Source organism: Chelonia mydas, chromosome 4, assembly GCF_015237465.2.
Source record: "Chelonia mydas isolate rCheMyd1 chromosome 4, rCheMyd1.pri.v2, whole genome shotgun sequence".
In the NCBI taxonomy this organism is placed as follows: domain Eukaryota; kingdom Metazoa; phylum Chordata; order Testudines; family Cheloniidae; genus Chelonia; species Chelonia mydas.
The window spans coordinates 42971418-43043506 of NC_057852.1; positions in this window are offsets into that span (position 1 = coordinate 42971418).

The following is a 72089-nucleotide window of genomic DNA, read 5'->3' on the forward strand; positions in this document are numbered from 1 at the left end:
AAAGACAAGAACTGTAGACATCTGCTACATGAATGGGATGCACAAGTTGGTCACAGCGGCACCTCTAGATCTCATTTAAGGTGGAAGACTATAACTCTTCATAGTATCTCAGACATTCATAACTAAAGAGCCCTTCTGAAAACACCCCCATGGTTCCTGTGCTGTAAGTGCTGGATCTATAACAACATGCAGGTGCCTGCTCCTGCTGCTCGGTAGCTTCCTCCCGAAGTATGCACCACACAGTTTGAGGTCTAGAAGATGGAAGTGGTAAATTGTTAAATTAAGAGAGAAAAATGGTCACACACAATTGGGATGAAGATACTAATTATTTTACTTTAGTTTTATTTTCTCCTTTGATTCCAGGGCACCAGCAGGGATGAATCAAACAGTGTTAGGCATTGCCCTTACTTCTCCAGCATTATTTGACACCACACTTACACCTTTTTTGGACTTTGTGGAATCTTCCAGCACGTTAAGAAATACCATAAAATAGGTAATGCTTTGCACTTGGGCTTTTCAAGCACGATTTGTAATATATCGCTACACTGTCATAAAGAGACTGGTGATTAATTGTTCCCCAAGTTGACCGAGGACTCGAGAAAAAGTAATCAGCTTGGTTTGCAGGAAGGGAGAGTAGGGTTGGCTATTAGGAAAATCGTAAGGATAGGTAAGCCCTGGAACAGGTTACCTAGGGAGAGCATGGAATCCCCATCACTGGAGGGGTTTTAAGAACAGGTTAGATAAATAACGGTCAGGGTTAGTGTAAGTATACTTAACCTGCCTCAGTACAGAGGCATGGACAAGATGACCTCTTGTGGTCCCTTCCAGCCCTACATTTCTAGGATTCTCTTTACTTCATGATATGCAAATCACTAACGCATACAGCTCAATGTCTTTCTAACATGTTTTTCCATAAATGATACCATGTACCATTACAAGGTTTACTGTTCAACTTTGTAAAGTATTTTGGAATTTGGTTTGTACATAAGATGCTAGACAAAATAAATCGGTATATAATTTTACTTACATGGAGTCACCAATGAAACACCACAATGGGTTAAAATAGTGGCATATTTGTGGAAGACCATGTGTTGACAAACAAGTTCTGTATCTAACACTCAATTTACACCCTTTACATATTAGGTCATATATCTTGTTGTACTTTAAAGTATAAATAACAGTAGGGTAAAGCTACTGATTTTATGGTAACCGCTAATCCTTCTTATTGCTGGGATTTAAGAACTCTTTTCATTCATTCTGCAACAGGAGACAGTGCAGGTAACTAACAAACTCTTATTCTGTTCCAGTGGTAAAATTCAATGACAGATCATCAACAGCCCTGAATCAGTGGATTTGATTCAAGCCTATTTTGCCTAGCTCTTTACTCTCTAAGCATGAAAATCAGTGCAAATGACTGCTAATTAACAATGATTTAAAGTTTTTAGTAGAAAATTGACCTCTGTTCAACAAAGATATCAGTTCAAACAAAAGTAGATGAACTCAAGAGACCATGAAAATTTGGGTAGAAGCAGATGCAAACTTAAGATTGGTAAGAATTCAAAAGCATTAGGAAATCTGAGAAGTAAACAAATGTATTTGTGAAGTGTTTATTCCCTTGCTGGCATATAAAACACTAAACCAACCTATAGAGAGAGCATTTTAGACATTAAAGCCTAATGTGCTAGGAAGAGTAGTTGGAATTTCCACTCACCCCCCACAGAAAATTTGACTTTTCATCAAACCCCCCAAAATGTTTCCATTTTCAGTCAACATTTCAGTTTTTGAATTTTCAACAAATCAACATTTTTTGAGGAAATCAGCCATTTTTTGAGACAAATCTCATTTAGTTTAAAACCAAATTTTATACAGCGAAAAAGTTAACGGACATTTTTTGACCAGCCCTAATATTGGATACATGGCAAAAAACAACTCCATGTGTATTTCTATGTCCCTTAGGAAATACTAATATTAACTGGCATTTAGAGGAAGATTGCTAAAGTTTGTTGCAACACACAGGTTGGAGCTGAAACACAATTTAGTATGATCTGAAGCCAGTTCTCAGTCTTCAGATAACTGGGGTGGGTGTGTTCTGTGGGTGTTAGCCCCATTGGCCTCATACTTAGAGACTTTTACAAAATAATCCACCATTGGAAACTTGATTAGAAGCTCTCTGAAAAAACAGATATATATCACATCACACACAATTTTTGTATCTTACTCCCTCATTGGCTGTCCCCATGCTTGCTCTCCTGAGAAGACTGCATTTCCCACACTACTTCTGTGTGCCCCACAGGCTATGCCCCTCTCCCTACACAGACTCTGCTTACACAGTTAGAAAGATTGCTCTGCCAGGATGCATGTATCTTTCCCTCTTTTCCCACCAGAGTTACACATCTTCAATACAATTTGGTCATTAGAAATCTCTATTTGCCAGGCAGACTTCAATTTAAAGGAATCCCAGCCTTCATGTCTGAGCATGTTTTGGTTTTATTTGTAATAAAGCAAGGTTAACTAAAGCAATAAGTGGTACAAACTCATGATTTTAACTCAGGCTTCAAAAAATGACAGGGACCTACATTAACTCACCTAACTACTTGTAAAGGTAATGCTGCCCAATGTGTTTAATGCTGGTGATCACTCCCCCCTGCTTCCTCACATCTCAAAGACTTTGATCTATTCCCATTCCTTATTACTTGAGCTTTGTTGACTGGTGGTTTTCTACAGATGATAGATTTACACAATTCCAAGTGTTACTCTCTCCCCTAATTTTCATTGTGACCATGTCTCTCAAGCCACTAGGAGTGGTGGGTATTTGATGACTTTCCTGAATTCACTCTCCTTTCCCCATTTTTCATGTATTGATCCATTTGCTTTCTTGCATACTTTTTTATTTGGTACATTACCTGAACTTTTGCCTCATTCTTCTAAGATGTTAGTTCTGGAAGTATTTAATTGTCTGCAGCAAGATGAAACCTTCACACAGCTCTGTTTATATCCTATATAAGTGCTATATTCACATTTTGCAATAATGCATGCATTAAAAAATAAAGATCATGTACTGTTTTCATGATGGCAGTATTTCTGCTTTTTGTTACAGGGTGGATATTGGAAATATCCAAGCAGGAGTACTTCTATGCCATCTAGTGGAGTTAATCTAGAGACAAAGAAAAATATTCATTGCTTTATTACTGTAAACAAACTGAAATGAACTGCAGCTTGGTATGTCATGAAGTGTTTTCTGACAAAGTATTTAGTACTTTTGCCTTGGCATATCACAGTCAGAAGGACACAACCTTAGAAACATTGGTATTTGTTAGAGCGGAGCCTGAGTGGCAAACATCACATGTAGAAGTGGATTAGAATCCAGACATCCCCATAGCTTAGGTCTGGATGAATTTGGCAGGTGGTTCAGCTCATAATGCACACAGCTGAGTCATAAAGTTCAATTTCCAAGCCAAGAGCCCATAATTTCCAAGGCAGGTGGAGAAGCAATGTTAAATTACCATTTAGATTATTCTGAATCAAAATTCTAGCAGCTCTCTGCATCCCTACAAAGGTCACATAGACTCAGGTTTTTCCCCCTGGAGCTCCTCATTAGTGTGCACAAGGACTTGAGCTTCTGACTCCCCCATTATGCTGCAGAGGGTCCTTGCCTCCCTTGCTAGCCTGGCCTTTCCTCCTTCTGAGCTACTGCTACTCTTGCTGCCTTCAGAGGGCAGGGTGTCGCTGCAGCAGACGGACAGTACATGCTCCTCCACCACTGTCACAGCACCGACAGCAATAGATACTCAGACATGCTCCTCTTGACTCTACATTGTGAGGCTTCTCCTGCTGCACTGTCAGGGAAGGGACTTCAGTGGCGGTGGCTGCAACTTCAGCTGCTGTGGTTCTGGCGATGCTCTCCCTGCTTGCAGCTGACTTAGCTGGGGCTTTCCTCAGGCAGCCATACATTTGAAATTGTGCACCAGAGGCCCTGATCAGCCAGGAGTGCTAACGGGGTGGTGGTGTTCGGGGGGGCAGTGATGGCAGTTCAGTGAGGTTCCGTTACGGCATTTACCAGCCTGCCCCCTACATGGGCTACCCCAGATTGGAGAGAGAAACTCCTTGCACTCTCTCCCTTCATCCCCATGTAACCACTTAAGGGTCTTTAGGCAGTCTTCTGATAGCAATTGGCCAATCTGCCTTCCCATTCATCAGCAGAGCCCAGTAATTCTTCTGCTGGGTCCCCTTATGTTTTCTGGAGCTTGCACCACACATTGCACTGTATGATAGGGAACCCTCCTTGTCTCAAGATCCTTCCCAAAAGGACAGTTACCACAGCCCTGGTAAAGCTCCCTCTTCTGTACACTCACTGGGCTGCTTGTTTCGATCCCACCATGCTTGACCAGTGTGCTCTTAAGCCTCCCTTGGTCTGAGTACACTGCAGCACTGTTTCTTTCCTTAGCCTGTCTGCTACCCATTCATGGAAGAGGAACCTTGCAGTTCACCTGCCCTAGGCCCTCAGGACCAGTATTGACCAGCCCCACCCCACCCACTTAAGTACAAGATCTCCCAGAGCTTCAGCCTTGTGGGCACTCTGGTTTACCTCTCCCAGGACGCATGGTAGCGGAACCACATAGCGCAGACTTTGCAAAGATTCCCAAAACAATCACTCTTTAGACAGCACAAGAGATATACAAATCCAGACAAAACTGACACATCCTTCCTGGCTTCAATTTCTCCAACACTCTGGAGCATTCTTTGGGATTTAAGTCAAAGTCCTTAGAGCGTGTAGGATCCTCCCCCTTCTCATGCACCGCTTTTTCTTCTACTTCCGGCCTATTCTCCCTCTCCCCAAAATGGCTGGCAAGATAGGGGTCTTCAATTTCATAGAAGGAGGACTTTGTCAGATGACTCATGATCAGCCTAACCAGGTGATCCGTTCATTAGTTATCAGCCTACCTGGTAGATTGGTTTTCTTGGTCTGGTCATTTTTTGTCCAAATGGGGCTTCCATTTGAGTAGAAGATTACCAGGGTTTAATGAGCCTTCATTGCTAGCCCTGTGTTACCATTACCTCTTGGAATTTTATCCCCAAACAGATGTAAAAAACAGCAAAAAGACAGACTAGCCACATAATCAAAATGGAGTTCGTAGTTTGATAAAGATATATTCAGAAAGGTCAATCTTCATGTAGAATTCATGACCTGTACTTAGATTCCCCAAGTCACTACAACAGCATTCTAGCAATGGCATTCTGCGCTCTGCTGTCTAGTGCATCAGTAATGTCAACACGGGGATGTTGGTACTTAATGTAGCATGAAAAATGAGCCAAAACCAAATAAGTCCCATATTTAATTTGAGTTTATTTTAAAATAAACTCCACAGACCCCTTCCCATAGTCCTCAAGGAAGCAAAAGTTATTGCTTTCTTTTAAAAAATTTCCTGAATAAAGGACTTCATAGTGGCTTTAAGATTGCCCTTATCAAATAAATACTGCAGTATTCTATAATGATGGTCCAAGACAGTATTATACAATAGTGAAACTGTAGCATTTTGGACCATTTGGACCATTTGTAGAATAATTTTTTTTTCAAAAAGTACAGCTAAGCCCAATGTCTTAAACTCAAGACTGTAGTCAATTTTATATCATTGAACTATAAACCTTCTAATTAATGCTTGAAAAATGCTTTGAACATGTAAAGAAATAAGGCATTCAGTATTATTACATTTAAAATTATATATTGCTTTCTGCTTTTAAATTCTCCTTTAATTAGGGATAACACACCACTAGATGGTGTCTGTCTGCCAAAATATTTCCAAAAAGTCATTCAACTTAGGCAGTCCATAAGTGTCTTTTATCCAGTCCACACATCCACTAGCTGTTTTAGAAGTTAAGCAGTCCAATAGAGTTTTGGGATCTTTACATACTGTGCCTGCTGGTTTAATGCAAATACAATCTTCACATTATTTTGTACTACATTTTGCAAAGTAACTTTATTAAATATCTGTTACATACATAGGGCCAGATTTCTGAAAGAGCTCAAAGTCAGATTTTCAAGATTGCTCAGCTCCTAGCAGATTTCTTTGTGACACTTACGGCCAGATTTGACTCTAGTACTCAGTTTTCAGTTGAATAAAAGATGTTTTGGGCTGCACTTGACTGTTAAGTATTTTATGCATGAGTCAAAGTCAACACTAAGTAAAGTTAACTTGTAGTTATCCTAAGATCATTCTTGTATAACTTTTTCTATTAATGGACCATGTCATAATTATCTGAAAAGTTCACATTGATTAATATGTCTTCTTAAGGTAAGAAATTCAGTGTAGTGTATTGACATTTCTACAATTATTGTGTTTCAAGACGTGGGGAGCAGAAATGAGGGGCTGATTGTGACACCAGGGTGGGAAGATGTGACGCTTGGGATAGAAGCCTTGAGAGACAGATTATTCTGTACAAGAGTCTCTTCTCTGCGTCCCCTCCATCCACCCCCCCCCCCCCCCACACACCTTGCTATTACAGCTCTGAGAGAAACCATGTCACTGTTTCTCATGGTTTCCACCAAAAATTATAGCCTGACCTAGAATCACTCAAAATGCAGCCTTGGTTTGTGCACCTGGCTTCAGTGAAACTCGCTGCAAAATGCTTTCATGTGTGGTTCCATGCTGCTCTAGTTACAAAGTGAATTCAGATCCATGTACCAAAACATTTAGGAAATATTACTTCCATGGGCACTGCAGTGACTGACTTTCAAACCTTAATAACTTAGTAACTTTATTTTTTAGTTAAGTGCCTCCCACACTTTCAAAAAGGAATTTCCTTCCACATGTCATGCAAAGCAGCTAAAAAAAGGCTTTGCTGAGTATAAACAAACATCTGAAACTGCTAAGCTTTCATTTCTTGGACAGTCAGAAGGTTAGGAACTGCCAATTAACTGTAGTCTTGAAAGTTTGCATTAACTAAGTTTCCCTGGAATTTAGAAATTCTTTGTCAAGTTTCAGACAGAAGTTAACATTTTAGTGGTTAAGTTGTAATTCTGGGAGAATAGGATTTATAAATCAGAGTGCCAGAGAGGGACACTTAATTCATCCTCAAGACAAAACATGAGTGAAATGGGGGAAGCTGGATGATGTAGCCCAATCTGCATTGCAAAGATGAATAGGCACAGAGTCTATAGCATTCTCAATTGGTCTCTAAGCCTTTGGGGCCAGATTTGGAAACAGCCTATCATGTCCCTGCCATTTTGCAGGCATAAATAACTGTGGCTGAATTTTTCACCCACAGTTACTTGTAGGATCAACTGATGTCACTTGCATTAGTATCCAGTTTGCAACTGTATTCAGATAATTAGACAGGCTGAAATTTTCAAAAGCACTTAGAATTGACTTCCATGCAACAAGTCTGGCCAGTGTAAAACCCTCCACTGTATTTAGTAGGAACAGAGTTAGGCCAACACTGAACACCTGAATATCCCATTACCACTACTAATTCACATCAATGATACCTACAGATCAAAATGCTCTTGGAATAATTGTGAGCAGAAATGTAGAAGCTGCCTCCCAAAAATGAAGGCTGTTAGATCAATTATTTTAAACTTGGATACCTGAAGTTGGACACTAGAATCTATAGTTAGGCAACTAAATAATTAACTCGATTTTCAGAGATGCTATGCACCTGCAATTCTTGTTGAATGAAAAATATTGGCATAACTGACTACTGGCTGCAGCACTATTCATAGCTATGAGACTTTGGCAGACCATGTAATGTTAGAAATAAGGAGCCTTTAGGGATAGAAGTCCAACAGATGACAACCAAAATCATACAGAGTAAAGTCATGCAGTGGAGTTGGAAAAACAAGTCTATGTTTGAAAAAAGAAAAGAGGCCAAGCCAGAGGTGTGTAGACAAAACTCTGACGATAACAGAGAATATTGATACAAAAGGATGTACACAAAATTAAGAATAAGTAACCTAACCTGAAGTCCTTTCATTGGTATAGCTCGGGGTCAGCAACCTATCGCACGCGTGCCAAAGGCGGCACACAAGCTGATTTTCAGTGGCACTCTGCTGCCGGCTTGGGGTCCCGTCCGCCGGCCCCGCTCAGCCCGCTGCCGGCTTGGGGTCCCAGCCGCCGGCCCCGCTCAGCCCGCTGCCGGCTTGGGGTCCCAGCCGCCGGCCCCGCTCAGCCCGCTGCCGGCTTGGGGTCCCAGACGCTGGCCCCCTGCCAGCCGGGGTCCTGGCCCCCGGCCCCGCTCAGCCCACTGCTGGCTTGGGATTCCGGCCACCAGCCCAGGGCTCTGCTCCTGGCCTCAGCCTGGCGCTCTGCAGCCTCCTGCACCTGTGGCCCACTGGCTGCAGCCTGGGGCAGTGAGAGGTGCAGAGAGGGGGGCGCAGCTCATCTCCCCCACCTTAAAAATTGTTCCAGCACCACTGGGATATTTTTAAGTCCTGATTTGCTGCTTATACCACACCACGTGGAACAGCGCACTGTGTTTGACATTGTGCATGCTGTCTGTCGCAATTTTTTTCCCCCTCTGTGAGTTGGAGGGGTACATTTGACAAAATGTCAGCTCCTAAGAAAGCAAAGTTAGACGTCCGTTCATTTCAGCCTACAGACACATCTGGATTTATTCAAAAGAAGGACTGTGCTGTTTGTGCTTTCTGTTGTGAAAGTGTTGTTTGTTGCACATCAAGTGTTCGATGACATTTTGAAACAAAGCACAAAAAACCACCTTTCTTGATGAAGCAGATAAGACTGAATCGATCAAAAAGGTAGTAGGAGGATATGAGAAGCAACAATGTTTTTAAATCCTTAAGTGTAAGTAAAAATCAAGCTACAGAAGGAAGCTACAAGATTGCACAGTGCATTGCAAAAAACAGAAAGCCGTTTACAGATGAAGAATATATAAAAGAAGTTTTTCTCAGCAGTTCAGAGGTTTTGTTCAGTGATTTGCCAAATAAAGGTACGATCGTATCTAGAATAAAAGAACTGCCTCTCTCTGCCAGAACAGTTGAGAGACACATAAGCGAAATAGCAGAAAACATTAACGAAAAGCAGACGACTACATTAAAAGGCACAGCAGTGTTTAGTATTGCAGTTGATGAGAGCGTGGATATAAACGACATTCCACGTTTGGCAGTTGTTGCAAGATATTGTGCTTCCAATGAAATCCAAGAGGAACTTTGTTGCCTAAAACCCCTGCATGGCACAACAAAGGGGGAAGATATAGTGAAAAGTTTTGTAAACCATTTTGAAGAACAAGGAGTTGCCATCAGAAAAATATTTTGTGTTTGAATAAATGGTGCTCTTGCCATGGTCAGAAAAGAGAAGGGATTTGTAAAGTTACTTGAAGATCAAATTGGCCGCCGACTGTCAAATTTCACTGTATCATCCATCAAGAAAACCTGTGTGCTAAAATTTCTAATTCAGAGCGTAATAATGTGATGAATACAGTGGTGTGAATTGTGAATTTCCTTGTTGCTCGATCTGCTTTGACTCACAGACAGTTTCAAGCACTGCTAGAAGAGATGGACAGTGCTTATAACGACATTCCACTTCACAGCAAAATTTGGTAGCTAAGTCGTGGCAAGGTTTTGGTGCACTTTATAAACTGTTTTGATGCAATCAAGGTCTTTTTGTTGGAAAAAGCACAAAATTACCCCGAACTGGATGATGACAAATGGCTGTATAAGCTCATGTTTCTAACTGACATCACCACTCACCTAAACAAACTCAACCCTGTCTCCAGGGTGCAGGGCAAATGGTTCTGGATCTTTATGAAGCCTGGAAAGCATTTGTTGTAAAACTAGTAGTTTTTTCTCGGGATATTCCAACTTCGACTTTCCCCTACTTCCAACTCATAAAAGAGCTATCGACACGTTGCACTGTCAGTGTCGATGGGATTGGAATTTACATGCAAGAACTGGAATCAGAATTTTCTGACAGATTTCATGATTTCCAGCGATTTGGCCCAAATGCTTCCTTTTCTAATTAAACCTGAAAAGTTCAATGAAAGAGACTTGGATTTGTCTGTATTTCAGTGGATGGGTGTTGAAGATTTCGAAATGCAGCTTATTCAGTTAAAAAGCTCAGAATTGTGGACATCAAAGTTTGGAAGTCTGTGGAGTGCACTTGAAGCCAACAAGAGAGAGATCCTGGGGCCTCTATTCTGACCTGCTGGACATCCCTGCCAGTGAAATTTAACTGTTTGAAGAAAATTGCGTTTGCAGTGCTTTCAGCATTTGGATCCACATACCTGTGTGAACAGGTATTTTCACACATGAAATCTGTCCTCTGTCCCTCTCAGAGCCAGTTAACAACTTATCACTCAAAAGCATGTATGCAGCTTAAAGTATCCAAATACGTGCCAGACATTGGAAAACTCAGCAAGGAAAAGCAAGGGCAAGGATCACACTAAACTGATAAGATCTGCATTTTAATTTAATTTTAAATGAAACTTCTTAAACATTTAAAAAACCTTATTTATTTTACATACAACAATAGTTTTGTTATATATTAAAGAGAGAGACCTTCTAAAAACGTTAAAATGTATTACTGGCATGCGAAACCTTAAATTACAGTGAATAAATGATGACACCACTTCTGAAAGGTTGTCAACCCCTGGTATAGCTTTTACAGAAGTCAGGGAGAATTCTGTATCTGAAAGAACAATATTGTGTTTAAAACATTAAAAATTCCTTTCTTCCTAAAATTTTCATAATAATCTCAGAATACGGAGAAGAATCAAACTGGGTCAGTCCAAGTATTGCTTGACCTCAGTGAATCTCCACCCACTCCCAGTCATTGTCACTGCTGCTTATGGAGTCACAATATTTAAGTCAGAAGGGGCCACTATGACCATCTCATCTGAGCTCCTGCAACACATAGGCCATGGAATTTCACCCAGTGATTCCTGTATCAAGCTCTTCTTTAAAAGGCATACTTATTGACTGCAGCTGTGCTTTGCTATCAGTTTTAAGTTCCATCAACATTTGTATACAATATTTGAGAATTAAACTTGTGCCTCCTGTCATGGGCTTAGTCTCCCACAGGGTGTGTGACAAGGTCCTGTACTCACACAGTTATCAGTCCTCCACACACAGGTGGTCACCAGCACGGATCCAGAAGTGGGTGGCTCATCCCTCCAGCAGGACTCAACCCCTTCCAGGGCTACCAAAGTTCCCAACAGAAAAAGAAGAAAGCAGTATACAGAATAATCATTAACAGTCAGAGGCAAGACTCCCTGCCTTCCAGGGACCTTTGGGAGACTCCAGCTGGTTCTTGTAGAGGTCTAACTCTTCCAGGACCATTAAAAGTCCCCACAAGGAAAGGGCGGGGGGAGAAAAAACCAGCAGGAGTCAGCAGCAGGCTCCCTTCCTTCATCGCTGACACACTGTAGTTTAATATAACACGCGCCAGCAAATCATTTGTAAGTGACCACTTCCACTTGGAGTCTGGCCCACCTACCAGTGCCTCTGAAATGCCACTGAAATGCCTCACATGAGCAGCCCAGAGAGCCAGGACTTAAAGGCATGTTCCTCTCCCAGGGCTACCAGTTAATAGAACTGCACTCCTCCCTTTTAAGGCCCTTATCTGTACCTGACACAGGTGTGGCATGGTGGAACTACTCAAACCATAGCAGTTCTTTAACCCTTCCTGCCTAGTGCAGGGGTCTGTACACCTCATCACACCTGCCAGTGGAAATAACTTTATTTTCAGATTAAAAAAGGATACAGATAAATCGTACAATATGTTCACAGAGCAGAGCACCCACACACTTATTTTCCAAGACCTGAGCACTTACGAAAAGGAAAACACGCACAGAACTATATTCTGTTATTTGTACTGAATTTTCCAGATGAGCTATTCTAGCATTCATTTCAGCATTTTCTATGTTTTTAGTTTTATCTCCTTCCTTGCAGGCTTTGAGGAACAGTGACTAGCACTATCGGACCCCCCACCAGCACCGCCAGAAAGCAAACACACAAAAAAGCAATCTCCAGACTCCAGCGAACAATTTCATTTGTTTTCTTCAAAATACAGTCTCATTCAGATGTATATGATTTCTTTTAAATGTATTTTGCTTCTTTTCCTGATCACTCTCCCCCACACTACACTCCAAGAAGAAACGTATAAAGCACTGTCATGCTACGCAAATCAAGCTTACAAAGTTTAGCATATATTTGTTAGGTTTTCTCTATCTTTTTATTTTATATACTGCTTTTTCTTTGTTTGCCAACAACTAATACACCTTAACATTTGCCCTACCCCATATCGCTTAAATAGCTCTCATTCCAAGAGTTGCCACTCATTTTTGACCCAAAGTTACCAATGCACCATATATATTTGTTGTCCCCTCATTTTCAAACCATAAATAAAGAAGCTGAGGTTATGGAAAGATTGATGTACACTGAAGGAATTAATCCCACAGCATTTTAAGTTTCCTACATAAATTTACTTTTGGGCCCCTCATTTTGGGTTTTTCTCACTTTGACTCCCATATCTGGGCCTTGGCAGGTGGAGAGATATACATCACCCAAGTGTACCACATCCCACTAGCCAAAGGGATAGAGTGCATCGTTTCTTTTTTGTGCCTCCTCTGATCTGTTGCAAAATGGCATGATGTTGCGCTTTATGGGCCAGAGCAATGGATATGCATGTATAATATTCTACTTAACGATATTTGATTCTTCTTGTGCTTCAGTAAGAACTGGAAGAGACTAATCAATTGGTAATAGAGCGGCACAATAGTATCAAGTGATCACAGTTCTCAGACGTGATACTTGAACAGCATGAATTCTGGATTGATTAAGCCTTGGCTACATGTTTAATATACACCCCCAGCTCCAATTTCAACCTCATTTATCAAATTGGCTCATTTCCTAGCACTTGATAAAGAACAGCCTTAATAATATTATGCTTATTAAATTTTAAATTGGCTGCTGTGCTGTGCAGTCAAAGAGAATGAAGATTTTCTTGGTTATTTAAGCCTTTTATGGCCAGAGGTAAAATCTACTGAGAAGAGAAAGAATATGAAAGATAAAACATTATTGTCTGTATTGATTCAAAAAACAAATAAAGAGAGTTTTCAGATTGCTTTATGAGTGTGCTGTTGTTTTCCACATATGCCGATATAATTAATGGCTTGCAGTGGTTCTCAAGGTATAAATGACAGAATTGAAGCTTGTACATTTGTTGGTTAATTTTATGGTGTTTAGTGCAACTAAGTCTTCGAACAAGAGGGGGGAAAAGCCCTGTCGGTCATTACCTTCAAATAGCAGGACCAGCATAAGAAAATTTATCCAGCAGAAAAAAATAGCTTAGGGGGAAAAATGTTGCCTCACAGCCTATTATTACATGAAATGAAATATTTTGCTTTTTGTAACAGTCTGACATCATTCCATGATAAGGTATGGGGGGAGTGAAATGGTTTGGATAAAATAAGAATTGACTCCTTGATCCTATACTCGCTAGAAACCTGAACCAAAACTTTCTGAAGTCCAGAAGTTTGGTGGGTGTTTTCTTCTTCCTCCAGTCTCAAAAATTGTTCTGCACATCTCATCTAGGGTGAAATTTTGGCCCCATTGAAGTCAATGGCAAACTCCCATTAAGGACAACTGAGCCAGGATCTCAACCCCTGAAGTGTTTGTGGGTTCTGGATAAGGAAGTCAATCAGGGCTCTAGGAAGATCAAGAATATCTCTTTTATTATAGATTCAGCTCAGCAACTCAGAGTCTGGTGTAATTGCTTAGGTGGCTATATCCAAACTGCTTAAAGCTCCCCCTAATTTAGCTATTCAGCTAGGCTGGCTACAGACCTTAAAGGGACATATCTTCACTGCAGATACCAATGCAGAAGTTTGTATGTGGGAGATTTGCAGACCAAGTTTTGAGACTGATAGGCCAAGATTTTCAAAATTATGTGCCTAGACTTAGGCTCCTAACTAAATGGCCTGATTTTCGAAAGTACTGAACACTTAACGGCTTTCATTGACTTAAATGGGAACTGCTGAATGCCAAGTAGAGGCAATATCCACTAGAAAATTAACCTAAATGCTTCTATCATTCATATCTTCCTCTGGTACTGGGAGCTACTAGGAAGACTTTATTTTGTACGTAAACATGCATAAGTATGCATAATAGCATATTACAGAGACTCTTGAGTTCCAGTGAGAAAAATTCTAATTGCTCTGAGATTAAGTGAATCTAAAATGCCACTTCTATATCACGGTTGTTATTGGATCTGTGCTGATGGATTAAGAATGCCTGCTTCCAAAATAAATAAATAAATGAATACCTGTTACTCACTAGAATATTTTAAAGACAAGGTGGGTGAGGTAATACCTTCTATTGGACCAACTTCTGTTGGTGGATGGTACAAACTTTCGAGCTTACACAGAACTCTTAGCTTGAAAATGTGTTCCATCTGTGAACAGAAGTTAGAAGCACAGAATCATAGAACTGTAGGGTTAGAAGGGACCACAAATGTCATCTACTCTACCCCCCTGCCAAGATGTAGGATTTGTTGTGTCTAAAACATCAGGCTGAGTAGATGGCATTCTATGAGGCAGGGGAATTCCTGAAGGTTCCTAGAAAGGGAGGTCTTGAAGAATTTGGGTACACACCAGAATTATTGGATGCTTACCCATGTGCTTTTCATTAGTCCGACACTCACTTTTAAGGACTGATTTCTGACCATCAATGCATTTTAGTGCCAAACCCTTTATTTGTATTTCCTGGAGCTGGATGTTTTTCTAACACCTTCCTGACAAATCATATGAAAGAGTCTTAACTGTATCCATTCTAATTGCACTTCAGATGAAGAGAAACTCTAAAATCCTTATAACTTAACTGCAGCTGTTATCTCAGAAATGTAATTAGCTTTCCTGGAGAATACAATTGTAACCCTTCTGCCTGTCAGAGTTGTCAGCAACAAGGGCCGGGTTCAGTATCTAGGGGTTCCATTCCAATAACACAATGCAAAACCGGCTCGAGCCCCCAGCCAGTGACCTGGGACAAATATATACCACCCCCGCTGGGCGCCTCCAAGAGGCAATACTTCCCCTCTCGCAAGCACAGAGTCTGAGTGTAGCAAAAAGCCTTTTAATAATAGAGAGAAACAATGTGGCGTTATGTTGGGGAAACACTACCAACAGGATTCATAACACAACCCATGAGCAAACCCCCCCTCCCATGCAAACTGGGGCATGTTCTTTCCCTTTGGTTCTTGAATCCAGCAACCCAAAATCACCCAAAGTCCCAAATGTCCAACGACCCAAAAGTCTCTGTCCTTGGTCAGGGCAGCCCCAGAGTTCAAAAGTTTATCTGCAGAGTTTTTACTTCCCAACCCGGGTGGAGATTGGGGGGGGCGTGTTAAGGGGCACCTTACGTGGTCCAACACTGATGGCCCCACCTCTCCATGGGGCTCCGCTCCACCAGCCGCTCTGCTCGCCATCCCGCAAACTGAACTGCCCCACTCCGCCAGCCGCTCCGCTCACTGTGCTGCAAATGGCTCTACCATATAGCTTCAGGCTCCCCTACTACTTAACACAACATTCAGTGATTTCAGCTTGTAGTAGGGGAGCCACAGTGCTCGTACACCATTAGCCCAAAGTGAATTCAGCTCAGCAGCCTGTAACTAGACTCCTAATGGAATAAAAATTAGCTCTGATATGCCACAGTGGAGAGAGGAGGAAGTACAATTAGCATGTAAGGCCATCACCAGGGGGCCCATACCACCAGGCATTAATACCTGTTCCCAGCCTCTCTAGTCACAGAGTTTTGGAACCCATGTCCCTTGCCTAGCGAGTACTACTTAGTTGATGGCGAGTCCCTCTATCATAACAAAAGGCCAAGTACAGTTCCACTGTTTTTGATTCCCATAATCAGGGTAATAATTTATTCTTCCTGCCCCAATAACAGAGACACTGGGGATCCCACAGCAGCCAAAGTGACCATTTGGGCAGCTATGGCCTCATTCTAGGCGGGGTGGGTGTGCCTATGCAAATGAGATCAGCCCCTGAAGTTCTTTTCCACAACTTGCCACACCTCATCACCAGATGTCAGGGTGGAGCTCATCCTGACTCTGCTTACACAATCATTCAGAGTCCCATTGGCAAAGGGACTATTTGCAAGCTGCTATGAGAGTGGCAAACAGCACATACATAGCAGTCACCTCTGTCCTGAACAGCTTGGGGAGTACTAGCCAGCCAAAAAAATAAATAAAAAACACTTATTTTTTATTATGCTTCATGTCATGTACTTGTCACACTAGAACCTCATGCACTGTGTCTGTATGTCTGATGCAGTGTGGTTTACCTGAACTTGCCAAGGAAATGACCACAAATACGGGATTATGAAAAAAAGACTTGTTAATCAGTGAAATTCACTCCCATGCAGGGTGTTAGCTCAAGACCTATGCACCACTTAAGTCTCAATTAAGCTCTCAAAGCAGGACTTTAGTGCTATATAGATCTGTGCTGGCCCTCTGTACTGGAGTGAATTTCACTCAGTATCAATAGGACAGGAGGCAGATAAGATAAGACAGAAGAGAAGAGAGACCTGGGTGAGACCTGGGTGGGTCGATCACAGGATAACTATGAGCCATGTGGCTATAAAAAAGCCAAATGCAGTCCTAGGATGTATTAGGTGGGGCATTTCCAGTAAAGATAGAGAAATATTAATGTCATTGTACAAGGCACTGATAAGACCTTAAACTGTGTATAATTCCAGTCACCCATGTGCAAGAAAGATGCATTTAAACTAGAACAGGTGCAGAGAAGAGCTAGTAGGATAATCAGGGGAATAGAGGGCTTATCTTATGAGCTGGAGTCTTGCAAAAGGAAGGCTGGGAGAGAATACGACTGCTCTCTATAAATACATTGGGGTGGGGGAGGTAAATACTAGGTAAGGTGTGCTATTTAAGCTAAAGAATAATGTTGGCACAAATGGCTATGAACTAGCCATGAACAAATTTAGCCTGAAAATTAGAAGAAGGTTTCTAACTACCAGAGGGGGGAGGTTCTGGAATAGCCTCCCATTCGGAGCTGTGCGGGTAGGGAAGGGCAAACAATTTAATTAGTTTTAAGGGAGAGATGGACAAATTTATGAGTGCAGTTGTATGATCATTTTCGTAGGGGTGGGGCTCAGCAGCCCAGGGGCTCACTTCCAGTTTATGTCTTATGTTCCTAAAGCTCATGCTTCAGGGTTCCAGCTGGCCACTGGCAAGAGTCAGGGATTCCTCCTCCCTCCCATGTATTCTTGGAGGGTTGGTTTTTTTTTAATCTCCTTCTGAAACATCAGGGACTGCCAGAGCTGGGGGTGGGACACAGGGTGGGGTTAGCCAGGGCTCTGAGACTGGTTCTTGCTCACATGTTCAGGGTCTGACTGATCACCATATGTGGGGTCAAAGGAAGGAATTATGCCCCAGGTCAGATTGGCAGTGACCTTGAGATTTTTTCACCTTCATTTGCAGTGTGTGCGTGTGGATTACTTACCAGGATTATCTGGGTATATTTCATTTAATCATTTCCCTGACATTGCAGGGGTTCCACTCACTGATGAAACTTGTGCCCTCCTATTCTCTCCCTGTGGCACATAATAGTCTAGTCTCCTGTGGGTTTCATTTACTCTGGTGTCCTTTCCATTGTTCAGTTTAGTGTGTGGATGCTGGCTGGTGCTGGTGACCTGAGACCAGATGATTTAGTGGTCTCTTCCGGCTTTAAACTCTATGACATATGAATTTTGCTTCAATAAACAGCAGTTTAGGGCCAGAATGAGTTTTGATGATCAAATACAGTGTAAATTGCACGAAAAACAGCTAACTAATTGGGAGAGGGGGAGAATCCAATGTAAAACTCAGTTATAGTTACCTGCCACTTAGGTCCTTAATATTGCCTACAATCATGACAAAAAATAAAATTCATGGACTCTATTCACTGATTCAGTGGTACAAAGGGCCCATACAGCTGTTTTAAATGGCCAGCTGGGGATTCCTCTTGTCTAGAGAAATCTTTGAGTGGCATAAAACTGGCACCACTTCACAGCCCCCATACAGCATAGTGGGCATGGTGGGGGCTTGTCAGAGTGTGTTGGGGACACTGATGGAGGAGCTACTTTCCAGTGATCCCTGATCAGCAGAACAGTATTTTGGGGGTTGTTACTGCTGACATAAATTAGAGTAGCCCTGAGACTGCTTAAACTTTGGCCAGAGATGGAATCAGCCCCTGGCAGCTCCAGAACTTGGGTGAAGGTGGCAGACAGTCACTTTTCCTCACTGGTCTAGGTGCAGCTCAGCTTGACCTAAAGGTCAGGACCCAAATCATAAACGGTATAATTAAAGCAGATAATGATTACATTAAATGATTAAATAAGAAAAATATGAATTAATAGAAATCAGGAAGATAAGAGAAGGAAACCAGTTCAGCTGTTTTAGAGATTATCAAAACTTGTTGATCAATTTACTGCTTAGATTGTAATCAACATAATTCAGAGCAGCTACAGGCTGGCAGAGAAAACAGTCATCGATGCGCAGTATCTACAAAATGAAAATAACTAAAATGAAGAAATGAATGTAAAATGTAAATGTAAAATGAATGTAACTAGTTGCATTTTTTCTCCTTTAAATTGCTTCTTTGCTATGGAAGGTTGCTCCTGTTTTATAGGACATAGTGCTGGCCCTCCCGCAGCCATGTTCCTCACCTTTCCTGTATCTTATTCAAGTGACAGTCATTTGTACAGTCAGTAAAATTTGTGAACCTGGTGTAGGTATTTTTCCTAGTTCCCTTCTGATGATTAACGCACATTTTTATTAAAGAGGGCTAATAAACAAAGCTTACGCACAGAATTCTTATAATAATTCCTCAATTTTCTAACAGCCCAGAGACATCTGCACATATAAAACAATTCCTTTTATATCCACCAGGTAGCAAATTAGATGGTATGAATAGACTAAAAATTCCTTAAGCCCATGCAATTAACAGAGCTTATGTTAATGAGATTTAAATATTTGAATTCTCCCCCCATGTAATCACACTTCTTCATGTGCAGGTAAATCCTAATGAAATCCTAACGAGCTGTGTGTGTGGCAGGACTAGACTGTACATTTGACGGTTTTAATCTCTCCCGATGAGAAATCTGAGTTTCAGAGTAGTTCCCCCCAAATGACAGAAGGTGGCAGCTTTCTCTGCAGCTTTTGGCATCTGAAACCTTTTTCCCATGGAAGCACTTAACAGTACTTTTTCTTCGACCGAAAGGCTTAGTTGGCTCAAAATCCTAAATGGAACCATTTATTGTTTTTGCGGATAGTTGTCATGGTTGCAGATAACTAGTGTGCAATTAAATCCAACTGACTTCATAATACGTTCCAGCTGCCAGACAGAAGTTCTACATTTTCAGTTTTACTTGGATCTGAAATTTGATTTTGTGACCATCTTATACTGGTCCCAGGACAATACGAAGCCAAGTATCCACATTGTGCACAGAACCCTCAGATATTTTATACCATTCATTTTGTGGCTGCATACTTTTCACAGACACCTATTAATTAAAATTATATTAACAGGCTCCTAACTAATTTATATTCCCCTCATCTGAGTATAACTATAAATAGCTATTTTCTCAGTAACAGACAATTTCAGAACAAACACTAACTCCCCTTGAAGATAAAAATGTTGCATTTCAAAAATGTTTGCTATAGTAGGGTATTTACTGAATTACACATGGCAGAAAAAAGTCAGAATTAATGTTTAATCTCCATGTCTTCTCCTCTCTTCCCAAACCCGAACCACCTCTCATACAATATTTTGTTTCTCTTAAAGCTGCAGAGGCCCTTCCTCTGGGTAAGAAAGGGGTAGATTTCCTACTGTAAAAGGATGAAGAACAACATTAACATTAACATTTAAACCTAAATTACCAACTTCCTTAACTGGCTCTTGCATTATGTTTTGGTGAGCAAATCATCTTTAGAAGAAAGATTTCCTCAAGATTTCCTTACTTCATGAAAGAAGTTCATCTTTTTATACTTCTGCTGCTCTCTCATCTCTCTCTCTGTAGGATCTATTTCAGATGTTAGACAGGATACAATCTTTTAAATTTTGCTGGTGGCTGGCATGCAGAGAAGAGGCAGAGAAAGAGCCCAGCAGCTGCAAACATGTGGCTACAATAGTCCAAGAAGTGTACAATTAATAGAATTTTCTTTCTTGTAACAATTCGCTTTCTACCCTAACCGTAGAAACTAGGCATATTAATGAGGCATGTCACGAAACTCCCTTTTTGGTTTATTTGAAGATCTGACAACGAACTAAAATCACTAGAGAAGAACAAAAATTGGTCTGATTACCCAGATTCACAACACATCACTAGGGGTCAGTCTCAGTCTGCTAAATCCCAACAAGGGAAATAAAAGATTCACATTTTGCCGGTTCAAGTATTTGCATTGGACTTCCTGACCTGCCAGGCTAATCTACTATAAACTTAAAACTAGGCCAGAAAGCTGAACATGTGTCTCAAAAAATTATCCAATTTGATAAGTAGGTTTGCCGCTTTTCAAAGGAGAAGTACTGAAAAATACCAGACAGTAGCAATAAAATACGTGGGCTACAAAGTATTCCCTCTTGTTTGTAGGGGAATCTCTGTACTAGATTTGCAGTACAAATACTGACTGTGCTGATTAAATACTGGCTGAGGGGCAACACTAAACAGGCAATGGCTTCCCTGGTAGATAGAAAGGCACTAGAAATAATGCATTGTTACATACGCTCCTGGAATCCCGGCCTCACTGAAGTCAATAGCCACTTTGCCATTGACTTCAATGGGGTTAGGATATTGCCCAGCCACCACGCAAATGCTAACGACACAGTAGTTCAGCAAACTTTCATTGTACTTCATATTCTGATTTCCTCTTGCCTTGGTGAAAATCCATAGTAATTGAACTGATTTAAGAGGATTTATATCAGTATAATTCAGATCAGAATTTAGCCTGACATGTCTGCGGTTATTAAATTGGGCATTATTCAGTAAGTGTGCGGCATATGAAACCCATGAAAGGATTAATTGAAAGATGCCACTTTTAGAAGCATGCCCTCAGGATGTTAGCCAATGAGCATTTTTCCTGTTGATGTAATGTTTCCAACTTGGCGTTTCAAAGGTGGGGTGTGTTGTCACTGGACAAAACACTTTTTGAGCTTCCACTAAATTCCACCTCCAAAACACTGTAGTGGAGTCTACAGTGACAACACACTCAACTCTAATGCGATAAATACCCTGCCTGCATGGCAAATACCTTCTAGGTGCATGAACAGTGTTAGTCAGTCACTCAGTCCAAAAGAAGCCAGTTGATTCTCTTATCTTGTCCAATTCAGCTAAAACAAAAGGATTTGGTGGGGCAAGCCTCTTCCTCTGCATTCTGCAATGTAAAGGTCTTTATTATACTTCATTAAGACCTGTAATAGGTCTACAAGCTTGTATACACTAGGCATTTGATGAATAACAATTTTTTGGCAGTTAACCAATCATCGGAATGTTTTGAGTCTTGGCAAGATTTCAGCATTCTCTTTGCAGTAAAGGAGGTCATTTTCTCTTTATTCCCTGAAGTGGTGGCTTAAGGTTTAGCCAAAATTCTTCAGCTGACCTTTGCTTTTATTTATTTAAAATTTTATCTTTTAAATAAATGGTCACTCTTTTCACAAAACTGCTATAGTAGAAATTGGAAGAGAATCTGGAGCACGGTTAGAATTATAGCTTATGTCCTTATTAAGTTCCTTCTGAAAAAACACTGTTTGGGAATGACCATTGGGGCTGTAATGCTCATCCTCCACTTACCCCAATGCCAGAGAAGGACTGATTAGCCTGACCTAGGAGAGAGTAAAGAAATGGCATTACCCTATTGCGTAAAAGAGCATCCCTATACTAGGATAGGCAGGTTTGAAGTTCCAGGAGATTGAAGAGAGCCCTTGAAAGAATGAGGATTACTTAAGGGGTAGTGTGGAAGCACTAGAGTGGTGTGAAAAAAAATCTGCCAGATGAGGTAAGATCCTCTCCCCTGTGGGGACATCTGGAATGATGCACCACACAGTCTTCTGAAGTGGCAGTCAGCATACAAGCTATAATACTTGGGAACTGGTCAATACATGGGATACTTCCGCAACTGATATTGCCTGCCTGGATTTCACAGAAGAATTTAGCCCATTGGCTCATTTGAAAATGTTTGTGATGTAGGCAACAAAGGAATGCTTCACTATTTTTGCGGAAGTTGTGGTACAATTTTGCAAAAGGAATCTCTCACCAACAATGGCCAAGTTGAGAGGTTGTGTGAGGACCAGGCCACTCCAGCAATAGAGAAATAAAACAGGCCTTGCAGTAGTCTTATGCCACCTTCCTGGGCCCTATCTTGTTCTTTCAGAAGCTGAAAATCCCTTGTGGATTCATGGCCACAGCAATATTTTGGCAAGTGACCTATCTAGAAATTAACTGTACTATAATGGTATGTTCACAGCACACATACACAGAAGATAGATAAAAACATAAAATACTCTGCTGAAGGGTTGAAATGTATCACTACTTTATTCCTTAGATTCAGAACAACAACACACAAGAACCCAAAAACTTTGAGTGAGTCAAAGCAGGCTGTTCCCTAAAACAGAGAGGCATAACACTTTACTACAGAGCCCCCTAGCCTACAAGCAGAACCAAGAAAGCCTTCACAAATTAAAATCATAGTTTCTCATTTTAACACAGTTTTCAATACACCACACTAAAGTTTCTGGAAGCCACTTAATTAATAATTAGTGGTATTGCAGTGGGAACATAAGGTCCTAATCAGGATTGAGATTCCATTGTGCTAGGTGCTGTACAAATACATTAGAAGATATGGTTTAAGACCTGAAGAGGTGGGAAAACTTCAATCTAAGCTTTATTGCAGCAATCCTGTAATTAAGAACATAAGAATGGCCATACTGGGTCAGACCAAAGGCCCAGCTAGCCCAGTATCCTGTCTTCTGACAGTGGCCAATACCAAGTGCTAGAGGGAATGAACAGAACAAGTAGTCATCAAGTGATCCATCCCCTGTCGCCCATGCCAGCTTCTGGCAAACAGAGACTAAGGACACTATTCCTGCCCATGCTGGCTAATAGCCATTGATGGACGTATCCTCCATGAATGTATCTAGTTCTTTTTTGAACCCTGTTATAGTCTTGGCCTTCACAACATCCTCTGGCAAGGAGTTCCACAGGTTGACTGTGCATTGAGTGAAAAAATTACTTCCTTTTGTTTGTTTTAAAGCCTGCTGCCTTTACATTTTGTTTGGTGACCCCTAGTTCTTGTGTTATGAGAAGGAATAAATAACACTTCCTAATTTACTTTTCCACACTAGTCATGATATTATAGACCTCTCCCCACCTTAGTTGTCTCTTTTCCAAGCTGAAATGTCCCAGTCTTATTAATCTCTCCTCATATGGAAGCCGTTTCATAGCCCTAATAATTTTTGTTGCCCTTTTCTGAACCTTTTCGAATTCCAATATAATTATTGCTAGGAGTACTGTTCAAACAATTCCCAGACTTACTTCTATTTGGGGCCTCCAAAAAGACAAAAATAGGCCCCAAAGTAGCAGTGATGGTGGAATGGGGTGCAAGGCCTCCTATAGGGTATAATTTGCCCTCTTTTCTTTGGATGTTAGTCCAATGTGACTAAGCAGGACCAAAACAAGGTTACATTTTCACTTGATCAGACCAGCAGTTTTTGTTGTAAGAAACTGTCTCTTGTGGTTCTACACAAAACTTTAGCAAAGCCTGCAAAATTGTTAAACCACCAGGATAGGATTTTGCACCATTGTGCTGACTATGAAAATGTTCTTGTACAGCAATAAAATAGATTGTTTCACCTAAAAATCTGGAAATCCCACATAGTTGTTAAATTAAGAGGATAGCTAAACCTTTTCAGTGTCACTGGGATCTTCTGCCACAAAGTTCACCTTGTACTGCAATTTAAAATATTAATGGTTTCAGGTCTGTCACACATTTTGTTAAATATTGCAGTTGGTTTGGCACAGCTGTGCTCACAGTAGGCTTTCCAAAACAACAAACAGTTGGGACTATTGTTGGTATTTTGGCATTACTATTTTACAGGAAAGGATAAAATCTATCTGGATTGAGATTGCAGATTCAGGCTTAAAAGCTTTAAGCAACACAGTATACAAGAAAAGGGTCACATTCTGCATCCTTACCCACACTGAGCAGTACCATACTCTGAGGATATTCTAATGGGACCCCTAGTGGAGGATGGTGCTATTCAACAAGAGGAAAGATGGCAGAACCTGGCCATGAATGTGGTTTCATTTGGGACCATATTTTGCCACTCTTACTCATCCTGTTTAGTATCTTACTTTGTGAATAGCCCCACTGATTTAAATACCTTATTCCATCAGGAGTCCTATTACGCACTGTGGAGAAAGGTGGCAGCATCCATTACTTCACAAGTTAAATGGCATCATCTGACTCTCGGCCTCACTTATGACTTCTGTAATAAAAAGAATCAAAAGGGGTAATGTGTCGCTTCTTCAGACATGCTACTGATGCACACATTAGAATAGTAAACCTAATGGGTGATAAGCACTGGGGGGAAATATCTGCAATTCCCATTACTCAGGGTTCTACTGCCCTTATTGTTGCAAAAAATACAAATTAGCCTGGTTAGATCAAACAGTAACCAGTCCTCAGCAGCAAAGCAGAAATGATAGCAACAATCAGGCAGCGAATTTCAATGTTACATGACTAAGAGATCTACTAAAAAGAAAGTGAGTTTGTGGGTGTGAGTGTGGGTGGACTTGTGTGTGTTTCTTTTTAAGAAAGATTGATCCAATCTGTGCTTATGTAGGCTAATGTCCTTGTGTGATGTGTGATCCTGGCAGGTTTACAGATCTTTCCTGCAAGTTGGCAAAACACTGTAAGTGTGGGAAATGCCATGCTCATGCAGTCTCATAATAAAGTTATCTTTTCTGAGATGTAAAACAGCAATATACACAGAGGACAGCAAAAAACACATTGATATCATTATGGCCTACAGAGACATAGGGACTAATTCAATTTACAAGATGAGAGGAACCTTTTTACAGGACCACTGTACCGCTTATGAACCTCAACATTACGAATACAGACTAACACGGCTGCTACTCTGAATACTGCAAGTTAGTGGCTTCCGGACCTATTGGCAGTGCCAAACTGAACACCCTGCATTCACATCTTAAAAATGTACTTTAATCTAGAACTAAGAAGCTCATTGGATTTCCCCCAAATAAAACACAGATAATTGTCCAACTGTGGGGTTGCATTAGACAGTTTGTAGATATTATGGTTATACACCCATTTACCTAGTGTGTTCAGATTTCCTAGTAATGAAATTGAGACAGGTAGTCTCTGGGAAGTTTCCTTCGGAGATCTGGGAGAGCAGCAGATATACATTTAAGCTATGTTCGTGCCATATTGATTGTTTAAGCTATATCACTTCATGTCATGTTAAACTACTCTATAGGATAGACCAGTGTGACTTGATATAACATGTTGCATCAATAGCATAATCACTGTGTTCTCTGTAAAACTGCAGAGCATTCTTTGAGAAATTTTCTTCCCATATTTTTATGCCTCTAAAATCTCTCCTTTAAAAAAAAGTGTTAAAAATAATTAGGTTGCTAACCTATGAGATACTGAAAAAAATTTCAAGTCTTCACGGAAAAAATGTTTTCAGTTAAAAATATACACATTTGTTCACAAAAATGAGGCCTCTTCTGAATTCACAGTGAAATGTGAAAGTGTGATTATTTTTCACACCTCTGAGGGTGCAGAGCCACTGTAGATCAGAAATGAGAAATATGGCATTGATGCATCTGTATTACTGATATGAATAATCATGACAACACCTAGTGGTTAGAGCAGATAAGAACATCTGATAATAAAGGAAGAGAAAGGAATGTAGAATAGATGGGTGGAAATAATAAATAATAATAATAATAATAAAAAGTAGTGGCAGATGGCACTGTGGGCCCAGTCCTGCTTCATCGCAGTAATTGGAAATTTTGCCATTGACTTCAGTGGCAGCAGGATAGGGGGACCTAAAATGTGGGGTGGGAAAGAATGACTTCTGTTAAGAGTCTGAGTAAACAGTTTTCTGTTGACAGTGACTTGTATGTATGTTGCTGTGATTGCCCTAGCTCAGTGGTTCTCAGATTGTGGGTTAGGACCCCAAAGTACGTCGCAACCCTGTTTTAATGGGGTCGCCAGGGCTGGCATTAGACTTGCTCAGGCCCAAGGCCACCCACTCAGGGCCAAAGCTGAAGCTTGAACCCCATTGTCCAGGACTGAAGCCGAAGTCCGAGAGCTTCAGCCCTGGGTGGCAGGGCTCAGGTTACAGGCCCCCCACTCATTGCTGAAGCCTTTGGGCTTTGGCTTTGGCCCCCTCGCCCGGGCGGCAGAGCTCAGGTTTCAGCCCCCCCCCCCCCCCCCCCCGCAATGGCTGGGGCAGTGGGAGTCAGGCGGGTTCAGGTTTCAGTCTTCCCTCCTGGGGTCATGTAGTAATTTTTGTTGTCAGAAGGGGGTCGTGGTGCAATGAAGTTTGAGAACCTCTGGGAGCTGAACCATGTATGACACGTCTAACAAGTGACAAGTTGTGTCTAAAACAAATTCTTTAAATGTCTGATCTAGCTCCCATTGACTTTCTATTGCCTTGTAGAACAAGCCACCAATGTAATGCCATAGGGCCAGATTCTCAGCTGGTGTAAATTAGCATAGCTCCACTGAAGTCACCACTTGCCACCCTTCAAAAGTGTCAAAGATGACCTCTAGTCCAGTCACCAATTTAAACCAGCTGAGGATTTAGCACAGTGCTAGAAGGAGCTGAACACCTTCTTGTGATGAGTGTTCAGAACACCCACTGCTCAGCAACTTGCAGGACTGAACCCAGAGATTTGGCCTCCATAAACGTTCCTCTCCCTGCACATTTATAAAGCCAAAATGTACACTTGCACTGTACTGTTATACGGTGACATGGCCTCTTTAACTGGAGGCTAAATGAGGCATATGTGATAATACTATTAAAAGCAAATGCAAGTCACTGCTTAAAGGAGCTGGAAATGAATTCAACACTTTGGTTGCTGGTTTGGCCTTAACTGCATCTTAAACAATGTGCACCAGTAAAACACAAGGAGAAAGTAATGACATTCAAATCCTCCCTATGACCAATAGCATTTTTCTTTTCATGAGAATAGATGCAGGCCTAGGTTGTGGCTGCTGCTTTTGAGATAAACAGAAAATAAGCCTGTGAACATTCTGACAATACTGTGAGGAAGCAAGACAGTATTCAGTTTACGTTAAATTTAGAAATAAATTGCAGTTTACAGTTCCATTGGCATTTATGCTGCTCTGGCCTTTATACAATAGTGTTGGGGTTTCATCTGCTTTATCTTACACATTTTACAGTGTAAAACATTCTTCTATATCTTTATAGAGCAGGGACACTGATCAGGCAAATTTGTTGTGGTTCATTTGTTCATGGTGGTTTATTTGTCTATTAATTTTCTATATATTAAAAATAGTAATATTATAGGGAACACTACCGATCTTCCCCCTACATTTCATTTCCAACATTCTTTAGTATGAGCAGGAGCTGAAGTGAAATAAAAAGATTGATTTGGCTGTTGACAGAGAAAGCTTGGGTCAGGGACTGTGGGGCTCAATATTACCCATAGTTTACAATTTATATACATTAAATTAACCTTTTGTTGTTTTACAAACATTTTCAGAATGTCATAAAGATAATTCAGGATAATTTTAATGTAAAACACAACTAGATGTCTTCCTGGGGTGTTGTGAAGGAGCTGCCTCTGAATTGCTTTCAAGTCGTTGTTTTCTGATTGTGATATTAGTAAATATGCATTTCTGTGTCTCGAGTCATGCAAACCCCCTCTCTACTGCTCACCCTTTATGACTAGTTACTGTACTTAATAAATAGCAAACTCTTAAGTAGAGTGCTAAGATCAGGTTTGGGTATACTGAGCTAGAGGAGCCATCCAGCCACCTGACAACCTTTGCCACACCTTTTGGCAGGAACTGCTAGGTATGAATGCCTTTGGGCATCAGCTGGGCCCCAGAGGTCTTCCTCTGTAAACTGAACCAGGCACTAGAGGGACTCCTAGGCATCAAGATAGTAGCTGATGACATTCTTATTGAAGAAGAAGGAAATGTCAACAAACAGGCAATCCTGGACCATGAGACCAAGTTGTGACAACTCCTGGACAGGTGCCAGGAGTGGACTATTAGGCTGAATGCAGACACGCTGGAGCTGAAGAGAACCAAACTCTCCTACATCAGATATCTGTTGACTTCTGAGGGACCCCAGCTGGACCCCGAGAAACTGAGACCCATTAAGGAAATGCCCAGACCAAAGAATGTGAAGGGAGTCGAGCAATTAATAGGGATGGCCAACTATCTTTCGAGATTCCGCACCCCCCTATCAGCAGTATGTGAATGCTTGAGACAGTTAACACATAATGATGCAGCATGGGAATAGTCAGAGACTCAAGACCAGGCATTTTAAAAAGTAAAGAAAATCATCTTCGAGGCACCCTTTCTAAAGTATTACTAACCTGTGGAGCTGGTGAAGCTCAAGCGTGATGTCTTCAAAGAAGGCCTCGGAGCAATGCTCATGCAAAGCCAGCAGCCCATAGCATTTGCTAGTAGAGCCCTGGCAGACGCAGAAAGCAGATATGGTTGGATAGTAAAGGAGCTGAACAATTTGGAACTGAATGATTCCATCAGGTCACCTCTGGGTACGAGGTAGACACGCAGTCTGATCACAAACCATTAGAAAATATTGTGACAAAGCCACTGCTGAGTGCCCCCAAATAATTACAACACATTTTTATGAAGACTCCAGTGCTGTGAGGTGAACATAAAGTACATCCCAGGACAGTCATTACTGGTGGCAGATACACTGAGCAGAGCATCCCTTCCAGAATACAACACAAATGGCTCTGTAGAATGGGAGATAAAGTCAACAAGTTGCAATACCTTCGCACCTCTGATGGAAGGATCCAGACAGAAAAGAGGGGGTGCTACAAGCAGTAAAACAATTCCTACTCCTGGGCTGGCCAGAAAGGTGTATGCGCCATAGGAGGTTACCCCCTCTCTATCCTGTAAGAGATGAGTTGTGTGTGTGCAAGGCAGGGACTGTGTGCAAGACAGTGTTTTTTTAAGGACTGAGCAGTGATCCCAGCAGATGTAAAAGCCGGCATTATGTGACAGATACGTGCATCACACCTGGGGATAGAAGCATGCCTGAGAAAAGACAGGGAGTGTATCCGCTGGTCAGGCATGAATTCCCCACTGAGAACATGGAACAGTGTGAGGTATTGTGACACAGCATGGCCAGAGGGCAGCAGGAGAGTGTTAGAATGGAGCCTTATTCCCTGTAGAGGGAAGAAAGTTTGCTATAGATTAATTAAAGCACCTGAAGCCAGTTAGAGCACCTGAAGCCAGTCTCCTTATAAACCCCCCTGCTTCAATCAGATAAGAGGAGAAGTTGAAGCAGAGTGGTTTGGTGTTGGAGCAGAGAGTAGTTTGGAGGGGAGCAGAGGAGAGTTTGGAGAAGTGCTGTGGTGGGCTAAGAAGACTAAGACCCTAGGTAAAGGGACACCTGGTTTGTGCAGAGGGAGGGCAGGAAGCCCTACAAGCAGAAGGGCAGGAAAGGGAAGTAGCCCAGGGGAAGGAACTGCTAGCTCAAGTGGTTTACCACTATCCCTAGGGCCCCTGGGCTGGTACCTGGAGTAGAAGGCAGGCCTGGGTCCCTCCCTCTCCACTCCCCTCCTCAAGGACACTAGTGGAGCAGTTAATACCCAGTTCAGGGGCAAGAAATGGTGCCCTGAACCACCCCCGCCCCCCCAGAAGAGAAAGCATGAGACCCATCATAGTAGTGCTGGCAATTTGCCACAGGTATGTAAAGAGTATAGTGTTTGCCAACAGAGATGCTACACCCTTGTGAAATCCCAGCTGACCCTGTGAGAAGGTCATAACAGAGCTGTTGACTTTTAATGACAGGAATTACAGGATCACAGTAGATTCCTACTCCAGTTTCTTGGAGATAGACAATGTGGAGGATCACAGATGGGAACTGTGATCAAGAAACTGGAGGCACATTTTGTGTGGTATGACTTACTTTACACACTATGCTACTGCAGAGTAGAGTCATATACCTGCTTCTTGTGAACTAAATGTTTGTGTGGACAAGCCCAGAGAAAGTGTCGTGGTCAGGAGGCAGTCCACTACAACAAAGGAGCCAAGGTCCTGAGGCCACTATACACAGGTGGTAGATCTGGTTCCAACCATCAAATAGCCACAAAAGGCAATGGCAAAGGCAAGAGACCAAGCTGAATTGGGACACAAGCCATATCAGATAGCTACAGACTCAGGACAGTAGGGGAGATGAAACCAAAGACAACTGCAGAGTAGCAGCGGACAACCAGCACACCCAAACGGATAGAGTCAAGTCCAGGACCGGGAGGACATAGAAAGCACCTCAGCCATCAGATGGCCTGACATAGGAGAGTCAGACGGAACAAGATATCTGAGTAATACAGAGGACTAACAGGAAACCCCCAACAAAATGAAGGCACCAAAAGGATGGCAGCAATTCCCACACCAACAGCTATAACACAAACAAGAAGTGAGAGACTGGTACAAAAGACAATATACATGAAGCACTACAAGGCCTGATGGTCTGCAATGGGTTGACAGTACAGACCATGTCACTAGTGTGAGATATGTATTAGTAATCTCTGGCCTCAGCCACTCAGCAAATGCTTGCACAAAAAATGACAATAACAAAAATTCTTAAAAGGAAAGATGTACCAATCTGGATGGAACTCTGAGGGAGGAGCAAAATGTGTGGGTGGGAAGAGTTTGAAAGAGGCACCAGGAAGGCTGTCTGTGCGCACATGGCTAGAAACCTGGTTGCAATTGCAGCATCTGTGCAAATAGTATTCTTAATAAATAGCAAGTTTTAGTTCTATAAATATGGAGTTGTTTCATGCTATTAACCCTCATGCCTAGGGTGACCATACGTCCTGTTTTGGCTGGGACAGTCTCTTTTTTAAGCCCTGTCCTAGCCATCCCAACTTTTTTGGCAAAAGTGGGCATATGTCAAAAAAGTGGAGTGCAGTGTGGAGGAACATGAAAGGGGGTGAACAGCGATGCCATTCCCTCATGGCGGGGAGGCAGGCTCAGTTCGGGGACAGGCAAGGTTTGGGCAAGCAGCAACAGCCTCACTCAGGGGGCTGGCAGGTCTCAGGCAAGTGGCTTGGGCCAGCCCTGTGCAGTGTCCCATTTTCCCTTTGGGAAATATGGTCACCCTGCTCATGCCGTACATGAAAAAAAATCAGGCTATTTCCCCAATATAAATATGACATAATTGCACTGACCAATGCAACTAAGATCAGAGCAGAATTTTGCCCTCTGTTGCTAGAAGGTGAATAATTTAGCTTAGCAGTTCTTCCAGCTGTTTAGTAAAGCAATATATTTAAAATGACAAGAGCAAGAAAATGGTCAGTAACACTGGATTGGCATAGGTTCCAGCGTACTGAGCCCATTTCTGGTGATATGGGCTCAGCATTCCCTTTGATGCATAAAAAGCAGGTGTATAATAGTAAATTAATGATTTGTACATCGCAAGTATAATTCACAATTTGTGGGAAAAGAGCCTTTTATTAAAGATTTTCCTCTTCAGGGATGTGGTACATTTTTTTTAAAAAAAATGACTTTTACATTTTTAACCATGACATAGGCATTATTTTTCCCATTTGTTGACATCATTAATATGCATGTGTTTCTTGGAATCTTGAAATATCTGAATTAGTTTTTGGGTTTTTTTTACTTTAATGATAAATATTTTGGGTGCCAACTTCTCTTCCAGTGGGGAAATGAAGAAAGAACAGACTCTTCTGATAATCACCCTTTGAAAGTGTCTTCTGTTGCCTACTTTATAGTGTTGATTTGCATTCAGCTTCCTTATTATGCTACAGGTTGCCTATGACCTAGTGTATTAGCTAGTTAATCATAGAATCATATATATGTAGGGGTGGAAGTCACAAAGTCCAGACCCTTGCTCTGAGGTTGGACCAAGTAAACCTAGACCATCACTGAAAGATGTTTGTCCAACCTGTTCTTAGAAACCTCCAGTGATGAGGATCCCACAACCTCCCTTGGAAGCCTATTCCAGAGCTTAACTATCCTTATAGTTAGAAATATTTTTTAATATCTAACCTAAATCTCCCTTGATGAAGAGTAAGCCCATTACTACTTGTCCTACCTTCAGGGGATATGGTGGACAATTGATCACAGCTGTCTTTACAGCATCTCTTAACATATTTTGAAGACTTATCAGGTCTCCCCCTCAGTCTTCTTTTCTCAAGACTAAACATGCCAACTTTTTTAACCATTCCTTATAGGTCAGCTTTTCTAAACATTTTATTTTTTTTCCCTTTAGACTTTTTCCAATTTGTCCACATCTTACCTAAAGTGTGGTGCCCTCAACAGCCCCAGATGTTGGCTTCCAGGTGCCGAGTAGAGTAGGACAGTTACCTCCCGTGTCTTACAAATGACATACCTGTTAATACACCCCAGAATATTAGCCTTTCATTTTGTTGAATTCAGACCAATTCTACAGTTTGACAAGGTCATTTTGAATTCTATCCTATCCTCCAAAGTTCCTGCAAGACTTCCCAGCTTGGTGACATCTGTAATGCATACTCTGTCTATTCCATTATCAAAGTCAGTAATGAAAATATGAACTAGTACCAGATCCAGGCTAGCACCTTGACCATTGGACCATTCTTCCTCTGTGGTAGTTCAGTACATTGCTGTACAAAGTATCTGTGCCCCTACTGCACTGGATATCAGTTTATATTAGCAAATAAATTGAAAATGAAAAAATAAGCAGCATGTACGTTATTCGAGTTTTCTGTTATTGTGTTGATTACTCAGCTGTAATGAAATTACTTTAATATTTACTCTTCTTGATTTTAATGGGCATAATAGATGTTCAGTGCCTCTTGGGATCAGGCTATTTCCATCAATCCATCTTTCCTCTCCCCCTCTCTCAGGTATTTATAGAGTATCAATCACACTGGTATCTAGGTGCAAACTGTCACCTGACTAATGGTCTGCAGCTTTCAGATACCATAGCAACTTAAAAACACACCAGCCTTTCTTTGCCACTGCAGTGATACAGCATTTTTAAAATATTGCAGCCACTCGACAAATATGTGGTGCTTTTTAATCCCAAGGTCAGAACTAAGAAAGTCAGACTTCTCGGTGCATTTGTTTGAGCTTGCAAAATAAGTCAGGCTGCCTATTCAAAATGATGTCCTCTATTCATCCAAAGCATAAATATAACTGAAGTGTAGAAGCAGTCCCTAAATGGTCTTATTAATGAGGGAAAGAACATCCATTCAGACATATTTTCTCAAGCGGGTTAATAGCATGAGACTTTACACTCCTCTTAGCTTTCAGAAAGCCAGCAGTGACAGCCAGTGCACTCAGCGGATAAAGGGTGCCTGAATCAAGGGTGTCTGGATGTAAAGAGCTGTGTATTTACCTCCTGCTGAGTGAGAGTGCATCAAGGCCATCTAAATGGCCTGGAACTGCTTGATGCCCTCCAAACACAATCTCAGTTGTTCAGTAATGTAAAAGACAAAACTCTTCAAGCAGGCTTATCAAAATCCTCACTGTCTTTCAAGGCCTCTTTACCCTCACTCCCTACCCCCCGCTACTACTCAATTGTTTGTCATTTGATCCTTTTGTCTCCTTGCCATTGTCTGCTGCTGCAACTGAAGGTGGAACAAATTCCAGTTTAGCCTTCTTCCATTAAAACACAGAAAGTAGCACACGTGTATCATTTCTTTTCTGGGGAAAAGGAAATGGCAATATTCGGTCCAGTAATACTTCACTACAGAGAAAGGAAGATAGCGAATGATTGTGTAGTTGTTGCACTAACGTTTTGTTTATTACTTCACAGAGGGATTCCAACAACTCCTCTAAAAAACACAAAGGCTCCCCTAAGAGAGGCTTAAAAATGAATTTGGCTGTCAATGCTTATTTCAAACTGTAAATTGTAAATTTCAAACTGTAAATTTAGGTATTGGTATATTAAAATACCAAAACATGGCAACCGCAAATCCAGTCAGTAGTCTCATCCACATTAAAAACTGATTTGGCATACATGAGAGCAGTCCCACTATCTAGCCTGTGAAGTTATAAGATGTTCAATATGAACTAGAGAGAGAGAGGGAGACTCTATATATAGAGAGAGTCAAGTGGACAGTTGTGCAATGCTTTAATATGTGGGATTTACATTTCTTCTTGACTCTTACAGGCAATGGTCTGAAGCATGAAGTTTGGGATGTATTTTTTTTTCTGCCTTTTTAGATTGTGGTTCTGCAAATGGTGTTTGTGCTCATGAAATAATTTATTCCCTTTTGATATCTTGCTAAATCATTTGTCTCAATGATCTCCTGTGGTGTTTGATTCCACAAGCTGACTATATACTGCATATAATTAATTCCCTTTAATCAGTGATGAGCTGCCAGAAACTGAAGATCTGGTTCCTTCAGTTGCTCCGGGTCTTCGGCCGAAGGCTTGGAGCGAGTGAAGGACCTGCCCCCGAAGTGCTGCCGAAGGCGCGCAGTGCCACCGGGTGAGTACAAATTCACAGGGGAGCCGAGAGCTTGGGTGGGACGGACAGGACAGGAGTTTGCCCACCCCTTTAACAACCAGTTCTAAACCGGCTGCAAAATTTAACAACCGGTTCGTGCGAACCGGCTCCAGCTCACCACTGCCTTTAATTCATTTTAAATGTATGCCTTTCAGTTCTGAGTACCCTGATACTTGCATTCTTTCTCATCATAGTTAACATTGCCAGTTCTCTCTCTTAAGAGTTCTGTGCCTTTCGATTCTCGGTTGTACTTTTGCTAATGCCAGTCATGATGGATGTTACAGCAAAATTATGTAACCTTCTTTTACCAGGTCACAGGTGAATGCAATACAGTACCTGTGAAAAGTTCCAGACTTGCAGCCCCGGACATGGAAGTCTGCCCTCTCCAGCACATGAAGACTTTGAGCAGCAGCAGCACAAATTTTTCCAGACTTCTGATCTGGATTGACCATATCTTGGGATGAGAGGACAGTTTAGTTTCCAGGCCCAGTCCCACTCAAAAAGGATTCCAGATGTGATGGTGATTTCCATGATGTGGGTGCCTATACATTCAGTAGGAAATGGATTGTGACCATTAAGTCATTTTCTATAGACCACCAAGCATATGTAAGATAGTAATGAAGTTATTCTCTACCAAACTTGGCTGTATCTGAATGGCTCTGTGCCTCATAATCAGTCTTCTAAGGTATTCAGTCTCCCAGTAGTCTACACTTCTGCAAATCATGGATTTTCTTCTGTTCCTAGTGATACCTGTTCTCTAGTGTGTTTAGTGTAGTGTCTGCTACTGGAGATCCACACTGAACCTAATCAGGTGTGCTTTCTTTTCTCTAAGAATGGGACAATTTATATTCAATACATATCCAAATCCTTCATTTTGAATGTATTTACCTGGATTAATTAAACACTGAGCCATGAACAGGAATGAATTTTAGATGCTCCCATGGACAATATCAGCAGCTGAAATGAGAGGGAGGAATGTGGTCAGTGTAAATTTGTAAATTATTAAAATGGACATAAGAACACATCCACCAACTATAGCCAAACTCACCCAGCCCAGGCTTAAAAGTATCCAAATGTGTATAGTACAATGAAATCACGCCTCCATTGAAATCATTAAAAATAAATCCCCTCCCACAATGTCCAAATCCCATACAGAGTATATAACTAGGCATGCTATAGCTGTCCAAGGAATTAAGCAAGGGACTCCAACAAAAGTCTGTCTCCAGTGCTGCCATTTCTTGTGCTGATTCTACTCCGCTTCCCTGAGGTCTCTGCTGGTAAGTTAACTAACAGTCTATAGCAGCTATTACTAGTGCAATCCATGGACAGCCATTTTCACTTTGACTGGGAAAAGATTGCAAAGGAATCACAGACTCTCTGTGATTATATATTTCTTCAGACATTTCTACTTGGGCCTATGCAATATTCTCTAGGAGCAGTATGAGGGCAGGGTCACTTAGAGTGACATAAAATGCTGTACTCTTGGTTTATACTAGTGTGCACCACAGTAGGGATCAAGGAGCCTAACCACTGACACCCAGGCCCTGCCCACGTAGACCCCACCTCACACAAGCATTACATTCAAATGTAATAATTCAAACGATAGGACTGCAACTGGTTCTGATTGGCTGCCTTTCCCAAGAAGCAGGGTAATAGGAAGGGGCCACCAATTAGACAAGGATTTACCCATAGACAAGGGTTCTTCCCCCCAAAGACCATAGGAGGAACTGAAAAGCCCCTTGGCAAATCTGGATTGGCCTGCTTTTGATCTCACTGGTGTAACTCCACTGATTCAGGATTAGGGTGACTAGGTGTCCGGTTTTTGACTGGAACACCTGCTCAAAAAAGGGATCCTGGCCGTTGACTGCCTGGTTGGCGGCTCCGCGCAGCAGGGCTGCCAGGCTCCCTGTTAGCTACTACACTGTGTGGCTCCCGTGAACCACAGCCAATGGGAGCTGCAGATGGGGCAGTGAGTAGAGCCACCTAGCCGTGCCTCCGCGTAGGAGCTGGATGTAGGACTTTCTACTGCTTCCGGGAGCTGCTTGAGGGAGCCTGCACCCCTGAGATTCCCCCCCACACCCTAACCCCCTGCCCCAGCCCTGATCCCCCTCCCACCCTCTGAACCCCTCGGTCCCATCCTGGAGCACCCTCCTACATCCCAAATGCCTCATCCCCAGTCTGAACCCCCAGCCGGAGCCCTTACCCCACCACACACACTAATCCCCTGCCCCAGCACAGAGCCCCCTCCTGTGCTCCAAACCCCTTGATATCAGCCCAGAGCATCCTCCTGCACCCCAAACCCCTCATCCCCAGCCCCACCCAAGAGCCTGCATCCCCAGCTGGAGTTCTCACTCCCCCTGCATCTCAACCCCCTGCCGCAGCCTTGATCCCCCTCCCACGCTCCAAACCCCTCGATCCCAGCTTGGAGCATCCTTCTAAACCCCGCACCCCCAGCCGGGACTCACCCCCTCTCATACCCCAACCCACTGCCTCAGCCTGGAGCCCCCTCCCGCACTCCAAATTCCTTATTTCTGGCCCAGTCCCAGAGCCCCAAGCTGGAGCCCTCAACCCCTCCCACACAACAGCCCCCTGAGCTAGCCTGTTGAAAATGAGCGAGGGAGGGAGTGAGGGTGGGGAGAGTGAGTGACAGAGGGTGAGGACGATGGAGTTAGCGGGGATGGGCGGGGCATGGGCAGGGCCTCTGAGGAGGGGCAGGGCAAGGGTGTTTGGTTTTGTGCGAGTAGAAAATTGGCAACCCTATTCAGGATTTACACCCATGTTAGCAAGCTTAATGCGTCCTGTTCAAATACACACTTCCCCAATCAGTTCCCTAGTGTAAATTATTGATTGTGAATTGGACTGTTTTTTCTCTTGCAAGCAAACAAATATTTTGTGTGGAGGAGGGAGACAAAAACCTTAATATGAAGAAAAACTTTAAAGTTTTAAGAATTATAAACAGTGAAGAAATCGGGGTAGTTCTGCTATTTCGAGTTATTGCAATTGGCTTCCTGGGTCCTGCCCCCACCCCCAGAGGACATTTAACTTGCACAGTAAAGCCTGTTTCTGAACTGCAGCTTCTCTTATAAAAGCTCATGTGATGTTTGTTGAGAGAGAGGCTATCAATCAGCTTTGCAAGAACCCCGCATATTAACACACACATGCAGGCTCCCCCCAACAACATAATTTCCTAAAGAAGCAATGTCCGTTTATCGGTTGGGTGCTTACTAACAGGAAAAACACAAGTCGTTGAATTAAGAGCTCACCAGAAGCCTGTCTGTTTTAAAATAAAAAACTGGACACATTACTATATAGGTGAAAAGTAATCTTGCTCCCCTGTGTGGGTTTTTTTGTTTTGGCCTGCAAGCTGGGGTGACCAGACAGCAAATGTGAAAAATCGGGACAGGGTATGGGGGTAATAGGAGCCTATACAAGAAAAAGACCCAAAAATTGGGACTGTCCCTATAAAATCGGGACATCTGGTCACCCTACTGCAGGCACTAGTTGCCAATCTACAATATTACCGCAAAAGCTACAACACAGAAGGCAACATTATGACTTTTATGAGGCAGAGCTGTGCTGGGGGAGGTGGAGGGGAAAGATGAACTGTATGAGTAACAGGTAAGGAGCTATTCCTCATGACTGCTAAGCACTGGGCTTAAAGCAGTGAGTGGTGGGACTTACTAAACGGGACATTACTTGTGCATTTTGCAAAGAAAAAAAAGATACTTTATACAACGAGTTCAGGATTTCCTTGCTGAATAACTCCTTATTTCTCAGTAGCTTGGAGTGCATTGAAAGAAAAATTCACACTGAGCTCAGTTTTGATTTTTGCTTTGCAATTTAGCCTTATTAAAAACTCACATTTTATAAAAGCCTTTTTAGTAGCTGTTTTTTAACCTTAGATACCTGGCCTCCACTTTCAAATCTCCTTAGGGCTTTTCTTCTCTATTGCAAGTAGCTTTTGAAGGTATTTTGCAATTTTTCAAGCATTAGGTTAGTTTCATTAAGATACTTGCTGGTTTGTATGGACTAGCAAGTTGACATCATCATGCTCTAGCCTGCTGGGATGTGACAACTAGTGCAAACTACATGCTGCTGTTTGGGTTGCAAAGATCAGTGGGGAAAACAGAAAATGCATCAGAAAAACCTGCTCAAACTTTCATCTGGAAGTTAAAAGAATTCAAAAATCAATTGACCTGGCTCTCGGTGCTTCTACACACACATAGGGGCATCCAGCAGCCACAATGAAGTTATGGGTCTGTCATCGTTTCCATACATTAGTAGCACATAATATGGGCTCTAGTTTTAACCAATCAAATTCTGGCCTGTAGCTGTAAATCAGGAAGCACTTGTCCAACTGACTTCAAATTTCCCAGGCTCATTCTATCCCAGAGGTAACAACGATGAGGCTGCTCTAACTTTTGTGTGTGGATATTACAGGAAGTTGAAATCAGGGTAGAAACAAACAGCTGCAACCTTAACTATGGAAGGGCCACATAGTAAACCCTTCATAATCAATGTGAGCCATTTTTTCTACTATTGTGTGCGTGTTTTAATGTTATACTTTTTTAAAAAGTGTTAGGTTGTTAACAAAAACATTTTATATGGAACAAAGTAATGTTTTATAAAGACACTTTTTAAATTAACTAAACATGGGCATAAAAATGGCCATCTGAGAGTCCCTTTAAATTCTTCTGCTGATCTTGATCCTTGTGAGACACTGAAATTCCACAATAAGAAACTTTAAGGCAATAAAACAATTACTGAACATTCCAAAGTGAGGGAATTATGTATTACGGCAATGCAAATCTGAACTGAACAGGCAAAGCCCAAGAAGTAGGAGTGAGCCCTGCAGAACAGGTGTGGCCAGCCCCTAGATTAACTGTTCTTTTTTTATTTACCTCTCTCTCTTTTTTTTTAAGATCATATTTACATTAACCTTCTATTTCATCCTTTGATCTTAAAAAACCCAGTAAGAATCTTTTGTTGGTTTATTAATTCTGGTTTACTTAGGTCTTGTGAATTATCCCAGAGCTCTTGCTAAATTTAAAATGTCCTTAAACAGCAAATCTCAAAAAAGGCCATGATGGGGGAGTTCCTTGATTATTGTAAATCATTGTCTTCCTGAAAATGTGGACTCAATCAAAAAGTAAAGGAGATGGTTTTTTTTCCAAGTACACCTACAAACTCCACCTCCCATCTGACAGTTGTGTAGCATTCTTTCCTTCTCACGCATCATCACCAGCAGCCAAGGCTTTGCAGACCAAATTCTTCCTCCAGTTACACTTGTGCAACTATGGTAATATCAATGAGATTGCACAGGGGTAACTATTTGGGACTCACTCCTGCAAGCTGCTGGAGGTTCTCAGCAGTCTCAACCCCCATTCCCAAAGAGTTCACTCCCATTGACTCTTCAACAGGAACTGAGGGTGTTTAGTGACTCTAGGTGTTGTCCCAATAAGGGATCCGGGCCCTGGTGTAGTAGGTGCTGTACATAATGTACACCTGTAATAAAAAGAGACAATCCCTGCCTCCACAGAGCATACAGTCTTAATGAACAATTCCAGTGATGGTATAAAAGGAAATAAATGGATTTGATTATTTCTCTCCTAGGTTGGGCCTACTACTTTAATAGGACTAAAAAGTAGTACATACTTGTTTTAATTACAAAAGTGAGCAGATATGGCTCTGAATACACAGAAGGGACAAATCTGCGGAATAACAAAGTTGTACCTAGTCACAGTTATATGTAGTCATTTTTCAGACTAGACCCATATTTTAAAGTTACTTCAATCCCATACTCTAGTGTCTCTAACTTTGCTTGAGTGTGCCTTTTTAACGGAATTTAATGGAATGCATTTCTGTGTCAGTTAGGACGTTTGCCCATGCATTCCAGAAGGAAAAAAGCAATGAGGCCCCTTTGCAAGGTTGATATACTTTCCCATGCTTGAACTTTGGCAGTCTCAATTCAGAGGGAAAAAAATCTTCTGTACATCTGGACAGAGCATTTTTAATATAATTTCATTTTGACTCCCTTCAGAATACAGTAGAGTACATTACACTCACTGTAAAATGACTAAAGTCTGTCATGATGCAGCAGACCCCAGCTATCCCACCTAGCCCCAATCAGGGGCAAAAGAGTAGAGTACAGTAGAGGTACCCAGTCAATTCTTAAAGGCTGATAAGGGTTTTGTGGGGTAGGGAGATAGGGGTGCACATTAGTAAAATGCAGTTTCCAGGTCTGTTTTAGTTTATTCATGTTGGGTTATTTTAAGGTAACATTCAGCAGGGGGCCCCTCATGACTTTACTGTGCAACTTGAACTTTTGAGTCTTTCATAGGCAGCTGTGGAACATATGTGGATATAACCAATACTGAGGCTATTAACATGTATTTTGTATACATGAAGGCAGACTTATGACCCTTAAAGATAAGTTTTCCTCTAAATTTGTGCATGCATGCATTTGTCTGTGTGAAAACACTGCATTCATGGGACAATAAGCTACTTAAGTGCCCCATTCATTCAACCTTAAACGTTTGTAAAGAGCTCTGAAGATACAAAGTGCTGTAAGTATTTATGACATTAATAATAAGCAGTGATAGTATATACCATCATGACAGGTTGGCAAAAAGCACAGGTATAAACAAGCCTGTTTTTTTCCCCTGACGTACCTGCAAAGCAGCAACAAATTTTCCGTCAAAAATGCTTCAGCAGAACATTTTTGACCAGCTCTAGTCACCATTACATAGTTAACTTTTGTCAACAGATACCAAAGAGTGGTAGCTGATATTAATCAAATAAAATAATAATATATTTTCCTATATTTATTATAGGAGACAGATAGTGCTGCATAGTGACGATTGGAAACGGTTGTCCTTTTAATGGTTTTGCATTGCAGTTTGACTGCACTATCATAAACTCTCTCCCCACATCGACAGACAAGGTGAGTGTTAGGGAAGAAGCTCAGTTTCCATACAGCAAGGCTACATCTCTGCTGTCTGACTGGATTCACAAACAAGGGGAATGAGAAACACCAAGTAGAGCTTTCTGAACTTCAGGCTGCTTGAGTCTACTATTGGGAAGAGCAAGTTGTGGTGAGCTGTTAATCCCATGGAAACTCAAAAGACAGTGGGAATTTAGCAGAATAAAGTAACAACTAAGCAGCTGGAGACAGGGTATCTGGATGAATCCTCCTAGTCTGGGATAAAAGACAGCTGTTGCAGCCTAGTGGAATTTGTGAAGTAATTCCTTCAGATAGCCTCATTTCTCGCTTTTAAAATCCTGGAAATGACAGAGAGAGAGGAAGAGTTAGGGCCTAAAAAGAGCTTTGGGGGAGGGGGATATTAGCGAGGGAACAAGAACATCTGTCACCTAAATCCAGAGGCTTTCAAGCACATAGACTGTGGAAATTGGTGTGTGTAGGGGGTGGGGAGGAAGTACATGAAAGAAACATATATTGGAAGCCTCCCCTGAACAATAGGCTGTTTGCTGTAACCCTTGCTAGAGAAGCACACAAAATTTACTTGCAGATTACCCAGCAATCCTTCTGCGCGCAATTCACAATGATTGTGTTTTTGTCTAGGGGGTAGTGGTTGTGGCTCTTGCAGAGGAAATATGCAGCACATTGCCCTCCTCAATTAACCAATTTGTTTCTTTTCACGTTCTGTCAATGAGTGACTATGTTTTATGGCTTTAGTGGATAAAAACTAATTAAGGGTGAGTGAACTAGCAAACATTTGTTTAAAGTTAGGATTCCTCCTTTAAACACTGCAGGCGATTTGATATCGCGTATGTTTTAGTCCACTACTGATGAATCTTTGGCTTTCTTTTTGAAAATTGACATGTGCAACCTCTGTGTAATGTGTGCATTACTGTCACTCCTTTGTTCTGAAGAACAGAATATGTTTTTATGCCACATTCAATATTCAAAGAAACAAAGAGTTTTAAAACAGTCAATATAGCAGGAGAATACATAAGAATCTCTCATTCTACTGTAATATCTTAATTAGGAGCATGACAGAAATAGACTACTTTACTACTTTTGTTTACAGATCACCACTAGGAGCTAAGTCAAACAGATGGCTCATTATTTGTAACTGAACAGTTCAAAATCTTACATAAAATACCATATTTACATTAAATGTATTACATCCAAGAGCATGTATTAGAGGGGTAGCTGTGTTAGTCTGGATCTTTAAAAGCGGCAAAGAGTCCTGTGGCACCTTATAGACTAACAGACGTATCCAAGAGCATGTTAGTCAGTTAAGACTTGATCTTGAAAGGTAATGAGAACAAGAGGTGCTGAGCACCCCTCGACTCCCATTAAAGTCAGCGCAAGTGAAGCAGCTCTCAGGATCAGATAAACTTTGGATGTTTTCAAAGGTTGTTGTTTTAGGCAACAGGTGGCAGGTGTGTAGATGGGTAACTGACTGTTTACTTGCATAAGTTATCATGTTGCAGCCAAGACACAAAAACTAACAGTAAGAATTTTTTTTTAGTACATCAGAAGCAGGAAGCCTGCATAAACAGGCAGCGGGGCCACTAGATAACCAAGGTTTTAAAGGAGCACTCAAGGAAGCCAAGGCCATTGCAGAGAAATGAAATGAATTCTTTGCATTGGTCTTCACTTCAGAGCTATCCTATTTGGGTGACTAATCTGAACTCCCACTGATGTGTCAATAGAAGTTTTAGGGGAAAAATAATAAATTAAACAGTAATAAGTCACCAAGACCAGAGGGTATTCACCCAAAAGTTCTGAATGAACTCAAATATGAAATTGCGGAACTATTAGCAGTGTTACGTAACTATCACTGAAACAAACTTCTGTACCAGATGACTGGAAGGTAGCTAACATAAGCTGATTTTTAAAAAGGGCTCCAGAGGTGATCACAGCAATTACAGGCTGATGAGCCTAACTTCAGTACCAGGCAAATTGATAGAAACTATAATAGAGAACAGAATGATCAGATACATAGATAAACATAATATGTTGGAGAAGAGTCAACGTGGCTTTTGTAAAGGTAAGGTTAATTCAGTCCATATAGTGTACTTGGATTTTCAGAAAGCCTTCGACAAGGTCCCACACCAAAGTCTCTTAAGGAAAGTAAGTAGACATGGGATAACAGAGGTCTTCTGATAGATTACATGGAGAGAGGTGAACAGCAGGGTACCCTAAGGATCTGTACTGGGACCTATGCTGTTCAATATATTCATTAATGATATAGAAAATGGAGTGAAGAGTGAAGTGACAAATTTTGCAGATGATACAACATTATTCAAGATATTTAAGTCCAAAGCTGATTGCAAGAGTTACAAGAGGATTTCACAACAGTGGGTGACTAGACAACAAAATGGCAGATGAAATTCAATGCTGACAAGTGCAAAGTAATGCACAGTGGAAAAAAATAATCCCAACTACGCATATAATGATGGGTTCTAAATTCGCCGTTACCAGTCAAGAAAGAAATCTTGGAGTCACCATGGATAGTTCTCAGAAACTTTCAGCTTAATGCGCAACAGCGATCAAAAAGGCTAACAGAATGTTAGGAACTACTAGGAAAGGGAAAGAAAATCTCATAATGCCACTGTATAAATCCATGGTGCACCCACATATGGAATACTGTGTTCAGTTCTAGTCACCCCATCCCAAAACATATATAGCAGAACTAAACTGGAAAAGCTTCAGAGAAGGGTAACAAAGATGATCAAGGATATGGAACGGCTTCCATATGAGGAGAGACTAAAAACAGCTTAGAAATCAGCTTAGAAAAAAGAGATGACTAAGGGGTGATATGAGAGAGGTCTATAAAATCATGAATGGCATGGAAAATGTGGATAGAGAAGTGTTACTTACCCTTTCCCACAATTCAGAAACCAGGGGTTACCCGATAAAATTAACAGTCAGCAGGTTTAATACAAGGAAGAGGAAGTTTTCAGACAATGCAGTTGACATGTGGAACTCACTACCTATAGGATCCTGTGAAGGCCAAAAGCATAACTCAGTTCACAAAAAAGATCTAGATAAGTTCATGGTAGAGATAGTTCCATCAATGGCTATTAGCCAAGGTGGTCAAGGATGCAACTTTACGATCGGGGAGACCCTAAACCTCTGATGACCTGAAGCTGGGAGGGGATGACAGAAGTGGATCGCTCCAACTGACCTTTTCTGTACAATTCACTTGAATCTCTGGTACTGGCCACTGTTGGAGACAGAATACTGAGCTAGTTGGACCATTGGTCTGACCCAGTACGGCAGTTCTTTTGTTTTACTTAGTTTTTGTTATTTTGTATTTTCATATAAGTTTGGCAATGTTTATATTCTACTAAGCATTTAGCACCCAATGTGTAATAAACTCAAGAGTAATTAATTAAAAATAATCACAGGTCACATCATACTATGACACACTGTACTGGTTTGGATCTATGTATAATGTGCTCCTCAGTTGGATGAAACATCATCCCTCAACAAGGGCAAGGGAGCACATTGCCCTCCAGCAGCTGGCCCACAGAAGATAGGTCTCCTAATATTATTTCAAATTAGTTAAAGGAGATTTTCTTTTAGCTCAATCAGAGCCTCTGGGGTTTTTTTAAGATGTTGAGCTCTCACCCAGTTTGAATGTCAAGTGCTGTGCAGCCAGTGGATGGAATAATTGAGAAGAGTGAAGCGTTGTGCCATCACCAACTCATTTGACTTCCTGTGAACCACTGAATCGCAATGAGAAAGTGAGCGTAACTGGGCAAAACATGTAGCATGAACATGCAGCTCATGAGCACTGCATGATATCAGTTGATGCCATATCAGACATGACAAATGTATATGATCAAGTTTCCCTTTAGCGTCTGGCCCAAGAAGATATCATGTGCTCTGAATGTGAGAAATGCAATATTATTATTTGTTTAGTAGCAAGAGTGCGAAAGGCATGCAACTAACAGTTTGATGATACCAAAAAGCTCAGCTCCCAATTCAACAAGGTACTTCAGCACATGCCTAACTTTAAGGATGTGAGTTGTACATTGAAGTCAACAAGACATCTCACATGTTAAAAGTTAGGCACATGTTTAAGTACCTAGCTGAATCAGAGTCTTACAGTCTAACGGCTAAGTAATCTATACCACCACAGCAACAGCCACTGCTAAAGGGAATTCTTCAGCTTGAGAGATCAAAGGCCTGGGTTTTCTTGCTTAGTACATCCTGAGTCCATGTGTGATGTAGACAAAGGCTATGACATTCTGAGAAGCGATGGAATTTATTACAGTGTGATAAATAATTTATTCCTGGTAGGAATGTGATTAAATGATGGCAGATGAGAATGTGAAGTATAGTCATATAATCTGTCCTTAGTTTTTTCCAGGTTTTTGAAATGTGTAAATAGTCATTTTGTACTGTCACTATCCTACATAAAAATATTGCTGTTTTCAGAATTATCTGAGGACTGCTGAAGGGTATTTTTAGTTCCCCGTTTCACATGTTTGTCCTTCATACTAGCCCTGCAGCCGTCATCCAGACAAGACATTTGATTAAGAAGCCTGTTGGCTTCCTGCATACATCCACTGAAAATGAATAAATCAGAACCCATAGTTAAGAATGAATTGCTTCTGATTTGTTCAGTTTTATGCAAGACTTACCTTCCCCCATTACTTTCTCTTATGGTTAGAGCTGCTCAGAAAAATGTGTACTAAACATTTGTTTGTAAAAAATTGCTGATTCATTTTGAGAAGATGGTTCAAGTTTGATGAAATTGCACTGGAACTCTGTTTGGTTTCCTGTCATCTTACCCATTTGCCTCCTTAGCAGCCCACCTGGCAGCCTGACAGGAAGCTGAGAGCCTGGATGCTCCTTGCTCTCAGCTGCTCAGCAATCCAGGCTTCCAGAGCTTCCAGGCTCGCAGCTCTTTGACAGCACACCTGGCAGGCTGACAAGCAGCCAGGAGCCTGTAAAACTGGGAGTTCTGGCTATCAAGCTTCCAGCCTCATTGTTCCCAGGGCTTCCAGGGTCCCCTGCTCCAGGGCAGCCCACCATGCAGACAGTCCTAGAGCCAGATTTCCAGTAGAGCTGGGATCCATTTTATGGACAAATTTGAAATAGCTTTGTTTTCATTACAAATCACAATGAAACCAAATTTCAGAATCAAACAAGTTCTGTTGGTCCTACAACATCCAAGGAATGATGCCACATATTCTCGAGTGTCATTGACTGGCATCTTAATATTTATGCGTGTATATACAGATATAAAGCATTCTTGTAACAGTATGCGGCTTGGTACAGGATAGGGCAGTACTGAGGTTGCTCTACCTTGAGTCTGGTACAGCATAGGCATTTCCAAGATCTAACCCTTACAAAGGACCATTAGAGAAATGTTCACTGACGTAACTACATTGATATAACCCAAGCAAGCTGCTCCATAAGCCCCATTATACTTTTCTTCATTGCAGCAAATTTATATAAGGGGTTTGCTCAAGTGTAACTACAATATTCCTTTACTGTAGATGGGGGGGTTACCAAAACTGTGACGAAGGGCAAGTAACTCACCATGGTTAGTGATGGGTGAACGTCAAAGGACTCAGAGTTTCGATCTGGATAAGCACTTAAAAGCTTGGGTGCCTGGAGGCTGCTAAACTGAGCTGCAAACTGTGTGGGGAATCATTTCTTTCAAGAGATTTCCTGCATCCATTCCCTAATGGGATATTACTTTTATGCTATTTCAGTACTTCCTCTTCTGTCTGGGACCAATAAGTGTGGGAATATGAAACTTAATACCAATTTTTAGAAACACGATCTGAATGCGTTTGAACTTCAGGGGATGCTTCGGTGATGGTTCATTTCAAACTTTGGGGGTGGGGATATTTGGGTCGGTTCTTATAAAAGAAAAGATGCTGTATCTGAGTTGAACTTTACTGGGTAAATAAAATACATACGTACTTTATAGAGAGACGTGCACAAGGCTGGTAAAACTATCTGATTTTTTTCTCCTTCTGACTGATCTATTTTGATCCCTCTTTCCTTCAAGTGTTTTAGAATTTGCTTCATGGGTTTTTTCTGACCAGAACACTCCTCTCAGTACTGCTTTCGCCCAGGTAATTCCTGCTGAGTGATCAGTCCAATCCACACCAGTGCTCCCCAACTGACCATAGCAATAAACTATTTGCAGAAGAGAATTCAGGAAGTCCAATGCATTTTCAAAAGCAGCTTGCCTTTTCAATATCTTGATTCTTCTTCTATTTAGTGTTTTGATGTTCTGTTGGTTTAACCAGGGTATTAGAACCAGAGCGAGGGTTTTTTTGCTAAGCTTGGTCACTCCAAGATGATTTTTAACTTCAGTGAATAAATGCACAAAAGCTGAGCCTAGTTCCAGATGGTTGATGTTTCCTTTCATCCAGGTCAGTGATCCACACTTATTGTATTAGGGGCTGAAAGTACTAAATGAGACTAGTGATGTCAATTCCCATAATTTAACCATGAGACTTGTGCGATCCACCTTGAAAACTGTTGGTATTACTGCAAACTGATGAAATTCCAATCTCCAGCACTTGGTGAAATGTGCAGCTGTTCTGTGGAGAAGGGAGAATTAAATATTCTGGTTTCTTATTTATTTACTATAAGTGACTTCTCGTAAAATCTGCAGTTTCACACCATGAATATCACAATTAATATTGCCTCTCACAGGTAAGATTCTTAAAAGGTACAGTGTAGTCTCTTTTTATTTTGGTATAACTTATGAGTTTATAACTCATTTTTAATTCTTCTTAAAGTTGGCTTCTGATTCTGATTAAAATGTGAAACTTAGTGTCAATGGACCTAATTCAACACACACTGAAGTCAATAGAAATACTCCCAATGACTTAAGTATGATTTCGATTCGATGTTACGGGAGGGGATCCCTGTTCGTTGATAAGCCTCCTCATTCTAGGACATTCACTAACTTCCTGAAATTCAAAATGACTTTATCAGCTCCTAATTTTTTCAGGTTTTGATGGAAAGATGGAAATTTTTTCCACAAATAAATTCCCATTTTTCAACCAGCGCTAGGGGAAAATAATGAAAATGACTGCTAGCCTTGACAATAGTCTGATGCTTTGAAATCTAATAAAAGACAATGCTATGTTCCACGGAAAGCACAATTTTACAAATTTGGTGCAGGAGATGTGCCCGAAACCCTCCACATTTGTGTATACAAAAAACAGGTAGTTTTGCCACTAACTACCTATTTGCTCATGCAATTTCCTTATTTGCACGTGCAAATCTGGATATCTAAGCATCCTTGTTTTCAACAGTAGGCCCAGAGTGTTATTACAGCAAAATGATCAAAATATGTATGAAAATAAGAATTACATACAAAGAATTTTTCTCCCCTTTTCATGAGTTTGCCGGATGCAAAATATGGCAGCTAATGTCTTAGTGCTTCCTGGTAATTTAACTTTTTTTAGAAGTGTGACAGTAACACTGTAAAGGTAATCACTCCAATTTCTGTTCCAAGCGTGACATGCCCAGCTCTAGCACAACAGGGAGCCTTTCATCATTTCATCTGTGTGCACTGATTAATGAAGGAAACGAGTGAAAAGGCTTTGGATTCAATTTTAATCCACCTTTACCCAATAGTAATAACACTCCAATTCATTAAACATCAGACGCACATTAGTGAAACACAATGACAGCTTGATTCAGCTGGATAGAGTATTCCCCTAGGGAAAACTGAAACAGTCAAGCCCATCATTTCCCTATAGTTGGTTGATCAGGTCTTTCTAAAATACAAATTTATACTCACCTAGGGAAAATGTTGAGGACAGCCTCCTTCAGTTGGTGTTTTGAGATGATTTCCATACCCACGAGCAGCCTGAAGTGATATGTGCACTGGAAATTTTTGAAGGAGCCACTAACCTCAAACTAGAACACAATGTGCACAGGAAAAGTGTGCAGTTGAGGCAAAACCACATGATTATAACTACTATCTTATTATAAATCTCACCTATGTATTTATTCCTATGAATTATTCTACTTCCATGGGTTTCCTGTCATTGTCATTTTTTTTTCAAATCCTTCCTGCTTTGCATATTTTTTAAAAAATATTTTACCAAAAGCTACACTATATTCTGTTTTTACTCAATCTATGGGAAAACATTTGACAACCTTCTGTGATATTAAAAGCTATGTACAGATGTTTCATTTCCTTGCAGAAATCATTCTGTTAACAGAGTTGTTCCGCAAGTGGGAAAGTGTGGCCAATTTTCCTTTCCTCTTAATTTTCCCTACAGATTTGATTGGGTTTCTTTAGTTCAGATTAAAAATCTAGCTGGAAAATATGTATGTGCTCTGGTTCATGTTTTCTTGGTGAAAGGTCTTAGAGCTTGGCATGTGTAGGAGCTGAGGGGAGATGTTAATTTAGTCCTGTGTTTAGCTAGGTTTTAATCCTCACGTCTTTCTTTAAGGTTTCAGTTTGTAATCCTGGGAGAGTAAAATTTGGCAGTTACAGAAACCGCACATTGTTTCCCAGGTTTCATGTTGCCCTCATCCCATCCCGAATCCTGTGTGATTACTCTTAAGTATGATCAGGGGACTGGGTGTCAAGACTCTTAGGACTCTATCGCTGCCTATCAGTATGATTGTGTGACGAACAACTCAGTGTCGCTATCTGTTTTTTAAACGATGTTGATCTAAATTATTCAATCTAAATCTTGTGCCCTGACATGCCTAAAGCATAGATGGCCTCTATTCCTCCTGAAGTGGAAGGACTCTCCTCCTAGGCAGACGCAGTGTGTATATGACAGGGGTGGCCAAACGTACTGACTCTCTGAGTTGCATACGACAATCTTCAGAAGTTCAAGAGCTCGGGGTTTCTGACCTGCAGGAGGTACCTGCCAGGGCTTGGGGCTTCTAGTTGGCAGCCGGTATCAAGCAGAGTGCCCCAAGGGTTGGTCCTGGGGCTGGTTTTGTTCAATATCTTTATTAATGATCTGGAGGATGGCGTGGATTGCACGCTCAGCAAGTTTGCAGATGACACTAAGCTGGGAGGAGTGGTAGGTACCCTGGAGGGTAGGGATAAGATACAGAGGGACCTAGACAAATTAGAGGATTGGGCCAAAAGAAATCTGTTGAGGTTCAATAAGGACAAATGCAGAGTCCTGCACTTAGGACGGAAGAATCCCATGCATTGCTACAGACTAGGGACCGAATGGCAAGGCAGCAGCTCTGCAGAAAAGGACCTAGGGGTTACAATGGACGAGAAGCTGGATATGAGTCAACAGTGTGTCCTTGTGGCCAAGAAGGCTAATGGCATATTTGGCTGTATAAGTAGGAACACTGCCAACAGATCGAGGGATGTGATCATTCCCCTCTATGTGGCATTGGTGAGGCCCCATCTGGAGTACTGTGTCCAGTTTTGGGCCCTATACTACAAGAAGGATCTGGAAAAATTGGAAAACGTCCAGCAGAGGGCAACAAAATGATTAGGGGGCTGGAGCACATGACTTATAAGGAGAGGCTGAGGGAACTGGGATTGTTTAGTCTGCAGAAGAGAAGAATGAGGGGGGATTTGATAGCTGCTTTCAACTACCTGAAAGGGCGTTCCAAAGAGGATGAATCTAGACTGTTCTCAGTGGTAGAAGATGACAGGACAAGGAGTAATGGTCTCAAGTTGCGGTGGGGGAGGTTTAGGTTGGATATTAGGAAAAACTTTTTCACTAGGAGGGTGGTGAAGCACTGCAATGGGTTACCTAGGGAGGTGGTGGAATCTCTTTCCTTAGAGGTTTTTAAGGTCAGGCTTGACAAAGCCCTGGCTGGGATGATTTTAGTTGGGGATTAGGTCCTGCTTTGAGCAGGGGGTTGGACTAGATGACCTCCTGAGGTCCTTTCCAACCCTGATAGTCTATGATTCTATGATTCCTGCTGAAGCGTGAGCCCTGGCAGGTGCGCCCCATGGGGTTGAAGCCCGAGACCCCTCCCCACAGGGCAGAAGCCCCTAGCCCACCACCCTGCTGCAAGTCAGAGGTCCCGAGTTCTCCCTCCCCTCAAGTCTGGTAGGTGGAGAAGGTGGGGACGCAGGGTGTACCTGCTGTAAAGCTGTACTTTAACAGTTAAAGACCCACATGTGGCTCGCAATCCAGAGTTTGGCCACCCCTGGTATATGGCCATCCACCATTCTCCATCAGTCTCTCCAGAGGTTGAGTCTGTGACCCAGCTGTAAACTAGAGTACATGGCAGGATTTCTGGGATATGACATCAGAGATAGGCAGCGCCTCGCTGATACATGACTTTGGGGTAGGGAAAACTGGTGCATAGGTTCCTTCCTAGCTAGCCAACAGCTAGGGAGACTGAATGGACCACTAGGTTTCAGAGGGAGAGCTCCCTTGGCTGACATTTCCAAAATGGAAGAGGCCCATTTGGCTGAAGATCTGTACCCTGCTTGGCATATTGGAAAAAAAGGACAGAATTTTTAAACCCCATGCCAAAAAAAAACCCATTGGGAGTCTGTGCACAGGCCCAATTTTCCCCTTCTAGACCAGGGTAATATGACCCTGGCTGAAGGGAGAAATGGAACCAGAATCCAGATAGGGCTGCTTTGGGGAATGAGATTCTCATTTGCATGAGCACTATGTTCTTCCTCCATCTCAGCCACTGATCAGTTTTGTGTCGCCACTCTGTAAAGTAGCAGTGTGGCCCTTCTACCACCACACTTCACACACTGAGCTAACTGTTGTCAGGATCAGTTGGCCTAGTTTGAAGCCAGTTATGAGATGATAAGTGGCTCCAATCTCCACCTCCCTTATTGCCACCTAAACAAGGCCTTGATTATATTGGGAATTAGTCCCGATTTCAGCATTCAGTGGCTATCAATCTGTATAGCTCCATCCATGCAAATCATGATAGCTTATTTACAGTAGGGCGCTTACTTCAGTGCAGCTATACTGGTTGCTAACCATTGACTGCTGAAATAAGGAATAATTCCCTGTACAGAGAAGACCACAGAGCAGGATTTGGCCCTCAATATTAATACAGTGCTATAAAAGGGCAAGGGATTGTCACATTTCTGAGGCAGTGGATAGGGCACAGGATTGGGAGTCTATTCCTGTTCTATTCCTGACTCAAACATGAAGCTGCTGCATGACCAAGAGAAAGACCCTTCAACTGGCTACACTTCAGTTTCCCCATTATTTACATTCTTTGGTAAAACCCTTTGAAATCTATAGCTTAAAAGAGCTATATAAGAGCCTATTATCATGACGATCTCTACTTTTCATTCTGTGCAGACTTATATCTACCAATATAGCTCTATCTTTGCAGGAAGTCCTGACATGATGTTCTGGGTCTGTATCTGCTGGAAAGGCAGCCCTGCGTGGCCAGGAATTAATTAGATCTAAATCCCAAAGAAACAGAATTGTGGCTGTAGGCACAGATTGAATACAGTGAGCACCCCAGGTCTCCAATTCAGTGTGATAAATATTTCTGTCAACAGAATCTATACAAAATACATTATTTTTTTATCTCAGCCTATCACTGCCATTCATAAGTCTCCTTAAATCCCTTCCAATCTATCATGCAATCAATGGATATACATCATACCCCACAAGCTCCAATAAACCATATAGAAAAACACTGACAAGTTGTGCCTCTGGGCTTGATAGATGGAAAATGTTCAAAGGGTTAAGACTTCTGCATGCAAAGGTGCTGAATAGCTGCTCAGTAACTAACACCCTTGCTTCCTGCATCATCCCTACTGTGACAGCATGGGCTTTTAAATGGTAATTTCTCCTCTTTTTAACATTGCATGCACAAGAGAAAGCCTTGAATTCAGTGCAACCCTTGTCTCAGTGGCAGTGTGGAGTGTTTGTAAACATTTGACAAGGAAAGAAGATTTAGGGCAGGATAATAAGCCTGTGGACCTCAAAACTTCTCTTTTGTCACTGCCATTATGCACAAGCTACCCTTGGCAATTAATGGGTAAAATAAACTAAATCCATGAAGCATTCGGCCCAGGCAGGGGCCTGACAAATCCCCTTCTCTTTGTTAGGAGCCCCTCTCCTTGAAGGGGGAAAAACTAACCTATTTCTTACACTACTACAGGTTGAAGTCTGATTTCTTTTCCCCAAGCCTTTCACACCTCCCATTATTCTCTCCAGATTATAGGGCAAATAGCAGAAATTGCAATGGAGCTAAATGGGGTGCCCTTCGCAACAGGAATAGAAAAAGGGCTCACCAAGAAAAAACAGAGTGCAGCAGGCAAATTGATTAACTGGGAGACTGTAAGATCTACGCGCACTAGCCTTGCAAAGAATAGAGAGAAGAATGAGAGTCACTGATGGCTAAACAATGGCTTCTCAGTGCCCATCCTTCAGTTCATGTGGAAATGGAAAACAGTTTTTTTTAAACTAAGAAACCCGTGTAACTTCTTTGAGTTTCTATTATTAGTAGGCACTGTTTAGTTTCCTTTCTGCCAAAAGTATCACAAGAACACTCCCCCAGTGATTAGATTAGATTAGATAGATAACTATAGTCTACAAAAGCTAATATAAGAAACGGATGTCACTTGTAATATATCATGCTAATGGATAAAAAGTTCATTTCATCTTCAAAGAGGCAAGTTACCTTTATTTGCCCCTTTGGTTTATATCACACACAAGCAAATTGCCAGCCAGTTCTTCACTTTAGACCGGATTTATTTTTAAAGAGGACAAACTCTTCTTATCCGCAAATACAGATTAGCATTTGTCATGCTTTGTGACACGCTACAGTTGGCCCCTACATGGGTGTGCAAGGAAAGGAAATCATAATAGATCCATAATAGGTCCTCACTGTCTGTGCTAGCCGGTGCCAAGGGAGCAGAAAGAGACTGAGCCATTACCCTACTCCTCTCCACACCAACCCCGTCAGCTTGCTGGGCGTAGAGGGAAGCCTCAGGCTGCATCATGCTTAAGGGAGGTAGAGCATATGTCTCCCACTGGAATGATGTGGCTCCTCGACACCCCCAGTGCTTAAATGTCATAATTTCTGTTTTAGGCTGGTTTCGCACCTCTTTTGCTTGTGCAAGTTTGATATAGGGTGGGATTTTTAAAAGTGATCAGTTTTGGCCTAACTCTACTCCCTTTGAAATCAATGGGTGGTTATTATTAATTATTATTAGTAGTAGTAGTATTACTGAACTTTTTTGAAAATCCCTCCGTAAGGGCCAAAATAACCTTATTCTTCTGTTCTTACAAATACCAACAGTACATGTCTTATGACTGCGGGTTTGAATGTAGCCCAGCTTTAGCTTGTTTGTAGTATACGGATTGAGGTGCTATACTAGGGTGACCAGATGTCCTGATTTTATAGGGACAGTCCCAATATTTGGGGCTTTGTCTTTTATGGGCTCCTATTAACCCCCATCCCCTGTCCTGATTTTTCACACTTGCTGTTTGGTCACCCTATGGTATATACAATTTCTAGACAGATCACTGTATATCAGAAGTGTCACATCACTCACCTGCTGTTAACTTACAAGTATGACATCACACCTGTGAGCTCTGATCTACTGAAGCTGCTTCATTGATTGGGAAAGGAAAAGCATGGCACTTCCATTTGAAAAAGAGCTTGTCGAGAAATGGCTAGAGGAAAAGAAGAGATGCTGTTGAGGTGTCATTTTATAATTAAAATGATCAATTTCACGTTCGTGTATTAAATACTTTTTTTCAAAAAAATCCCCCACTTGAAGTGTGAGATGATCTCAGGATTTTGATGACTTCAGCTTCATGCTCAGGGTTTATGACATCACCTGAAACTGTTGCTGGAATTATAGCTCCATAATTCACTTAGGCCAGTGATTCCCACACTTCAGTATTTGTGAAGCTCCTGTAAAAGTCACAGAGGTGATCGCACTACTGGATTTGTGTTGCATGATTAAATGTGGATTCAAAAAAAGAATTTGATAAATTCATGGAGGGTAGTTCCAGCAATGGCTATTATCCAAGATGGTCAGGGATGCAATCCCACTCTTTGGGTGTTCCTAAACCTCTGACTACAGATGCCTGGACTAGACAACAAGGGATGGATTACTTGATAATTTCCATGTTCTGTTCATTTCCTTTGAAGCATCTGTCATTGGCCACTGTTGGAAAACAGTGGCTAGATGGATCATTGGTATGACCCCATTTGGAGATTCTTATTGCCTTAAGATCAGATGGTGCCCGTTTCATCTCCGCTATCAGTATCCATGTCATTAGCTGACCCCATATCACTGTCTTTTGTGTCCTCAAATCGGTTATCAGGAAACTAGTCTTCAATAGCCCAGTTACCTGCAGCACTCTTTTCTGCATTCCCTACGTCCTCCTTTCTTGTCTCAGGACTTGTTCTGTCCTGAGAAGATGAACCATGAGGTTCATGTGAACAATCATCAGTCACATCATCAATTGCATACTCCTGCCCTTCTTTTACCTACTGGTGTCCCAGGGGCAAGAGTAGCAGATCATGTCGGACTGGAAGCATTTGCCTGGCTATTGGTTGGCATGTTGCCTTCAGGGGGATATCTATCAACTCCTTTATAGTCTGAGAGCAAACAGTAAAAAAGATGCAGCTACCCGGGGGGTGGGGGTGGGGGTAGAGAGCCAGGCCCAATTGTACTCTTTGAACCACAAGAATGCTCCCTCTGGGTGCCCAATGGATCATAAGACATTCCAAGGAGGAGAGACCAACAGACCCAGGTTAGTGGAGGAGGATGGCTGTTAAATGGGAGAGTGCTGTACCCTGAAGACAAGATAATAGGCTTGATCGACCATCGGTCTGACCCTGTATGACCATTCTTATATGAAAATGTCAGAAAATAAAATTAAAATTACACTTTAAAGAAAAGCCCAGCATACCTCAGCAAGTACATATATTTCTTCTGGTGCTGACATTTCAAGCAAACCCAGCTCAAGGTTGAATAAAGGCAGCAATAGGCTGTCTATTAATGTATTCATCATTTTCCTTGACTTTCAAGCTTTTATTGAAATTTACCCTTCCCAGGAACTGCTTAGTAACCAAAGCTGGAAGAGGATATTGTCTGTATATAGAGTACCATACAGACTATACAAAAAAACACCAACCTTAGGCACAGTGACACTAAAGCAACTTTAAAGTAGCATACAGACAAGATAATTGCACACAGGACTCTAGCTCTCTTTAGTAGAAATAAGAACTTTAAGAATTCAAACCACTTGGAGTTCTGAGTACATTTAACTGTATGCTATTTCTCTAACACTAATACTACACATTTCCATCATTAAAAAGCTTTAACAATAGCGCAGCATATTAAAAATATTTCATATTAAAAATAGCACAGAGTGCTATTTTAAACCTCCACATTGATGGTCATGATACCAGAGATAATTCCTCTTGCAATCCCCTGAGACCGCATGCCATGTGCCGAGAATAGGTCTGCCACCCCCACCCTGTGTACACCTTTGCTTCTAACTAATCCTATATAAATATATAATTAGTGAGACTTTGACAAGCCAGCATCTCCTGTCTAAATGCCTGTGCATGTTTTAACCCTTAATGCCATGTACAATGTCAGGAAATCAAAAACATTCACACAGAAATTGGTTGCTTTCCCCTTCCAACTCTCTTTAGTTGGAAAAGGAGACTAGATCTCCTTCCTGTGCTGTGTCAATTCACCCTTTAATGCCACCGCTCTTGTAATATTGTAGATTGCCTGTAAGAGCATACATTTGCATAGTGGATCGTATCCTGTAAGATACTGAACACTTCTGTTATAGGCTGTGGGCTTCCAATTCCCATCTATATCACATAGGGAATACCCAGCACATCACAAAACCAGACCCATTGAAGGCAGAGTGTACTTAAACATATTGTTGAAGACATGTCTTCTATGCACGTAATATGTGGTGTTAAATGTATGTATGTATCAATATTGCCAACTCTGTGTGTTGGCAAAAATCACAAGTCAGGACACCCAAAATCACGTAATTAATCTCAACATTTTTAGACCAAAAAGCACTCTTTATTTACCTTCTGTTTTTTGAATCTTTGGGGTACATTCAGGTCACCTTTTCAAGCGTTTCTCCACAATTATAAGCACTAAAAACATATTTGCTTTTTTAAATGAAAGCTGAGATTCTAACATAGTCACATGAGTCCAGGAGCTGGAGCTTTAAGAATATCATGAGACTGATGTGTGCATATAGATAGAGACATTTACACATATATATACACATACAAACACACACACACGAAAATATAACTGCAATTAAATATAGTATCAATATACCAGATATGCAGTAGAATAATTCCTTAAGAATCAGAGCCACCCACAAACAGATTCACTAAACAGGTTAATACAGGTTTTAAAAAGTGCTTTGAGATCCTCTCATGGATAGTAATCAAAAGTATCGTCTGTGTCAACTACTAAAGCAAGGTAGGCACAGTTTGGGGCAAAGATTGCAGCTTGATTTGATCATGAATTCATGGAAACTGGAATTGGCACTTGATTGACGGCTGTACTGAGTTACCAATTTCATGTGATGATTTGCTCATCCATGCTGCCAACAGTCGACCGAACCACAGAGTTTTAGAAGATTATCTATTAAATTCTTCTAGATTCTTCTGCAACTCCATCACTATGGTATCTGAACTCATGGTAACATTTGTTTTCTGATAACCACTCTGAACACAAACTGTGTGTATGACACTAAATAGGTTATTCTAAAACAAAATTTGCTGCTAATCCTGTATTTCAATGAATGGGTCACTGTATCCAAATTCTTTTAAAAGAAAAGAGAAGGCTCTGGGATTAATTTGCAGCTACTGTACTATTTGACATTTCCGACTCCCTCTCCTTAATTGTGAAATTGGGATATAGTGTTTGGGGCTCTCAGGCACATTCTGTTTATCTGCCATCTCCTACAAGAGTGGATTTTGTGCTGGTCTAAATTTAGACCCAAATGTATATTCCTCTCACTCATGCTATTGCACATAAGCAAGGCTTTTCTTGTAAATGAAAGGAATGCAGTGTGTACCTTATTAGCAGAGAATGTTGACCCTTAGATGAAGTCTACGGGATATATAATCCATGTCTACTAAAATAAAGCACATGTAATACCTCTTTCAGAAATTTGGTTCCCAAAATAATATTCCTTTTGAAGACTAATGATAAGCTATTTATTATGTTTAAAACCTCCTTGTAGGAAATGGCAGCCATTTTCACAGACACAATTCCCTTAGATACAGATTCCTTTCTGGCCATTCTCCTACCTCCCATTTGCAGTTACCCATTGCTTTAAAATGGTGATTTAATGACATCCTCTCCTTTCCTGTCCATACTGCAAATTCCATTAGCCATCCTCTCTGCTACCATACCATGAAAAATACGCTAAGCAACCTCGTATTTAAACCACATACTCACAAAATTACTTTAAATTATTAGCTAAGGGAGTAACATTGTGAAGACGGACTTCTTTCTTATGGGGAAAGAGAGAGATGGGAAAGGACTCAAGAAACTGTAACAGCTGAAAAACACTACCTTAAATATCCAGTTTGGAAAAAAAAACTGTGGTCTCTAATTTTTCTTCCTTTAACAATCCAAATACCCAGTATGATGAGGAAAATTATTCACTGACCTCCATCCTTCAGCTTAAATGAATGCATTTGAAAACTACAAGAGCTGTCTCTCAACAGTGGTATCCCAATATTACATCAAACCCACTAAACTCATTCAGAGTTTTGCTTGAGTAAGTCTTGCTGCATTTCACCCAAACTCAATGCACTTGAAGTCATTTCTTCTTTTTCAGAATGCCCCTTTTAAAAGAGATATCGTTGTAGAGACCCAGCATCATATATATTATGTCTCATCACATTGCTTGTTTAACTAACACGTGCTTGTGCAACTGACTTTGCAGAAATTTCATACACAGAGGACTTCAGTTATCTGATGAATACCCAGAACACAAATACCTCAGGACAGATTTTCAGTTGGTATAAATTCTCGTAGCTCAGTTAAAGTCTACAGAGCTATGACAATTTACATCAACTGAACATCTGCACCCTCAAACTGTGGAGAATGTTTGAATCAGATTCCAAATCTGCATTCAAATATATTGCCGAACCCTATTATTATAGTGGACCAAACCAAAATCTAGCTCTGAAAACTGAAACTTGGTAGGAGGGATGGGTTATGATTGAAATCAAATTACGTATCCACATTTTCCATCTCCAAGACTAAACCAAATGGATTTTACCTTTTGAGGATCCTTTGAATTCTCCCCTATGAAGATAAAGCTAAATATTTCCATAAATTCTTCAAGATATTGTTTAATCTGAATTGTGTGTACTTGAATGACTTCCCTAGTCATTCATTCTGTATTTTCAAAACTATTTGTTCTGTTGCAAGTGCTTTAAAGTGGTGTGTCTGCTTCATTTGTGTGTAAGTGTTTTTATCTATTTTTTCAAAGGTTATAGCAGCACATGAGGACATCATTCATTCCTGAAAGTGCTGTTTCTCTGTTAAATACCCTCCTTCCTCTTGCTCAATTGAAACTTAATAACTAAAAAGGCAAATCAAAGATTTAAACTACATAACAGATCACACAAGGCAGAGTGACATCATTATTTGTCCCCACATGCCTGTGTGGATCCTCTAGATCAGTGCTACTCAAAGTGGTGGTCTGCGGACCAGTGCCGGTCCGCGAGTCATCGGCTGCCAGTCCGCGCGCACATTGGAAAACAAAATTGCCGGTCCCCCACATCAGATAGCTTGAGAAGCACTGCTCTCGGGGAAACCTTATATTCAACTGCCCGAATACACACACATGATGACATTCTAGGTTAACAGTTTTTTTTTAAATAAGCTTTCTTGTCTTATGTGTTGTGACAAATTGCAGGTTTTCAGATTAGGTTCTGTTTGAAAATATGATCAATTTGAGGCTGCAGGTCATTATTGGTGAAATTCCTAGGCAGGAAAAGCCACTCAAATTCATGAAGCTGTGAAACTAGTTCAATACAATGTATTATAATAGCTTTAGCAGGTGGTAATGTTAACAGCATGGAAAAAAATGCATAGAGCACAGTGGGGGCACATACATTCAGTAGCTGGGAAATTATTGAACATTTAGAAGAAGGTATCAACAAATGTAGGTCCTGACCCAAAGATTTACACATATTTAATTTTGTGCACTTCAAGTAGTTCCACTGACTTCAGTGGAGAGACTCCCTGTGCATAAAGTTAAGCATGTGCATAATTTCAGGAATTTATAAGGTAAAATTTCCTTAGTTTCACCTCCCAAATAGATCAGTAATATAAATGCACAGAAGGTCAGGTGCTATTATTACTGTCAGTGACTAAGCTACTTGCAGAGAATTCTTACTTTGTCTAGTTATTCCTACAATTTCTACTTTAGGGTTTGATGGACAATTCACATCGCCTGAAACACTATAAACACTAATTTGCCAGAGGCTAGATTATTCATGAAATGTTTAATATGGCCTCAGTACTTTTCAGTGCCAATACCTCGAATTGTCGACAGATTCAGCGTCACAATATTATCCACAGCTGCATTCATGACCCATATGCATTAAACTCTGCAGTAGTGAATAGGGTTAACTAACATTTCTCAGACTGTGGACATTTGAAATGTCATGAAGGGTTAGTCAACTTAGCTAAACTGCAAGTGTTAACAAGAAACAATTACATAAACTCCCAAGTTGCAAACCAGCTGGGCCTGAAGCAATTTATTTGAATTCCTTTCTTTCTGTGTCTGTTGCTCTCCTAATTGTCTTTAACTGGTGGTGTTTATATTAACACCATACATCTACATGCCTTTCTTTTCCTACTTCATTGTACTGTAAACACTAACACAAGGTTGGTGACTGTGTAAGTAGCAAAGGAAACCTATAAGTCACAGAAATTTCTTTTTTTCTATTGTATTTCACAGCTGCCTTCGGTGCAGTTTGATTTTTACAGATAAAAAGTGTTGAAATAATTTCCTTTTTTAACTGGCCATTGTTCATATCTGAGGGGGAGAAACATCTATGCAGTAAAATCCAGTGAGTCAAGTGTTTTATTAACGTAAGGCCTTGTTCACAAAATAATGCCTCCTAGGAGCTCAACTGAGTAAAGGAAGAGAGGCTGTCACTATTTGTGTGTGTATGATTTTATATTTACAGTACTTTCACTTCTGAAATGTTTTGTTTTCTCTTTATGATATTGGTAGGATAATTTATTAGGACTCTAAGTTTGCACTAAAATTTTGTTTACAGGGTCCTAAGTGATAAAAAGGGAAGAGCTTTTTAATAAGATCTAATGACGTTTCAGTCTACTCAGTTTCTTAGTGAAACAATGTGCAGTAATCTTCTGTAATTGAAAAATCTGTTCTTAATTTAAATCCAGTTAAAACTGAAGGGAATGAGCTTGAGTATGATCAAAGAGTTTGTGAAAGACTTTTTTGCTGGGGTGGGAGGAGGAGGGGAGGAGTAAGGAAGAATTCAGTGGTTAAATAAAAATGGAGTATAACGAGTATCCCTTAAAATTCCCTGGAGTCTTTCTGTACTTTGTGTTCTAGACTTGAGCAAGGAATGGAACCTGAAAGAAATTCTCAAGTCTTCTTTCTTGCCTCACTCCCAAGATAACTATCTTTCTGCAAGACAGACTGCCTCTGACATAAGCCTTTCCAAAAGTTCAACCAGGGTCTGATCCCCAGGTAACTGAAGTCCATGAGAATCTTTCCGATTCCTTCAGTGGGCTCTGGATCAGACCCAGTCTACATAAAGAAAAGGAGTACTTGTGGCACCTTAGAGGCTAACAAATTTATTTGAGCATAAGCTTTCGTGAGCTACAGCTCATTCATTGGATGCATGCAACGGCATCCAATTAAGTGAGCTGTAGCTCACAAAAGCTTATGCTCAAATAAATTTGTTAGCCTCTAAGGTGCCACAAGTACTCCTTTTCTTTTTGCAGATACAGCCTAAGGTTGCTACTCTGAAACCTGTCAGTCTGCATAAAAACATCCTAGAACAACCCATTTTCCACAAGACTGCCCCTCTCTTAATTCCTTTAGAATATCTTTCACCCTCAGGGCTATCTCTGTTTAACTTGGACTACTAGAAAACAAGCTTCTACTGTTATTTGAAATTATTATGGCCAATTCAGACACCTACCCAGACCAGTGAAAGACAGCTAAATCCTGATGAGGCCAATGAAGTCTTTGTTTATTTCTCATGTCATGTAGTGTCATTGTTCATCATGGTAATTGCTTTCATCCTGTCATGTTCTCTTTTGATGTGACAAAATGTAACTTAAAATGGTGCTGTGAAATGGGTCAGGACACAACATAAACCTCATCAATTAACTCAAGGCTTCAATTTGCATCAGAAAGTCACTAGCTGTTTGGATTGTGATAATTTGGTAGTGCCTACAGTGAATTTACTATAAAGGATAGAAGCAGCATGAATAGGAGACAAGTTTCCTGGTCAGTTTGCAGATATTTCAGAAGTATAACAAACTGCAGAATGAAAGCACACAAACACACATAGAGGTTCCTCCAATACCCTATCTTGGGAAAAAATATGGCATAGGAAGGACTAGATTGTGGGAGGTGGCTGTACTGTAATGTCAACAGTACAAGATATGAAAACCAAAAACAAATTAGAAAATGTGAACAGGATTGATAGGAAACAGGTGTGTGTGAGAGAACCCAGTTTACATGTATGCTGAAACCAACAGTAAGTTCTGTAACAAAACTCAGGCCACATCTACACTATGGGCACTACAGCACAATAGCTGCAATGCTGTAGCTATGTCGCTGTAACCCTGGAATGTAGACACAGCTGACAGTGATGGAAGGGGTTTTTCCATCACTGTAGGAACTCTACCTCCCCAAGCGATAGTAACTAGATCAACTAAATCATTCTTCCATCAACCTAGCTGTGTCTCTATACAAGGTTAAGTCCGCATAACTACAGCACTCAGATTCACACACGAGTGCCATAGCTATGCCAACCTACATTGTAAGTGTAGACCAGGCCTCAGTGGTGTAGCAGTAAGCTCCTAATAGGAATCAAAGGCTGCTCTGTTAGTAATATATCCTCCTTTAAATCAAATTAAAACTGTGAAATTTGCTATTGTGCTATTGCATTTTAATGATACCAAAAGGCTCGGTGTAGTTGGCAAAAGATAAGAATTAGATATCTCCTGGCAAAAAAACCCAACTGTGTTTCAATATTTGTTGCAGCTGAATAGGGAAGATCTGAAATTTCAATCTGAATCCTTCGCATGCCATCAGTCATTGCTTATGACAGAAACAAGGCTCCACCAAACCTTTGACTTGTCCCTCTTGGGTGGCCCTACCAGGAGTTAAAACTCCTGCCGGCATAGCTCTCAGGGTCATTAGAACACACAAGCTTTCCCGTCATGTCAAGGTGCAGTCCCCCGGGAAGGGAATAAAGAGGATACCATAGAACAACAGTTCAATGTATCTTTAACACTTCTAAAGAGTAGATTGTGAGTGGATCTAATATGGATGTGCAAAGGGGTGATTAAGGCAACGGGACTCAGGACACCAGCCTTCAATTTCTGGTTCTGCTAGAAACTCCCTATGGGATCCTAGGCACCACACTTATAGCCTGATTCTGCCACCTCACTCATAGAATCATAGAATATCAGGGTTGGGAGGGACCTCAGGAGGTCATCTAGTCCAACCCCTTGCTCAAAGCAGGACCAATCCCCAATTTTTGCCCCAGATCCCTAAATGGCCCCCTCAAGGATTGAACTCACAACCTTGGGTTTAAGCAGGCCAATGCTCAAACCACTGAGCTATCCTTCCTCCCTCATGTTGAGCAGTACCTTACTCTGCAGATATTCCCCAGTGAAATCCATAAGACAACTCACAAAGTGAGGTATAATTAGCATTTAAAGCCCTTTGAGATTCCAACCAGTGGGTATGCATACGCACCATGCCAAAATGCACCTTATTTGCAGATAGGTATTTAATAATTGCAGTTGTATGTGTTTGACTGAAAGGCAGATTCTCCCTGCGACCCATACGAAAATGATATTTTAGTTCTCAAGAGCCTAATTGAGTGAGAACAATGACTGATTGGGATTGGAGATGTTGGGGCTATTTCTGCTCTCCTTTGCTTCAGATTTACACCAAATGAGTTTGGTAAAGTTATTTATGTACCACCACTCTGGCAGAACAAACTGCCATGTGAATGCTTATGCAATTCAAGGTTCAGTATGTTGCTTATCATAATCTCTATTACGTCAGTGGGGCTCCACGAAGGTGCAAGGGTATGCTCGGATGGATACAGCTGAAGGATCTAGCCCTATATTTTTAATATACTACTTAGGGTCACTTGTAAGAACAATCTCTCAGGCTCTGCCACATTTGCAATGTTTTATATCATAATCCTTCCAACTTGGATGTAAATTCTGGACAATCACAACATGACTATAAAGTAAGCTCTTTATCCAAACTGCATTAATGTGTGTTATATTAAACAGCACATTTGCGGACAGGAAAAATTTACAAATGTAAGCAAAACTAACACTCTCCCATGGAAAATTTCTATTTAGATGAAATCACATTTTCCAATCAAATGTTGACCAGCTTTATCAGACAACATATATAATATCACTTAGTACTCTGCATATGCCAGACAGTCCATGAAATCATAGACAATAATTTCAGTGAATGAAACTAGCCTTTGCCTCTTTCAGAGCAAATCAAGCCAAAATGAACCAACATTTTAAGCCAACAGAAAATGAAAAACTTCATTTTGCTTCAGTGTATTGATCCGAAAATTAAAATGTTGTTTCAGTTCTTTTTTGGTTTTGTTTTTTTGTCCATTCTCCTCCCCGCCCCCACTTTCTACTGGACAAAGGGGTGGGGGGGGGGGAAGAAGGAGTGGAGTAACCACCCGCCCCTTTTTTTTTTTTTTTTACTGTTTTTTTCTCACCCATATATACTTTTCTCTTTTATTTTTCTTTTACTGAATTAAAATGTGTTCAATTTTCTATGGAATCATACATTTCCCACAGGCTGCTCAACTTTTCGGTTGTGTTAGTTATCTAGAATTTTGTGCCATCCAACCATCTTAGGGCTTGGCTGCATGGAGACTAAGTGTGAGACAAGCCAGGGTGTGAATCTACAGCACACTAGCCTACCACGCACTAACTGGCTGTGTGGGCCCTGCTACCACTCACTAAAGTTCTGTAGTGTGTTTGACATACTGCTGTGTGGTAGCTGGCCCTACATGCCCAGTTACTGTGCATCAGGCCAATGTGCTGCAGCTTCACACCCGGGCTTTTGTGACTTTAATTTCTGTGTAAAAAAGCCCTCAAACTGTACTGTTTTGTCTCTCCCTTCCTGTTGTCAACTTTTGTTATTTCTGAAAAGCAATAACTAAAAAGAACTTCGCTTTTTGATGATAAGAGAAACAAACTGTTGCGCTCGTAACTTTAACAATTATGAATAGTTTCATTCTGTGCTTAGTCTATTACTCCCACATCCTCCCATTTCTCAGTACAGGGCCCAAGGCTTCCTTTGAAAGTCTATGGAGATTTATTATTTCAATAAGAAGCATCAACATTCATAATTTGCACATCAGCATTAGACAAGAGCAAGAAAACATTCACATTCCCTAATGTAACATAGAAAGCAAAAAAATTACAACCAGACACAACACTCACTCAGTAACTGGCAAAACATGTTGCAGAAGAAAAGAAGACTGCTGGGACATATTCAATAAATAACCATAAAAGAGATATGGTAAATGACTTAAAATGTGCTATGCACAGACTCACAAGGGGAATAGTTAAATGCGACTAAAATATAGGAGATTACTTCCACTTTCTTTTCAATATTGTATCATTGTTTTGTTGATTATTATGTTCCTTGCACTTGGCTTCTTTGTTTCCTTCCAACTGTTTGAAAATGAAAATAAAAAAAGAACTGCCTTGTCATATATTTAGATTTGTAGCTGTAACTTAGAGTGGATTAGCAGTGCATTTTGCGGGGAAAAGTCAGTGGGGAAATTGCAGACACGCCAGTGTGTCCACTACTTCAAACAAAAATGCTTTTACACTGAATAGATAATTTCTCGCCTCAGAGCTGGACAGCCTTCAGTGGTTGAAAAAAGTTTTAATAGTAATATGCTGGGAGTTGGGTGAAACCTTGTTGAAGCTGGTGGGCCTAGCAGCCATCCTCATTCAGGATAAATGTAAAAGGCAATTAAGCTCTTGTTATGGAATAGATAGCTAAACAATATGAGCTACTGCCCAAAACACAGGTCACATGCAAGGCTGGAGTAGGTGTTAAGCCATGCAGTCTGAAGGGTTTTTCCTGGGGTCTGAATGCAAAGGCGAGGTGTCATTTGAAGGAGCTGTGTAAAAGTATGGGAGGAAACACCGCAGAAAAGGCAGCAAGGAAGCACCGCTAGAAAGTCAGTTGACCATGACAAAAAGCTAAGGAAGAGCTTTCCAGCTGAGTTTTTGGTAAGCATGTGGAGATGGCTGGAAAGAGGCTTGATGCTGTGAGCAAAGAAACTTTCTCCTATGGGTTGATTCCTCCTGGGTTTGGAGAAACGGGACATTGGACATTAGCCACATTTTTATAAATACACAGGGTTGAGCCAAAGAAACAACTGACTTCTTCATAAATATCTTCCCCTAATGGAAACAACCTGCAAAACCCTAAATATTGGCTAACAACTCAGGCCAAAAAGCTGTGACAATAGTTTTGAACAGAGGTGCACAAATACTATACATTAAAAAAAGTTTGTGAATATTTTCTGAATTTTCCTTTAGCTGTACTCATGTCCTGTCTGTGTCTGCTTTTTGAGATCATTTGCTATGTTGAGTTTCTTTGGCATGAATATTTACAGCAAAGGCCTGATCCAAAGCCCACTGAAACTAATGGAAAACTGTCACTGAATTAGTGGGCTTTGGATCAGGCTCAATATGAATTTCAAAACTGCATGTGTATCTTTTAGATATACTTTAGATTTACATATGCAAATATTCACACCAGTAGTTCTTTCTTGATCAACTAGTCAAACAATACCTGTGAATTGTTTGATCACCAACTGCTAATCAACACACCTTGAATATCAAATATTCATAGAATCATAGGGTTAGAAGGGACTGTAAGGGTCATCTATTCTAACCCCCTGCCAAGATGCAGGTTTTGTTGTGGCTCAACCAGCCAAGACAGATGGCTATCATCCAGCCTTCTTTGAAAACCTCCAGTGAAGAAGTTTCTACAATCTCCTGAGGCAGTCTGTTCCATTGTCCTACTGTTCTTACAGTTAGGAAGTTTTTCCTGTGATTTACTGTAAATCTGCTATGCTGTAGTTTGAACCCATTGTCTCTTGTCCCGCCCTCTGTGGCAAAAGAGAACAACTTTTCTCCATCTTTTTATGGCAACCTTTTATGGTATCTGAAGACCACTATCATATCCCCCCTTAATCTCCTCTTTTCCAAGCTTCCATTCCTTAAGCCTTTGCTCATATGGCTTGCATTCCATCCCTTTGATCATCTTTGCTGCTTGCCTCTGGATTCTCTGGATTCTTTCCCGTTTCTCTTTCCCCTTTCTGTACACTGGTGACCAAAACTGAACACAGTAGTCCAGCTGAGGCCTAACCAGCACTGGCTTGAGCAGTATCATCACCTCTCGTGACTTGAATGCTATGCCTCTATTAATGCAAAATAAAATTGCATTTGCTTTTTTTGCAAAAACGTCACATTGCTGACTCATATTGAGGTTGCTGACTTATTCCCAGATCCTTTTCAGCAGTGCTGCTGCAAAGCCAGTTTCCCCCCATTCTGTATTTGTGTATTTGGATTTTCTTCCCGAAGTGTAGCACCTTACATTTGTCTTTGTTTAATTTCATTTTGCTGTCTATAGCCTAGTTCTCCAATTTATCAAGATCACTCTGAATTTTAGCTCTATCCTTCAAAGTACTGGCAACCCTCCCTAGCTTTGTGTCATCTGCAAACTTGATCAGTATGCTCTCAATACCTACATCCAGTTCATTAATAAAGATGTTAAACATCACCAGACCCAGAACAGATCCCTGTGGAACACCACTTGAGACCTCCCTCCAAATCTGACATCATTTCATTAATAGTTACTCTTTGTTTGCAGTTGTTTAGCCAATTATATATCCACTTAGTGATAGTTCTGTCAAGTCTGCATTCCTCTTACTTTTCAGAATGCCATGTGGGACTGTGTCAAAAGCCTTGCTGAAATCCAGGTATATTATTTCCACCGCATTCCCCTATATGCCAAATCAGTTACCCTGTCAAAGAAGGAAATCAAGCTGGTTTGGCATGATTTGTTCTTGGTAAATCCATGTTGGCTGCTAGTGATTACCCAAGTTCACAGATGTCCACATTTAATCCACAGAGTTAAAAATATTAACGAAAATCATTTAATAATTTCAAAGGAGGTGAAATTTGTTCCTGTGCATAAGGATTATACACCACTTAAGCCCTATTTTGAGGGTGCATACGTGGTACATAGGTTTTGTGTTAGCTCTCTGCACAGGACAGAATTTCATCCTTCACGAATAAACTCAAGGAAGTTGTTTTCTGACTGCAGTATTCTGCAAGGAGAAATGAAAGTTAAATTAATCAAATTATTTATTTTGAAGTATTCACTCAGTTCTGGTTTTAAAAGCATAGTGTTTTAGCATTTACTATGGAGGCTCATGTGTTTGGCTGTTGCCCTAAGGCAACTACGTCTTTCTGACACTGGGCCCCTATTTGCTCTTATTATGTTCTAATAATCTGGAGCAATTGGATACCTGCTGTCTATCTGCTGGAAATGTCTTTCTAGGCGATTTCAAGTTGAAATTGTGCAGACTCTCTCAGCACTGCATTAGTCAAGTGGATATTTCCACTGTAGAATTCAAAGCGTGGTACTGAATAGATTATGGCCAGGAGAATCAAGAGGACCCAGAGAGTATTCTTCTGTAAAATTTCAATGCAATTACGATTTAGGGATGGCATTGGTCAGGCATTTTGAAAATTACTGTGCTGCTTGCAATCCAGCTAATGAGCTAGAGAGTAATATTCAGTGAAAAACACCGTAACAAAATTTAGATTTTTGTAACAAATGTAAGAATTCCATCCCAGAACAAATCACTAGGTCATCTGGCCTAGCAGCCTGCTTCCACAGTGGCCAATAATGGATGTTTCAGAGGAGGATTTAAAATCTCCTTGATGATGGCTGAAATGGACTGAATAAAATGAGAACCAGCCTGAACCTTTGTACATCCAAAGCAAACCCAGACTTTGTGTGACATGGGAGGATAACTCCACAGCTTGCTTGGATACATGGAACATGTGAGCACCCTCACTTCCTGTGATGAGCCATGGGCATTGCTCTCTATTATGCTTTCCGATTACCTTATTTTAGAGTAACAATAACCTTACAGAAACACACTTACATGTATTATTTTTTAAATACAGCCATGCACTGAGCTCCAAACAACCTTTCCTAATTACAGCTTTCCAATACCACCTTTTAAAATAAGAGCTGATCCTTGGAATAAATCCCTAACTACTGTAAGATCCAACTATTAAATACTCAGGTTTTCATAAACGAAGCCTGTGATGCAGCACTCTTGGAACTAAAGCTGCTAGTTTGTGAGGAAAGGGAAACCCAAATAACATCACTAACGAGACAATGTGAAAGACAAAATGTTATGTATTTGTTTTAAATTATATCAATAGTCTTCATCTCCTTTTTCTAACACCAACGTTGGGTAGGGCCAATTCATCTTCTCTGTTTAATGCCTTAAGTACCTACCTAGACAGACAGCCACCTCAAGTCTAGGCTGCCCCCTCCTATTCTCTACCCATTGGGGGTATCCAGTTTGCACCACAAAAAGAGTTGGAGTGGGACTTGGCATTTGTGGCTTTGTTGGCTGCCCACTCCCACTTAGGGTATCACGGGGTTGGGCCTGACAGTATTTGACCTGCCAGCAGAATGTGCCAGCAGGAAACCCACTTGCCCCTTTCAACTCCTATATACATAATTCAGCAAAGGAAACAAATTGGTTCAGACCAGTACAAGACACAGAGATTCTACCTCCCCATTTAAAACCCTGATGAACCCCAGTGGTGACTACACTGACAGGCAAAGGAGGAGGATGGTATATTTCACACTTCAGGAGCTAAACAGCAAAACAAACTCAGAGATTAACTTCTAGCCATGAAAGTACAGCATTTGGAAAGCTGCAGTCTGAAAATGACTCTCTTATCAAATTGCAGTAGTGGATAAGTGGGAGGATTATACAAAGAAACCAGAATGTAAAAGCTAAAAGAGAAATAAGCAACCTCTGGTATACACACAAGGAAGTGGGGAAAAATGCATTTTAGAGAAAATTGCCTAGAAACATTACTATCTAAGGAAACCACTAAAATGAGAAGACAAATAGATACAATTGTGTAACTGACATACAAGATATCAGATAGCTGCATTTGCAGCTGGTAGAGATTATCTATAGTATATAAACTGGTGCCAATAACTTTGATGAAACCAGTTCTCCTTTTAAGCTGCAGTTACAAACAAATGGGGTGGTAACCAGTTATCATTAATCTTCTGCAAGTCATAAATTTAAGTCCAACAGTTTATAAAGTGTAGTTAGTGCATGATCAGGAGCTCTGTAGCTAAAGTATGAACATTTTATAATAACTGAATTATACTAATCAGAATCAAATTTAACAGAGACGAACAAATACTGCAAAAATGTCACATATTTTGGTGAAAGCTATCTGAATTTGTTTTATTGATGTGTGATTCTGATTTGTTTATTAATGTGAGTGAATTTTTACTTGAAAGACTATTCATGACAAATAAAAATCTAATACTTAGGAAGGTTTTGAATTGGGTGAAGATTTATGCCAGAAGCCTTACATGGCCATCTTGAAATGTCCACCATGGAAGAGAAACAAACACTAGCAAAAGAAGAAACCAAACACACTCCCAAAATATTGATCTGTTAATACTGAATACTGAAAGGAATACACACAACAAGTTTGCCATTAGTCCACAGGCAGATATTTGTTTGCACAAAATATCATTTGACAATTTCAAATAGAGAACACATTTAAGAATCATGGTCTAGTGCAGACCATTTATCAGTAGGAAAAACTGTTACATTTAAAACGAACAAGTTTTTTTCCCTGTGAATTAGTAGGAATATGTCAAAAATAATAAAGGTTTAACAAACTCTGTATTAAAATAGGCAATTAAAGATCAAATGGTTGTGCTGGCATTCTTCAATAGATTTTAAAAGCATTGCCTACACAAGAAATTAGTCCTTTTTTAGATATAAACACAAATATTTATATATGCCATGTTGCCATGGGAGAAATCTCTTTATGGATTTGTGGGAATGG